We start from the raw sequence: 72089 nt of genomic DNA, 5'->3' as shown, positions 1-72089 counted from the left end.
TGTTGTCCGTACCGTAAATGAACTTTCTACGTTTGACTATCTAACCACCCTTTACTTTATTCTATCATTTATGAACTCTAATGCAATACCACCGTGTAATTTATGCTGTCATCAATGTATCATAATGCTATACTGTATAATGTACATGCTATACCAATCTGTATTTCTCAGATCCGGAAGTGGCGACTGTCACTCTGGCATTATGTAAGCCACATTGAGCCTGCAAATAGGTGGGAAAATGTGGGATACAAATGCAATAAATAAATAAATAAAGGATCCATATACATCCCAGCAGAACCTGACGTTACGGTTTGTGGTTTATTGCATTTAATACACCGTCTTTCGGCATGCAACGACAAAACGGTTCACAACAAAAGAAAATATGAAGGAAATTTGAAAAGAACTACAGTAGCAAACAGGGAAGTGAATAGAACAGAGGTGAAGAAATATGTGAGGGAGAATACAATGGAGAAAGAGGAGAATGGTGAAGGTTTTTTCCTCTGGGATTTAGAGTGGAGTGATCAGGCTCCAGAGACTCTGTAAATATTCCTCTTTTGATGCTCATCAACTCGGACTTGCACAGCCTCTGCCACAATGCATTTGTCCCTTGTTGACTTTAAGAGATGCTGTTTCAGTAAAATTGTTGGTTCAGAACACCAGCTTTGGAGTGGACTGAATTATTGTGAGAATGGGAAAAATGGAGAGAGTGCAGAAACCTGTGTATGGACTGCGTGGGAATCAATATGGTCAGATATGCCGCATAAGGCGAGAAGTTATTGGCTACCAAATTATTGGCTTTTTGAGGATTAAAGGCATCGCAGATTCTGATGTAAGGAAATCCCAGAAATGATTAAAGGGTACCTATAAAAAGTCTGCTGAAAATCAGGCAGTGTATGGGTGCTTCAAACAAATATACTTTTTCATTTCTTTACCGTGTATCGAATACATTTTCCTTACAGTCATGACTTATGATCGCTATGTGGCCATCTGTCACCCCCTGCGTTATGCTGTAACCATGAATCCAAGAGTCTGTGTACAGATGGCTGTAGGGGACTTGGATCTTTGGGTTCCCTGATACCATTGACAGACACCGTCCTTACATCACATCTGTCTTATTGTGGGTCCAATGAGATTAACCATTTTTGCTGTGATGTCACCACTGTTAAAACCCTTCTGCACCGGGGGGGGGGGGGGGCTAGAGAGCGGCTACAGAATGGCAGCATGATCAAGGAGCTCCTCACCCCCCCCCCCCCCCCCCGGTTTAATAACATGATTTAACCTTCCTTTTTTGCAAGGAATTCTTAACAAACATCATTCTCTATCATCCATCTGATGGCTACTAACAAACAATCAAAGACTGAAACAGCATTTGCAATGGGTTCCAGCTCAAAAAGAACAAAACCGGATCCACCATTGCCGGATAAAAATACAAGCGACAAACCTGATAACGCCGCTTCTTTTTCCTTACTAACGGAACAACTAACTTTGATAACAGGAATGCTCTATGAGAACTTTTCTGATATAAAACAAACTCGGAGGTGGCTCATATTAATGCGCATCTTGAAATGTTTGAAGGAAGAATCGAGCGTTTAGAACAACGAAAACTCTTCTGCACCAGAACCTCCACCACTGATCATGTGACTTAAATTTTAGGTGTAATTATAACCCTACCCTCATCCTATGTCTAAATGATCTTTTCCATCCTGAGGACCTGTAATGCAGTGAGGAGACTCAGGGGCTGTTTTACTAAGCCAAGAAGATGCCTATGTGCTCCGAACGTACGCCAATTTCGAGTTACCGCCCAGCTACCATGTGGTTCTTGCAGTAATTTCAGTTTTGGTGCACAGCCGCTACACGTGTCCGAAAAATAAAAAATTTTTTCTGACGCGCATAGATTACCGCCCTGTTATCGCGTGAGACCTTACCACTAAGTCAATGGCTGGTGGTAAGGTCTCAGACCCAAAATGGATGCATGCCAATTTTTATTTTGCCGCACATCTATTTTCAGCCAAAAAATTTTAAAAGGCTTTTTTTTACAGGCGTGCTGAAAAATGAATCTGCGCCGTACCCAAAACCCGCGTCTACAGTACCACAGCCCATTTTTCAGCGCACCTTAGTAAAATGACCCCTCAAAGCCTTCTCCACCTGCTCCTCCCACCTCATGGTCATTATTCTCTTCTATAGGATGTACTCTTGCTCCGCTCTCCGGGCCTTCGCCTATAGCAGTCCTGGCCTCACATTCAAATACAATGTCCTTTCAGAGGGTTTTTCCCTCATCTGTCATCTACCAAACTGAGTAAGGTGTCTGGCTTGGAGTGGTCCTGCAGCAGCTTAGGCCATCTCTTATCCTCCCCCAAGGTTTACAGTGAGTTTAGAATTGTAACAATGCACAGATAGAGTTGGGCCCTAGCCCTCTCCCCACCCCAGTGGGGAAAGCGCACTTGCATGCACACAGATTGGCCCTCCTCTTCTCGTTGCTATCAAGGTTCACTGTTATTCATGAACTGTAGGTAGCCAATTCAAACTATACAATACCGCCCCCCCCCCCAACCTATTCTTTACCAGCACTTACACCTGATAACCTCCCACATGGGTCAGGGCTGAGATAATTATCTGTTGTCTATCCTCCTGCTATAGAAACCCCTTTCTCCTTTTTGAACCCAGGCAAGGAACCCTTTCAATTGTTCACCTTTCTTTCTAGCCAAGGTAGAAATTCTCCTTACCTTCCTCTCTCCCCAACTCCTCTCTTCCCTCCTCCATTTGCCAGACCATGGGCTCCTCCTCAGGGCCCTCCAGCTGTCTCATATCAGACTTCCCCAGCCTAGCCTCCCCTTCACCCTTAGGATTCTGGGAATTGTAGTGCAGCGAATGCCTCTAAGCCCTATCAGGTGACCTATCTAAGGGCTGCTGGGAATTGTAGTCTTTTGGCCTCTCTGGAGAGGGGGAAAAACTACTCTCTCTCTGTTTCTGTATCATGGCCTTCTAGTTCTGTACTTCCGTGAAGTTTCAGGGTAACAACTGGCCCTCTTTTCCTCCTCCCCCCCTTGCTTCCTTACTTTTTCTCCTGTGCCCTTCACAGAGACTATGATCTCTTTGTATATCAGATCAAACTCCACACAGTCACTAGGTCAGACAAGGTTATTGATATGTTGTAAATTGTTTTAATTTCGGTGTTCAATTCTCTTACTTACAGCCTCAGTAACAAATGAGTTAAACTAAAATGAAACTATTGCACATTTATGTAGATTTTGCTCACACCTTTTTCAGTAGTAGCTCAAGGTGAGTTACATTCAGGTACACTGGATATTTCTCTGTCCCAGGAGGGCTCACAATCTAATTTTGTACCTGAGGCAATGGAGGGTTAAGTGACTTGCCCAAGATCACAAGGAGCAGCAGTGGGATTTGAACCGGCCACCTCTGGATTGCAAGACCAGTGCTCTAACCACTGGGCCACTTCTCCACTAGCAACATTCCGTGTAGAATCACCAATAATAGCAACATTCCATGTTCCACTGCACTACCCACTAGGCTACTCCTCCACTAGCAACATTCCATGTAGAAGCCTGCCCTTGCAGATCGGCTGCGTAGGCTTCTGCTTCTGTGAGTCTGACGTCCTGCACGTACGTGCAGGACGTCAGACTCACAGAAGCAGAAGCCTGCGCGGCCGCACTGCTGATCTGCAAGGGCAGGCTTCTGTTTCTCTGTCCCAGGAGGGCTCACAATCTGAGTTTGTACCTGAGGCAATGGAGGGTTAAGTGACTTGCCCAAGATCACAAGGAGCAGCTCTAGGATTTGAACTGGCCACCTCTGGATTGCAAGACCAGTGCTCTAACCACTAGACCACTCCTTCCAACCCAACACACACTTTTGCTGTGAACTTTGGATTGTCATATGTTCAGCCCCAGGGCTCCTTCTCCCCAAGGGTCCGAGATTGAGAATAAATTATCCTCAATGCCTGGTAATTGTAAGAATGGAGCTGTACAGTCCATCTCAATACTGAGGACTGTAAGTATATTGCTGCTGCTTGTTATTATTATTATTCAATAAAACAATTCTTACATACAATAAGGGGAATGCCAAAGAGATCATAAGAGTTATAGAAATATAACAGAAAGGAAAAAGTGGGGCAGAGGGTCTTGGTGTCCCTTCCAAAGAGCTTACAGCATAACAGAAGGCAGTGATGATGAGCTGAGGGGGACAAGTCTTCTTGCAGAAGGATAATCTTAAGTGAACTCAGAGAATTAAACAGGCAAAGCTTCTATATACTGACGGTCGGAGATGCTCATGGATGAAAGCTTCCGAATGCTGGTTCACACAGAAAAGATCAGATTGAGTCAGAGGTATTAAGAGGGTTTGAATTGATCAAATGAGAATTAGATTAATTTCTAGTGCAAATTCATAAGTGTGCATTCATTCTTCTATCCTCCCTGAATTTCAGCATTCGAGAGCAGTGCTTATTAAACACCATGCACAGGAGTGTCCGTCCCCCTCCCCCCACTGAACAAACAGGTGGATTTCAAAGCAGCGATTCCCATCTGCAAGAGAAAAACATGGATTTTAATCATACAAGTTGTTAGTATGAGCTAGTCAATTGAGTAGAAAAATGATTCAAAATATGGCTTCAGTGTTTTATGTACGAATGTAGGGGTTGCTTTTCTGCACAGCATGGACAGACAGGTTTGTCTCACATGTTCCAATTCTCCACTGTACTTTCTCCTTTCATCACTTGTCCCTTTCTGCATCTTTTGTATGAGTAACTAACACTCTAGTGATACGGTAAGATGGTCCACCCAGTCTGCTCTGTTATTCAGGTCCACACCTCTGATACACCCCAGCCGCCAGCCATGGAAGTGTGATCACTTGTAGGATATTTTCTCTGATTCAAGTCAACTGTTGTTCGCTTCCTCTTTGTTTCTATATCAACCAGGGTAAATATGCACATGAATTCCTTTATGCAACCCAACACCCGACCCTTCATCCCACCAAATGTCTTATGTCTGTGACAACCTATGTATTTCCAAAATTAGTGAGGTCGTTGCCCAAACAACCAACTGCCTAAGTCCTTGACCTTGATAGAAGGCACTGTGACCCAGCTACCTTGACTCAGTTAGCTTCCAGATGTTGTAACCCGTTGCCTCAAACCTGGCTGTCCTGTGACCAAGAGTATCACCAGGTCTTGCTCCTTTGTCCACCCTCGTCACCTGTCCCCTTGTCTCTGTTCTTGAGAGAAAGCACACGGGCAACCAGCAGCTTCTTTTTCCCTTCTCAACCACACCCCAGCCAATTAAACAAAGTTTGAGGGAGCTGCAGACCCCACAGATCTCAAACTGTATATTGAACCGGAGGACGCCTGGTAGAGAGAAAGGTGTCAGTGGTCTCTCGCTCACATTGTCACCTGTCATCAGCAGTCACTGGCAGAGAGGCATAACGTTGGCACAACCCGGGGCTTGTCGGAGCTTTGCTCACTTTTCACTCCAGTTTTGTTGTTTTGAATCAGCTGCTGTTAAAATAAAAGCACATCAAGACTTGTAGGTTTTTGTAATTAAATTATGACTAGCACTAATTCCACTGTTTTCCGACAGATTCCAGTTGGCCATAAAATAATAGCCAATAGTTGACTTTTAGGGTTCTATTAATGTCCTCCAACTAGTATATCATTCACACCAGTTTGTTCAAAGTTCCAATCATGAAATAACTTTATATTCTTAAATAATTTTTTATCTTTTTAAACATGCAGTGCTCAGTATGTGCTATTCTGCCAATTTACCGTAGTTCATGGTGACAGCATAAGGGCACAACAACCCTAAACCATCATGGCACTGAACCTGCCTTCTTTAAAGAAAATTTCAGATGAAAGTGACACATATCTTGTAGGCAATTCAGTCCAGTGCTGCTGCTGATTAATTAACATCCTAGTGTCAGTGCTCGAAGTGCTTTAAAACCAGGTTCATATCCCCATTGTTGTTCAGTGCCAGGTTCAGGACTAGGGGGCATGTGATGAAGCTACAATGTAGTAAATTTAAAACGAATCGGAGAAAATATTTCTTCACTCAACGTGTAATTAAACGCTGGAATTCGTTGCCAGAGAATGTGGTAAAGGCGGTTAGCTTAGCGGAGTTTTAAAAAGGTTTGGACGGCTTCCTAAAGGAAAAGTCCATAGACTGTTATTAAATGGACTTAGGGAAAATCTACTATTTCTGGGATAAGCAGTATAAAATGTTTTGTACTTTTTTGGGATCTTACCGGGTATTTGTGACCTGGATTGGCCACTGTTGGAAACAGGATGCTGGGCTCAATGGACCTTTGGTCTTTCCCAGTATGGCAATACTTATGTACTTATGACATGATGGTTTAGGGTTGTTGTGCCCTACGGTATTATTTTAACGACAGCAGATTCAAAATAACAAAACAACTGTAGTGAAAAGTGAGCAAAGCTCTGACTAGCCCCGGGTTGTGCCAACGTTATGCCTGTCCGTGATCTCTTCTAAATAAAGAAAACCATTTACGATTCCTCCATGTCCTGATAGGTATCTCACCCTGACGTGTAATTTCATGGTGGTTTTTAATTTTCACTATGATCTGGTTTCCAGCAGGATCTCAGAGAAGATCGCCAAAGATGATGACTTCCCCAACACATTCCCAGCCTTCTCCTAAAACAAGTCACGCTGAGCGTCATAAACTTACATCTTCTTTCAACCACGGTAACACTGGCAAAGTTATTCTGTATGTTACAGCAGGCAACATAATACGGGCATTTAAAAATCTTGGAGAAGAGTCAGCTGAAGCAAAATATGATAGAGGTATATAAAATACTGTGTAGAGTGGAACAGGTAGACGTGAATCGCTTGTTTACACTTTCCAAAAAATACTAGGACTAGGGGACACACAATGAAGCTACAAAGTTGTAAATTTAAAACAAACTGGAGAAATTATTTCTTCAATCAACATGCAATTAAACTCAGGAATTTGTTGCCAGAGAATGTGGTAAAAGCATGTAGCTTAACAGGGTTTAAAAAAGGTTTGGATAATTATCTAAAAGAAAAGTCCATAAGCCATTATTAAGAAGGACTTGGGAAAATCCACTACTTATTTCTAGGATAAGCAGCATAAAATCTGTTTTACTGTTCTGGGATCTTGCCAGGCACTCGTGACCTGGATTGGCCACTGTTGGGAAACAAGATACCGGGGTTGAAGGACCTTTGGTCTGTCCCAATATGGCAATGCTTATGTTCTTATGTTCCAACCATTTGCATGAGATGAGCTCAATGTCTATTTTATTTAATCTCTCTTATTTTCTCCTAGAATTCATGAAAGAGGAAAATACCACCAGAGTGACAGAATTCATCATTCTGGGGTTTCCTGAATTTCCAGAGCTGCAAATCCCCCTTTTCCTTCTGTTTTTACTAATCTACCTAACTATCCTGGTGGGGAACCTCACTATAATAACCGTGACGTATCTGAACCCTCGCCTGCACACCCCCATGTACTTTTTCCTCTGTAACTTGTCCTTCCTCGATATCTCTTACACCTCAGTCACCCTCCCCAAACTGCTGGACATCTTCTTAAGGAAGAGTCATGGTATTTCTGTTTATGGTTGTTTTACACAGCTCTATTCTTTTCTGTGTTTATCATGTGTCGAATTTGTTATTATTTCAGTCATGGCTTATGATCGCTATGTTGCAATATGTCACCCCCTGCGTTATACTCTTATTATGAATGAAAGGGTCTGCATACTCATGGCCTCAGGGACCTGGATCTTTAGTTTTCTGGAACCAGTGACACACACTTTCCTGGTATCCCATTTATCTTACTGTAGCTCCAACGTTATTAACCATTTCTTTTGTGATTTCTCAGGATTGCTAAAACTCTCCTGTACCAGCACCTTCACCCTTAATTGTATGACTTATGTATGGAGTGCCATTTTTGGTCTACCTCTTTGTCTGTCAACCGTTGTGTCTTATATCTACATCATCTCTGCTATTCTGAGGATCCGTTCTGTGGAGGGGAGACGCAAAGCCTTCTCCACCTGCTCCTCCCACCTCACGGTCCTTATTCTCTTCTATGGGACTATGTTCTGTTCATACGTTAGACCTACCTCAATGCAGTCACTGGATCAAAACAAGCTCTTTGCTCTGTTGTACAATATATTAATTCCCATTTTTAACCCTGTGATTTACAGCCTCAAAAACAGAGAAGTAAAAGGAGCTTTAAGAAAAGCATTTAGCAGAAAATTATGACATCCAAAGATCAGGAGAATGTTTTCTGTATATGTGGCTGTCAAGTCTCACAGCTGATTAACAGGAAAAAAAACATAAGAGAGACAATGAGCAGCTACAGCTAAAAGTAATCCTACAAAAAAGAATTCGACAACAAAGCAGTAAATGCAAATGTTTATTGAATAGTAACCAGAAATTATGATGGTTAACTTCACAGATGTTTGGTTTCTCTTAATGTCCTTGTAGTAACCTGGTTCATTATGTATATATCATGTTATTTTAGACTCCTGATGCAGGCCTTACAGCCAAAACACAACCCATGTCGAGTCGTTTGAAGATTGGTCATTAAAGGTTTTGAAGCAACAAGCTGTCTCTTGTCATCTTCGGGGGCATGGGCGGGTCACAAGATTATAGAGTACCCGGGTTCGTTCCCAACTTGCAGGCCAGGATTAACACCAGATTTTAGCAGATTTTAGCCCAAAGTTGAGTGTAGGAATTCGCGCTAAGCGCCACTCTATAAAGGTTGCTCAGTCCAGAGCACCCATAATAGAGTCGCTGTTAATGCAGATTTTTCCCGGTGCCCTAATTTCGGTGCCATTTACTGAATTTAACCCTTCAATTATGACCCGCCAGAAGACGTTTTTGGCCCTACCCTCTTCTATTAATGTGTGTGATTCTACCCCTAAAAGTACGAATCTCTGTCCTTGAACTCTACTGGACTCAGCGTTGGTTAAAGTGCAGAGCATTCAGGCAAAAGCACCTCTGCATTGCGCATTAGTCCCCAACCTTTGGGAATCATTTTTTTTCTAGATATTTCATGAATGTAAAGAAATATTTCAATTCAATGAATAAGTTATACATCTGTAGAAGATATTGCAATAACTACTTTGCGTGAATAAATTATTTTACCATCTGCAGAGAATAAAATTAATAACATTTATTTCTAACCTGCTTTATCTGAAAATTCTAAGTGGGGAACAAAAGTGCATACAACTTAAAGTAAAACAGTACAAGTCATACAACAAAGAGGCCCTTTTACAAAGGTACATTAGGATCTACGCACGTGCAGTGTGCGCCAAAATGAGACTACTGACAGGCTACCATGTTCCCCCCCCCCCCCCCCCCCCGGTGGTAATTTCAGATTTGCCATGTGCCCATAATGCCTGGGTGATTTATTTATTTATTTCCTCCCACATACCGCATTTCTGATGGTAATCAGCAGTTGCCGCACGCCAACCGGTCACCATGCACGTAGCATGTGAGCCCTTACCGATAGACCAATAAGTGACATTAAGGGCTCAGGCCAGTTTTAGGCGTGCGCTGGTTTCAGTTTTACCACATGTACTTTTCCCGTCCCGTTAAAAAAAGCCCTTTTTTGCAGACGCGGTAAAAGCTGGCCTGGTGCGTGCCCAAAACACGCACCTACACTACCACAGACCACTTAGGCACGCCTTTGTAAAAAGAGCCCCATAAAGCATAATTACACAATCAACAATATTATTCTGATGACCCGTATGCTTGAATAAACATGTGGCTTTTTAGGTTGTTCTTAAACTGAGCAATGTTCTGTACAGAGAGAAGCTCGACAGGTAATGCTTTCCACAACTTTGGGCCTTTAATATAAAAAATGAAAAATCTATACTCTTCGAGATGCACCTGCCAAAATGATTGGAGCCTCAAGAGAATGTGTGGACCACTGAAGTCTATGGAATTAAATGATGGGAATTGGGAAGGTGATGCCATGGAAGTATATGGAGATGAATGATTGGGTTAGACGGGTGATATATTTTAAGTCTATGACAGTAAATGAAGAAGTTGCAAGAATGATACCATTGACCTCTAGGAGGTGAATAATTAGTCATTGTAATCATGAAGGTTAATGACCAGGTTAAGAACATCTTGAAAGGTTTGCTCTGCTATATTTGCTACAAATAATTTAGACCAACTGTACTAATTTATCCCTGGGGTATTGTATAATCCTATCTACACAACAAGCAGAACTCACTTGCTTCTTTGAGCTGTGACATGATCAGCCTTAGAGATCCTTCCCAAAGGGACCTACAGAGTTATAACACCGCTGACTGCTGTGGATTATGATGTTGATTTTTTCATTATCTATTAAAACATCAATTCCCACATTTTACAACGATTGCAAAAAGAATGGGGCAGAAGGTCTCAGATCCCAACCCTCAAACAGCTTAAAAGTCGCTTGTGAGAGGATGGGTATGCAATGTTAAGAATGCCCGTTTGTGTTATATCAAAAGATAACGTAAAAAATGTTTCAAATAAATGGAGACAGAGATTGAGAGACAATGAGTAAACTCAAGAAGGAAGGAGGCAGTCAAAGCCCAAACTGGAAGCAACATTCAGTATTGGCTTCACTGGTGAGCTTCCAATAAGGTGCTCTACTTAACGTTTGATACCCTGAGAGCATCTGGCTCTTGATTCACGGAGAGAGGATCAGACGTTGCTGGAGGCTGATGCATCAAACGTTTTACTATAATCTTAGTAAGATCAAAATTATATCAACTTCTAACGTAAATTCTTATGTATGTGTTTTTGTACTGTAACAATAAAAGTGTCATCATACCCGAGGATTGGGGTGGGGGGGTGGCCAATGTAACTCGAACTTAAGAAAAGTGCTCCAGAGTTGACTCAGGAAAATATAGACTGGTGAGTTTGACTATGACCATATAGACAGACACAGCCAGCATGGGTTCTGCAAAGACATGACTTCCATTGCCAATTTTTAGATTTTATGATGTCTAAACAAACGAGTGGACATTGGTGATATGGTTGTTACAGTGTATTTGGGATATGAAAAGACTAATGTGGAATGGAAGATCTCCATCAGATAGTAAACAGACAATAGGACTAATGGGAAAGGGTCACTATGAGTGCATCAAGGGTCTGTATTGTATATTTATAAATGATCTGAAGATATGAGTTACAGCAAAACACAAAATGTGGGAGAGCGACCAAGGCTACCGGAAACTGGAAGATGTTCTTCCAGTTTCCGGTAGCCTTGGTCGCTCTCCCACATTTTGTGTTTTGCTGTCTTTACCGTAGGGCGTTTGAGTTCTCCGCTTGCCAGCGGATTTCCTCTCTCCATATGAGTTACAGGTCAGGTAATCAGATTTGCACATCACACAAAACTATGCAAAGTCGTTAAAATGACAGAACATTGTGAGGATTTCCAGAAGGATCTTGTGAAACCAGCACACTGGGCATCTAATGGCAGATGAAATTTAACATTGACAAGTACAAAGTGATGCACATGGAGAAAAATAATTCAAACAACAAGTATGCAATTGTGTGTTCCGTGTTAGGAGTCACTATCTCAGAAAGGGATATTGGAGTCATTATGAATTTATTAAGATGGACTTGGGGAAACTCCACTGCTTATTTCTAGGAAAAGCTGCATACAATATGTTTTACTGTTCTGGGATCTTGCCAGGTACTCGTGACCTGGATTGGCCACTGTTGGGAAACAGGATACTGGGCTTGATGGACCTTTGGTCTGTCCCACATATGGCAATGCTTATGTTCTTATGTTCCAACTATTTGCATGAGATGAGCTCAATGTCTATTTTATTCAATCTCTCTTACTTTCTCCTAGAATTCATGAAAGAGAAAAATACCACCAGAGTGACAGAATTCATCATTCTGGGGTTTCCTGAATTTCCAGAGCTGCAAATCCCCCTTTTCCTTCTGTTTTTACTAATCTACCTAACTATCCTGTTGGGGAACCTCACTATAATAGCCGTGACGTGTCTGAACCCTCGCCTCCACACCCCCATGTACTTTTTCCTCTGTAACTTGTCCTTCATCGACATCTCTTACACCTCAGTCACCCTCCCCAAACTGTGGCACATCTTCTTAAGGAAGAGTCATGGTATTTCTGTTTATGGTTGTTTTACACAGCTCTATTCTTTTCTGTGTTTATCATGTGTCGAATTTGTTATTATTTCGGTCATGGCTTATGATCGCTATGTTGCAATATGTCACCCCCTGCGTTATACTCTTATTATGAATGAAAGGGCCTGTGTACTGATGGCCTCGGGGACCTGGATCTTTAGTTTTCTGGAGCCAGTGACACACACTTTCCTCGTATCCCATTTATCTTACTGTAGCTCCAACGTTATTAACCATTTCTTCTGTGATCTCTCAGCACTGCTAAAACTCTCCTGTACCAGTACCTTCACCCTTGATCGTATAACTTTTGTATGGAGTGCCATTTTGGGTCTACCTTTTTTTGTCTCAACCCTTGCATCTTACATCTACATCATCTCTGCTATTCTGAGGATCCGTTCTGTGGAGGGGAGACGCAAAGCCTTCTCCACCTGCTCCTCCCACCTCACGGTCCTTATTCTCTTCTATGGGACTTTGCTCTGTTTATACGTTAGACCTACCTCAATGCAGTCACTGGATCAAAACAAGCTCTTTGCTCTGTTGTATAATATCTTAATTCCCATGTTTAACCCTGTGATTTACAGCCTCAAAAACAGAGAAGTAAAAGGAGCTTTAAGAAAAGCATTTAGCAGAAAATTATCACATCCAAAGATCAGGAGAATTATTACTAACAAAAAGCATCAGACTACAAACCAATAAATGCAAATGTTTAGTCAATAGTAGCCAGAAATTATGGTGATTAACTTCAAAGCCTTCGGGTCTCTCTTGATGTCCATTCAGTAGTCCAATATGTTTCCGCACTTCCAGGCCTGCATCAGGAGCAGTGAAATGGACAGAAGAAAATAGATTGGAAAACTCTTCTTTACTTTACGAACTACGCAAAACCACACTTATGGATACCGGTAATAACTCCCAGATTCACTACGAGTCCAAAGGAACAGAAAACATTGAAAAATCTGTTTATAGAAGCCAGCAACACAGGAATTCCAAAATTACAGAAAAACCCTTTGAACTGATAGGCTGGTATCTTGGATTCTTGACAGTGTTCTTTTCCCCTTTGACATGGCTATTGGGTTCCGCTCATCCTTTCTGCATAATTCAATCATTAAATCTTATTATTTTTGAATCGATATAATCTCTAACAATTGTTAAATATAAGCCACAATGAACTGAAACTTGTTTTTGGATAATTGTAGAATTAATAAATATATCTCATGCTCTCCTATCTTTTCTATTTATGTATTAATGTGTGTGTGATTTCCAGTATACAGTTTGTCTCTTTCCATTAGGTGGGTTCTATACTTCACATTCAGAGCTAATATACACCATTCACTTGCTCCTAATTATAGACTTTGGAGGTGCCAAAATATGTCAGACTACTGTATATATCATATATTATTTTAAAGTCCTGATGCAGGCCTTAGATCCAAAACATGGCCCATGTCGAATCGTTTGAAGATTGGTCATTAAACATTGTGAAACACAAGCCGTCCCTTATCATCTCCAGGATCATGAGCGGCTCAAAGGTGTTTTAAAAATGTAGGCACAGTATTATAGAGTACCGGGGTTCATTGCCAACTTGAGGGCAGCATTAACACCAGATTTTGCAGGGGTAAGTCCGTGCACCCAAGGCTAAGCCCAGGAATTCATGCCAAGTACTGTGCTATAAAGACTGCTCGGTCCAGAGCACCCTTAATAGGTTACCGCTTAGTGCAGATTTTTTCCCGGTGTCCAAATCTGAATGTCATCTACTGAATAAGGCCCTTAACGTGCATCATCATGGCGCTTCCCTCTTGAATCACCCCTTCAATTGGGACCCACCATGTTTGACTCTACCCCTCCCAGTTTCAATTCAAACAAACCCTCACAAAGAACAACCGTATCTCGAACAATTAATTATTACCTGAATTGGTTATTACTCTATTTACCGTTAACTTTCTCTTTGCTTCATGTACAATTTCTCATTCATAATAAATTTTCTCAGTGTTAAACATACATAGCTATCCCAGTATGTTTATGATACTGTATTGAAAAATTGGATTCTTACAATAAATTACTTTCTTATGCATTATTCTTTGTTATGTATCCCATACTGTTTGTTGTAAGCCACATTGAACTCAAACTTGTTTGGGATAATGTGGGACATAAATGTCACAAATAAATAAATCTCTGTCCTTGAACTCTACTGGACCCATCATAGGCTAAAGTCCACAACGTTCAGGGTAAAGCACCTCTGCATTATGTATTAATCCCCAACTTTTGGGAATAATTTTTCCTAATATTTCAAGAATGTGAAGAAATTCAATGAATAAGGTATACATCTATAAAAGACATTGCTATAACTACTTATATTTGGGTGAATAAATTATTTTAGCATCTACAGAGGCTGTGATGCCACTGAAGTCTATGGAATTAAAGGATGAGAAGGTAATGCCATGGAAGTATTTGGAGGTGAATGATTGGTTTAGGAAGGGTGGTGTATTTTAAGTCTAAGACAGTAAATGAAGAGCTGAGGAGAATGATACCGTTGACGTCTAGGAGATGAATGACATGGTTATGAGAGTGATACCATTGTAATCCATGGAGATGAATGATTGGTTTAGGAAGGGTGATGTATTTTAAGTCTATGACAGCAAATGAAGAGGTGAGGAGAATGTTACCGTTGACGTCTAGGAAATGAATGACATGGTTATAAGAATGATACTGTTGTAATCCATGGAGGTGAATGATTTGGTTAAGAAGATGGTGCTATTGAAGCCTTTATCTGTAGATGTTGAAAGTTTGCTCTGCTGTATTTGAATAATACGTTGAAATTTTCAGTCCACTGTGACACAGTTATCAAAAAGACAAAGGGATTATTTGATGAGGGAGGAGAAACCTCAGAATACCCTTATGCTTCTATTCAGGTCCATGGTGTGACAGCACGTTAAGTATTGTGCAGTTCTGGTTGCCCATCACAGAAAAGATATAATGGAAGTAGGAAAGGTTCAGAGAAGGATGTCAAAAATGATAAAGGGGATGGACACTTCCCTTACAAAGAAAGGCTAAACAGGAAAAACTGAAGGACTTTATAAAATGAGGAGTGGTGTGAAATGGTTAAACGGTGGGGGGGCTGCTGTTTTTTCTCTCAAAACCCCCCAAAAGAACACTCTCCGTGAACTAACAACTAGCAAAACAAATTGTAAAACAAAAACATTTTAATACTGTGCCTAGGAGGGTGATACCATTGAAGCCAGTAGAGGTGAATGATTAGGAAGGTGAAACCAGTTAAGTCTATGGAGGTATATGATATGGTTAATAAGGTTATATCATTGAAGCTCATGACAATGAATGACATGGTTGGAAGAAATATACAGAACAGCAATTTGGTCCATTCAGTCCTCCCATTTGAGCATTAAAATTCCTATATGAAACCTAACATGAGCTCCTAACACACACCCTCTTTTCCAATGTCTTTTGCCAAACCTTGAAGAAATATGTGTTTTGGGAAACCCAGAGACTGTTTAATGTGTGTCCTGGGTGTAGAAGCTGTCCTGTTGTTTATTGTCTGCCCTCTCTGTTTTCACCAGCTCTATCAAGATCAAGATATTAACTCCAAAACTGCATATTCTAATCTAGGTACAAAGCAGAGGTCACTTGAGGCTCTGTATTGTGACATGGTCAACCTTGGGGAACCTTCCCCGAAGGAAGCTACAGAGCACATAAATATTTATAACTACTGAGTGAGGATTAAGAGTTCGGAGCTGGTGCACTCCATCAGTTATCCTGCCCCTAAGGACTGTAAGTGTATCGCTGATTCTCCATATTAGCAGAAATCCTATCCTCAATTCCAGCACTGTTATCCACAATGAGGAGATTCGGAAGAGAACTGAGGGCTACACAGATATAGTAGAAGGGGGAAACGGTGTGGAAGGTCACTTGACCCAACCCCAAAGAGCTGGCACTGTAACAGAAGGCATTAATGACAGAGTAGCTACAAGGCTGGGTACGTAATGCTGAGGGGGCAGTTCTTAATATTGCAGAAGGATATTTTTAGGAGCTTAGAGAATATTGTGAGACAATTGATGAATTTGAGAATGAAGGTGGCAAAGGTAAAGCTTCTTTCAGCAGTATTTGAAACTGGCCACACTACAGAGGAAAAGCTGAAAACCTGTTAGAACGGGGAGATACTCATGTTCTGGATTCTGGATCTCTGTTCATGCACAAAGCTTCTGAGTCTGGTGGAGGGTTTCAAGTAATCTTCTTAAAAACAGAAGAAGAATTACTTTTCCTGTAACTTAACTAGTGCTCTGTGAATCTCAGCACAGGCTGGAATAGTCCAGTCTGGCATTGAACAGCATTCAAGAGAATATGCTGGAACTTTGCTAATTAACCCCGGGGTCAAGACGTTAAAGCTGCTTCCACTGGTGCGTGACTCATTTTAGGAGGAGCATCTGGGGGCAGAGAGTGGATGTTCCAGCGCCAATTGGTTAGAACAACTATATTATCAAGTAGCGTAGGAACAGTGCATGAGCCCTTACAAACGAATAAAATGTGTGGTGGTACATAAGTACATAAGAATTGCGATACTGGGACAGACCGAAGGTCCATCAAGCCCAGCATCCTGTTTCCAACAGTGGCCAATCCAGGTCACAAGTACCTGCAAGGTCCCAAAACAGTACAATACAATTTATGCTGCTTATCATAGAAGTAAGCAATGGATTTTCCCCAAGTTCATTTCTTTTACGAAGCCATCCAAACCTTTTTTTTAAACCCCGCTAAGCTAACTCCTTAGCATGCCTTTGAAACAGCAAGGCTCACTCTGCTTTTCCCAGTTTATACTCTTTGGGTGCAATTTTATAACTAGGATCCCCCTTTTAGGCAACCCAATGCCATGCAGTGAGAACCTATTCCCTATAATGGGGAAGAGAAGGGAAGGGAAATGGGACTTGATATACCGACTTTCTGAGGTTTTTGCAACTACATTCAAAGCGGTTTACATATATTCAGGTACTTATTTTGTACCAGGGGCAATGGAGGGTTAAGTGACTTGCCCAGAGTCACAAGGAGTTGCAGTGCCTGGATTCTATTACAGATACTAGCGTAACCAGGCATCGGTGCACTTAATATTTACGAGCCCGCAGTTACAGACGCCATAGACCTGGTATGAGGAAATGCATTAATTTTTAACGGCAACGTTAGCACATGCTCATTAATGCAAAAAAATATAAAAAGATCAATTTTACACCTGTGGTATATGGGTAAAACCTGCTCAAGGGTGCGGAAGGTCACTTTTTTTTACTGCAGCTTAGTAAAAGAACCCCTTAGGATCCACAGTTTAGTAAAAATAAACAAATCTACAATTTTAGGTTCCTAAATGTAGGTGAATTTTCAGCTAGAACTCCAGACCCCTAAGTTAAGTTCAACTAAAAATAGATTTCTAACTTAGGCACTTTACATTTTTTTAACATCATTCCCTAAGCCTCTTTCCTGTAAAGCTGCCTGTTTCTCTTCTGTTTATTTCCGTTTAATTTTTTAAACTTTTTGACGTGTTTCCAGCATCGCCTCTCTTTTTCGACTCTCATGGGAATGCGAACAAGTTGGTCACTGCCATTTTCAGGAAGGAGTAATTACAAGTGAAGGACGTCACCACTGGCTCCTGCTCATCACACCAGCCAGAAGGACCTCGGAGATGGTGACTAATGTGGATTATTTCTCCAGCCACTTCCAAATCTCTACTTAATCCAAGTACGACCTCATATCTTCTTTCAACCGAGGTAACTCTAAAAGCATCACCCTGTATGTTTCAGAGACAACACATTACGTAGATTCTCCACCCATGTGCATTATTTAATCTCCCTTATTTTCTCACAGAATGCATGGAGGTGACAAATATCACCAGACCGACTGATTTCATCATTATGGGGTTTCCTGAGTTTCCAGAGCTGCAAATCCCCCTTTTTCTCCTGTTTTTACTGATTTACCTGATCATCCTGACGGGGAACCTCACTATAATAACCGTGACATGCCTGGACCCTCAACTGCACACCCCCATGTACTTTTTCCTCTGTAACCTGTCCTTCCTCGACATCTTTTACACTTCAGTCACTCTCCCCAAACTTCTGGACATCTTCTTAAGGAAACGTCATGGTATTTCTATGTGTGGTTGCTTTACACAGATGTATTTTTTTATGTGTTTGGCATGTGTAGAATATGTTATTATTTCCGTCATGGCATATGACCGCTATGCTGCAATATGTCACCCCTTGCACTACAGTATAACTATGAATGAAAGGGTCTGTGTTCTGCTGGCCTCAGGTTCCTGGATCTTTGGGTTTCTCGACCCAGTGGTACACACTCTCCTCGTATCAGGTTTCTCATTTGTGGGTCCAATGAGATTAACCATTTCTTCTGTGATATCTCAGCTCTATTAAATCTCTCCTGCACCAACACCTCCATTATTGACCTTATATCATATATTTGGGGTGTCCTTTTAGGTTTACCATTATTTATTTCAACCCTTGTATCGTACATCTACATCATCTCTGCTATCTTGAGGATCCGGTCCTCGGAGGGGAGACGCAAAGCCTTCTCCACCTGCTCTTCCCACCTCACGGTTGTTATTCTCTTCTATGGGACTACAATGTCTTTGTATATAAGACCAGCATCCCTGCAGTCACTGGACCAAAATAAGTTCTTTGCTCTGCTGTATAATGTTCTAATTCCCATGGTTAACCCTGTAATTTATAGCCTGAAAAACAGAGAGGTGAAAGGAGCTTTAAGAAAAGCACTCACTGGGAAACTGTGTTATCTACAGATTAAAAGGTTTTCTGCATTGTGATAGTCGATGACCACAGCAGACTAGGAGAGAGAGGGAAATGTGTCCAATCGAGACCCTCTAAGGATACATCCAGAGCAAAATAAATCATTGAAGACCTAGAACGTGATGGACTGACTGTGACTTATAACAAAGCAGATACATACATGGTTGCCTAACCCTGGGTAGAAAATTATTATGATGAGGTGATCGATGATTGTTCCTGCAGTTTAACTTAATCCAATTAAGAAATATCACTTCATCCAGAGCAAATGATTTCAAATAATTTATTTATAGAGCAACTTTCAGAAGCTACACTGCCTTCATCAGGTCAATGCAGTTACTCAAGAAAACCATTATTTTTGTCCAATGAAAAGGCATCACATTATCCGTTTTTATATATATTTTATTATTATTATTATTTGTTACATTTGTATCCCACATATAACTGTTAACGGCGTTAGCCGATTACGGTCTGAACAAATACATGGTATGAATGAATACAAAGTGATATTGTGGTAGAATGAGGTACATGTATGGTAGGTACAGTTGGGGGGAACTTAGAGAGGGAAAAGGGGAAGAAGAGTCACGTAATGTCCGTTGCGGTCTTTGGTTGCATTGTGTCACAGGTGACCAGGTATTTTTATGTTGGGTCGGTGGGGTATGCTCTTCTGAACAGGTCTGTCTTTAGTGCTTTCCGAAAATTTAGGTGGTCGAGTGTAGTTTTTACTGCTTTTGGCAATGCGTTCCATAGTTGTGCACTTAGGTAGGAAAAGCTGGATTTGGATTTAGCTCGTGCCTTTGAGTAGTCACTCATAGTTACTGAGCTTACTTATTTCTTCGCATTCAAGTGGACTAACAGAGCTACAACTCTACTTCATCAGCTCTGGATGACAAGATCATACAGGGTAAAATGTACCTTCCTAGGAAATGCTCTTTAAGATAGCTCTCTGGCCAGTACCATGGACAGGTCATTTTTTTGTTACATTTGAATGTTTGATGAGTGGGTGAATGATTTAACATTTGGCTAGCAGCACTCTACTTGGTACAAGAACTCACAAGTCTGACAGTGACGCTAACCCGGCGGTAATCAGCAGTTTACGCATGCTGACGCTACTGCCCAGTTAGTGCGTGAGACCTTACCGCTAAGCCAATGGGTGGCGGTAAGGTTTCAGCCTGAAAATGGAAGCGTGTTGGTTTTAATTTTGCTGCACGCCCATTTTCAGGCTAAAAAAAAAATGCCTTTTTCCAGGCGCGCTAGAAAATGGACCTGCGTGTGTCCAAGACATGCGCCTATACAGCGCAGACCACTTTTAGGTGTGCCTTAGTAAAAGGACCCCTTAATGTCTTACAGTAATGTATAAGAGAAAAGTATTTCCAAGAAAACTTACGTTCATGCAAGTGACGTAACCCATTTGCCACTTTTTGTTATCGTCAAATATGATTGATGTAAATGGATGTCGTAAATACAACACTGGCCAAGTTAACAGAAAATCATTTCCAATAAAGCATAATATTTTCATATAACTGGCGTAGTTCATCCAATGCACCTTTTCCTGTACTTTCCCTGAGTGATGCTGGGTGTTTCTGCTGGTAGATAGTATAACATTACTACTGAGATCCAGGTATATATTCATTGATTGGACATTTTGCCATGGACCATTGTTTAGAAAGTTCAACCAGAAAGCTTCTATGTTTCCTCTGGGGCAATTGACTAAGTTGTTTTTATAACTCAAAGCGATGATTCATGTACAATGAATGCTTTTTCTGCCTGCGGGCTGTTACTTCTATAAAAACACCTGCAGTCGAACCGGTCCATGCCCTCCATTATTCTAAAGTGTTTACTTGCAGGAAATATTTTGTGCTTAACCGCTGAATTGCAACACCCAGAACCATATAAACATTGCTTAATACAATGGCAAATAAATCCCTCCAGACAAGATGTGCTTGGCCCACCATACAAACATAGATGTCAGCTCTGCAGGTGCATGATCACTCAGCAACCTCTAATTCCATGCAAAGAGAAGTGATTTGTGGTGGATTTAACAGCCCCACCAATGTTTTGAAAAGTTGGCTCTTATTTATGCAAAAAGGAGACCCTGAAATACCCTATTGAGTGCCCCAAAAGGGTCCATCTTATCTCTATTCATACCATGTATTGGAAAGGGTCTTTAAACTAATCCGTAAAGAATTTCTCTGACAATTTTAGACTTGTTTGAAACTGGTTACTAAACTTGCTGAACCTGATGTGTAAAAGAGAATCACACTGCACGACTGTTGGAAGGTTAGGTGCAAAAAGACCTTAACTCCAGCTTTTCTGTTGGCACCTGGCTCATCCCTCCTTATTCTAATTACTTCTCCACCATGGGGGGAGTCATCTTAGGGCAGCTGAACACCCTTTTGCCTGGAGAAGCCAAACCAACCAATCTCCAGCCCCCCACGCTCTCTAGTTTCTGATGCCGTATTGGGGAAAATATTGGTTGCATCATGGCCCCAAGTGACCCATCCCATTCCACTGTCAATGAGTTACCTAACAGGTATTGCACATGATGTGACATGTCTAGGCATTCCCAGCAATAAGACGATGACATGTCATATAAGCACACTTGAAACCACACCCATGGAACTCCCCTAATTCGACTGTTTTAACGGAGAACTCTTGAGAGAACATTTCACTTGCCCGAAGAGAGAAAGAGAGTGAAGACGTTGTGCAGGTAAAAATGGAAAACAAAAAAATTATGTACCTTCATATAATGCTAAATGTTGTGTACTACATTTGTTGATGCCTATATGGGGACAGAATGATAGATCTCTTCAAGATCAAGTTAAGTTTCACTTCCTGAACCCAAAAGGAGTAAGTTACATAAGAATATTTGGACAATAATTTCCATTGTAGATGGTGAAGGCCATTAACATGATACTATGTTTTGTAAACATTTAAAAACATTTGTTTCAAAAATGTTTATCTACATAAGTAGTGATAGTGATACGGGACTGTGAAATTCATTTATTATTTTGTGACTTTTACTGTCATATTTATCCTATTTCTTGGCAATGACTAGCTTTCTTGTATTGTAATCCACAGGCAATTGTATGATATCCAGCACAATAAAACTGTACGGGTAAAAATGGAAACCCAAAAGATATTGGATGAGGCTGGCAATGAGCCCCATAATTTAATATTATTGGAAACCTTCAGTGGAAAATCATGGGCTAATGAATTAATCCATGAGTTATATGAGTATGACAGTGTCACCTCTCAGTACAGGGGAAAAATAACCTTAAATTCAGTGAAAATCAGAATTGTGGGTGCCAATTCCAAGCGTATGTATGGCTTGTTATATGTGGTGGCCTGTGAGTGCGAATGTAAATTTATAGAAGAAGCTTTTCTGTCATTACCAAAGCTAAATCTTCATTTTTCAAATAACTGGATCCTATTGGGGACTGACCCTCCTGTACCTGATATCATGGAGCGTTTAAGTGAGCAAGTGGGTATAATCACATTTAAAAAAGGCCAAAGTTTGGGTACTTGTTTTCTGCTGAAACCCCCTTATGTCATAACCTGCTTCCACGTGCTCCCAAAGGCAGCAGAGGGGTCTTATAGAGATTTTGCAGCTGTAGAAGACGCCCTGAAAAATAGTTATGTAGAGTTAAATATGAGAAAATTCCGAGTGAGAAACATAGTGTGTTATGATGAAGGGCTGGACTATCTGATCCTAGAGCTAGAGGGGGCTGAGCAGCTGACTGCTCCCGGGTTATACAGACCCAGGGCAGAATCACAGAGAAGGGAAGCAGAGGAGAATAAATGTGTATATGTCATCTCTAGACACGCAGGTAAAGTTTCCTACGATATTTGTCCTACCATTACGAAGGCAGATTTAAAAGAAAAACTGACCTTCCGACTTTCTAACATATCTAAATATAGTGGAAATGCCCTTTTATCAAAAAAGCTTGGAGAGTATCAACAAATGATGATAAAAGAGCTAGAAAACCGTCACGCATTCAACATATTGTATGACTGCAGTTTTCAGTACGGTTCTTCAGGATCCCCAGTTTTAAGCCCCACAGGGGCGCTTCTAGGAATGCATCATAGAGGTTACCCCCTACCCAAATATGCTAATTTTAATGATAAGAACGACACAAGTGATAAAAATAAAACAGAGATCTACATGGTTGAAGAAGCCATCTCTCTGGCTGCTATCGAGAATGATATACAGCTTATCGCTCCAGAGTTTTATTCCTATCTTACCAGAAATTTATAATCCACTATAACCAAGGAACAGTTCTTAGCAGGTAACATACCAAGAAATAGCTAGACCGATAGTCTAGGAAATAACAGCGTCATGACTTATGTCATACAGGGGGGGGGGGTGCCCTTTTACTGAGTAGCGGTAAGCCCACTGCAGGCTTGCTGCGCGCCAGTCCATGACTACCACAAAGCTTCCGCAGGAGCCCAGCAAGTCCACCTCTAGCATGTGCCATTTCCGACATTACAAAAATATGTCCAATTGCTGTAGCACCAGAACTTAACCGTCAGTAATCGGGCAGCACCGCGCACTGCCCAGTTACCTGCAGGTTAGTGGGGGAGTCCCTTAAAGCCATCTCAGTGAGCGGTGGCAAGGGCTCCCCACCAAAATGGCCATTTCTCTTCAAAGAAAAACCCCGGCCTTTTACCCGCTGCCCTAAAAGAGGGCCACGATGCGCGTGAAAAACACGGGCCGATGCTAGCGCAGGCCCCCTTTTACCAGCAGTCAATTGGACAATTTTATCTATCGAAAACATTTACAAATTGAAACTGCTTTGTAAAGCTTTATTTTTATCTAGCATCGTGTATTGAATGTTGCTAAATATCGAATGCTGAAACAGTGTGTGCAGCAGAGAATAAAATAAATGCACAGTGTGCAAGAGAAATGAGTCGCTTATGTGAATCACCATAACAAGTGAAAAAGAAATCTAATATTATAAGGTAAAGGATATGGTACAATTATATAATCCTGGACCAAAAAAACACATATTATATAATCATCGAATACTGAATGTGGCCTAAAAGGGAATGAAAATAAAACGAAACACTGGAAAGAAGAAACAAAACTTATCAAAATAAGTAACCCATTCCAGTGTACAAGAGAAATGCGTCGCTTATGTGAATCACCATAACAAGTGAAAAAGAAATCTAATATTATAAGGTAAAGGATATGGTACAATTATATAATCCTGGACCAAAAAAACACATATTATATAATCATCAAATACTGAATGTGGCCTAAAAGGGAATGAAAATAAAACGAAACACTGGAAAGAAGAAACAAAACTCATCAAAATAAGTATCCCATTCCAGTGTACAAGAGAAATGCGTCGCTTATGTGAATCACCATAACAAGCAAAAAAGAAATCTAATATTATATAATTATATAATCCTGGACCAAAAAAACACATATTATATAATCATCGAATACCGAATACTAAAAGGGAATGAAAATAAAACGATACACTGGAAAGAAGAAACAAAACTTATCAAAATAAGTATCCCATTCCAGCGGGCCCAGTAAACTACGTGCCCAGCTTGCACCTGTGTGGACGGTGACCCCTGTGGTCCAAGTGCTCATCACCCAGACCTTGCCAAAAAATAAACATGTTTCTATTTAAATTACCTGCCTGTGTGTCTATTTCTTTTTAGCTTACAAACTCAGGAAGTTTTTTTTTTTACTTGCTTGTATTTATTTATTTGCCTATGTATGTTTCTGTTTGCTTACAAGAGTCATTTTCTGGACTTTCTGTTCACGGTGTTTTAGGACTCTGAAATCTAACTGACTTTTCTTCTTTTTTTTTCCCATAAGCAGAGAACTAGGACCTAATTTTTAAAACAAACAAAACAGAGGTCTTTTTATTAAAAGCAAATCAAAGAAGAAAGACTGAAGTACAGCGCAGAGAATGAAGAGATTCTGATTCACTCTCCAGGTTGGATTTTATTTATTTATTTATTTCTCACATTTGACATACCGCAAATAAATCCAGTCACTGGCGACTAAGCGGTTAGCAGGTGACGAAGTGGGGAAATGGGTGAAAAATACACTGAAGAAGGGGAGGGCTAGAATGAAGGGGGGGGGAGGAAAAAGGAGAGATGATGGCAGAGGGAGAGAGGGGAGTTAGGTGGGGGGTAAGCCAAAAAATGGAGGAAAAGAGGAAGGTTTTAAGAAGAGCCTTGAAGGACTGAAGGGTGGAGGCGGATTGAAGAGTAGGGGGGGAGGAGAGAGCCAAAGGACTGAAGCGGGGGGGGGGGGGGGGGAGGTGAGTTGCAGAGGAGGTAGGCTGGGAAACAGTGCAAAGGGTGTGCAGGTGAATACGGAATCAGGAGCTTGTTCAGGTATATCCTGCTCCCAACGCCTTGAATCAGACAACTACATGCAACACTTGACAGACAAAACGAATCTCTGTGCTTAACTGGAGTGGCAACATTTCATGCCTTAAAGTACCCTTTCATTTTTTTAAAAAACTTTGTAAAAAAAAAACAAAAACAACAAAAAACAATAGACAAAATAAGTCTGGATGCATTTTTTTTTTACCGAAAAAAGACAAAATAAGTCTGGATGCATTTTTTTTACCGAAAAAAAACAATAGACAAAATAAGTCTGGATGCATTTTTTTTTTACCGAAAAAAGACAAAATAAGTCTGGATGCATTTTTTACCAATCCCAGCATGACTGAGTGAGTGAAAGATATTTTGGTTGTGAATGCTGGTGAAAGGGGTGTGAATGGACAGTAGCCTGGGTTGAAGCCTTGACGATGGCGCTACTGCTCACAAGTTACACACTTGTGCTAATTCAACCCTTTTGAGAGTACGTCACCACGTTGTGTCCAACATTTGCACGTGCATTTTTCTGAGTAAGATGCCAGGACGAAGCACATTTATTTGAATTTCTTACATACTGCCTACAAGCCCAAAAGCTACCAGTAGTTAATATAGTTCCTCGTTTACTTTATTTTGAAATACAGTTGGGTGAGAATGAGATACCAGCATGGGGGGGGGGGCGGAGGAATATGATGTGATGGATGGGAGGATGAAAGAGAGGCAGCTCAGTCTGGACCCTGTGGTGTGAGCCTGTGTCTCAGAGACTGAGGGATGGGGGAAGATGGGATTCTGTAACTGGGTCCCAGCAGAGAGCTCTGATGTGTCAGAGTGAGGGAGAAAAGCTGTTCTCACAGCAGCCAACTTCTCTGGAAGGAGCAGCTGTCACAGCTGTGGAGACTTGATAAGACCTGGGGCTAAGATAAGACAGCTCTTGGGACCTGCCTGCATGTGACACTCCACAAGCAGAGAAATAAAATGTACTCACTCTCCCTCAGCTGATAAAGACCACTTCGGGGAAGCTGGGGCTCCCTGCTGCCCCTTCCCCATCTCTTAAAGCACTTTCTGCTGTTATTATCAACTGCCTCAGGGGAGAAAGTGGTTGTTCCTGTGAGAGAGAGCAGCTGGCGACAGTCTCTTCTTACTGCTATACTCTTCCCTCTTCCATATCTGGATTCTGCATCGCTGTCAGAGAACCATTTTTGTATCAGTCTCTCCTCAAGAGTGTCCTGTGTGGGTGGCAATGCTTCCTGTTTTGTAGCAGGAGTGCGGGCTGTGCTTGCCAACCCTCTCTTCAGGTGGTCTCTGCTAAGAAGATTATGCCTGTGGCATTCCCACGCCCCCTCCTTGGCTGAGGTCTCACTCATTCTAACTTCTGAGCGAGTGTTAACCGGAGACACCTCAGAGTCATGAAGACTTCCAGCCAGCAGCAACAGGTACAGTCACAAGTGAATTTCTGCTCTGCATGTCTTTAAACTCTACAGCTAAGTTAACTCTCTGCCCTGCCAGGGTCAGAGTCTCAGTGCTTGAAGGGCTGGGGGTCTTAGTGGTTAAGGTCTAAGGTCTGAGAGTCTCAGAACTCAGGGTCTAATTGCTCGACATCTAAGTACTGGGGGTCTCAGGGTACAGGGCATCAGTGCTGGAGCTTTATGACAGAGGGGTCTAGGGCTATCAACCAAGTCCATTCTTTTAGGACAGGTTCTAGTCCTGGCTTTATACCCCCCTCACCCCTCCCCCCCTTTACAGCATGCATGAAGCTGTGAATTCCCTAAGAAAAGCAGGAACTACAAAAAGCCCCTGTGAGCAAAACCTGGACCAGATCAGTCTCTATGAGTTGACCCAGGTGAGGTGGTGGTAGCCTTCACTAGCCACGGAGGCTTCCTGGCTATAACTGCTCTCTGTCCTCCCTGTGTCTGACTGGGAGCTCCTGGGTCAGCCCATGTTTATCTCACCTCTTGCCTCACCAGCTTCACGCTAGGCAGTGACACAACCTGCGGCAAAACGCTCAGCTCCTGACTTTGTTTCTTTCTCTGGATTTGTTCCTTGCACACATCTCTGCTTTACCCAACTCTCTGCCGAGCTACCTGTCACCAAGGTGATGTACAGCATGTTAAATAAGTGAACACGGACATGGAGACAGAGGGGGCGGTTCTATAACTGGGCACCTTCATTTAGGTGGCCCAAGGACTCACAATGGGAGCCTGGTCTATATTAGAACCCGGACGCCCACTTCCATTGTAGGTTCAACACGAACATACCTAAACCTCCACTACCCAAGCCGCAAAGGACTCAAATACAAATCAACTTATCCATCCAACCTTTCCTTTATAAGCACACAACTCTGGAACGCATTACCAAAAGCAGTGAAAACAGCGATTGACCACCTAAACTTCAGGAAATCACTAAAAACCAACCTGTTCAAAAGGCATCCCCTACTGACCCACCTTAAACGCCCGAACCCTGCAACACAACGGAACCGAAGCTCGTATTGGACATAATTTTAACTCTTCCTCCCTACGATTTCCTAATGTGTATGTTACACACGATCTTTATTCTTCCACATCACTACTTTGTATTTGTTCATACCGGAATTGGCGATCGCCTTACGGTACTATGTAAGCCACATTGAGCCTGCAAATAGGTGGGAAAATGTGGGATACAAATGAAATAAATAACTAAATAAAATTACTAGTATATCCTGGTCTGCCCTGCAAACTGTTTCAGTCGAAATCGGTACCTGCTTCGTTCTGCCGCTGCAGAACAGTGGTATCGGTGCAACTAACCTTTATTTGTCGCAGTTGTACCAACCATAGAGCTGGTATAAGAGTGGGTGATTAAATGCGGCAGGGACACGCGTCATTTACGGTATTTTGGAAGTCAGGCATGTAAGTGTGAGCCCCGCCTATGCCCCAAGCCCTGAACATTTGACATCCCGTACAAATACACGCTTTGTAAGCTACATGGCTAAGTGTACACTTTATACTAGTATTCCAGACACTTACGCGTGCGAGGGGGGTGGAAAAACGAGCACCTAGATCAGACAATTGCTCCTATAATGATCAGCAGTACATAAGTCCTGCATATACTACTGTTCATTTTGGAGAAGTTCAATAAATATTCTAGATGGGAAAACCTACCTCTGTGCCTGCAATGCAGAACGTTCACTAGATGAAATACAAATCCAGACAGCAGGACAGCCCAAAAGAAACTATGAAACCATACCAGCTCTTTCCTGAGGACCAATGTTCACAAACTGTGAAACAGGCTGAACCCCTCACCAACTCCTAATGTTTACAAGCTGGATTAGGAGAGGCCTTTGGTTCTCCTCTCATACAGCTCCGCTCAATCACGTCCACTTCCAAGAGAATAAGTACATAAGTGTTGCCATACTGGGACAGACTGAAGCTCCATCAAGCCCAGTATCCTGTTTCCAACAGTGGCCAATCCAGGTCACAAGTACCTGGCAAGATCCCAAAACAGTAAAATAGATTTTATGATGCTTATCCTAGAAATATGCAAAAATAAAAACTAGAGAAGTGAGTATCACCCAGTACTATATAAATTGAATCTTGGGGATGTCTCATATATTATCATTTGGCTGTGTGTATGACAAAGTGCTCTTGTCTATCAGCCATAACAGTCTTTAATCATTGACTACCCCCTCCATCCAGATTTGATGAAAATATATATTAATATGGAAAGTACTTAGGGCACACACTTATAAAACAGTAGGAAGGTATCCATTAAGACTACCACTGTTTAATTATCAGAATAACTTATCTTGTACGTCTTATGTATATATTGAGGAGCATCCAGGAACCTTCGTTATCCCGACAGGACCTGTTTCACCAGATTGCTTTGTCAAGGGAATGCAGAGTGAGCATAAGGCATACTAGGAAGTTGAAACTGATTATCCCTTGACAAAGCAATCTGGCGAAACAGGTCCTGTCGGGATAACGAAGGTTCCTGGATGCTCCTCAATATATACATAAGACGTACAAGATAAGTTATTCTGATAATTAAACAGTGGTAGTCTTAATGGATACCTTCCTACTGTTTTATAAGTGTGTGCCCTAAGTACTTTCCATATTAATATATATTTTCACCAAATCTGGATGGAGGGGGTAGTCAATGATTAAAGACTGTTATGGCTGATAGACAAGAGCACTTTGTCATACACACAGCCAAATGATAATATATGAGACATCCCCAAGATTCAATTTATATAGTACTGGGTGATACTCACTTCTCTACTTTTTATTTTTGCATATGTTTGCTGAGTTTTGAGAACACAATAAGTAGAACGCCTAATTTTCTGACAGTATCCTAGAAATAAGCAGTGGATTTTCCCCAAGTCCATTTTAATAATGGTCTATGGAATTTTCCTTTAGGAAGCCGTCCAAAACTTTTTAAAACCCCGCTAAGCTAACTGCTTTTACTACATTCTCTGGCAACGAATTCCAGAGTTTAATTACACGTTGAGTGAAGAAACGTTTTCTCTGATTCATTTTAAATTTACTACATTGTAGCTTCATTGCATGCCCCCTAGTCCTAGTATTTTTGGAAACAGTAAACAAGTAATTTACATCTACCCGTTCCACTCCACTCTACCATATCTCCACTCACAACACCAGAAGGAACCTGAGGACAACCTCAGCACTGCTCTCTTTGCGGGTCCTCCCTGGTCCCGTTTCATCAGGTCCCCAAAAAAATCAGCCACAGGCTGCAGTCTAGGAGGATTGTTGCAGGGGTTGAGTAGGGGAGGAAGACAGATGAGGTGGGGGATTTCTTTTCTGAACTTTCTTTCTGAAACCCATAAAAAATGGTTTGAGTTCCCTTAATAAAATGCATCTGGGCTTTTCATATGCTCTGAAGTTCAAAGAGTAACTTTGAAAGCTGAAACTGTGGGGGGAGAGGGGGGCAGAAAAGGTTCTCTGGAGTTTATTAAAGCCTGTGACTGGAATGCAGGCACTTAAAGGAGAGAAATTGACTCCCTGCTGCAGCTTCCTCAGACCACAGCAACACATTTTCTGGGAACTGGGCTTTGTCTTGCTTCAAAACAGCTTCTTTTAGTTTTCCGGCAAGTCCTTAAACAAAAATGACTGGAGGGCTTACAGATGCACCTCATTCCTGCCCTGCACCAGCACCTCCTGTTCCAGAACTGAGATCCCCTTCCCACAACTCTGATATTGCACCTCAGTCCTGCCGTGCAGCATCGGGAAAGACTGGAACTATTTCTGGGTGGTAGATCTATAAGATTTAACGTGTATCCAGGAACTTCACCATAAATGATCCTATGAATCACAAGGTGCAAATCTTAAAGGCAATACGTTCCTTGATGGGAAGCCAATGTAATTTTTCTCGAAGGGGCTTGGCAGGTCCGAATTTAGATTTTCCAAAGCTCAGTCTCGCTGCTGTATTCTGTGCGGTCTGAAGTTTCTTGATTAGTTGTTCTTTTCTCTGTCCTTAGTGGGTTCACAATTTAAGTTTTGTACATGGGGAAATGGAGGGTTAAGGAGTCACAGTGGAAATCGAACCCAGTTCGACAGGTCCTCAGCCCACTGTGCCAACCATTAGGATATTCCTCCGCTCCATTTTTGGTTCTGAGGCCAGCATTCAACTGAGCATCTCTAATTAAAGATACCCAGATAAAGATGTATAAATATTTCTAACCAGATGTTCAGCAAGATATCCATATATCTTGGCATCGCTGAATATAAAAGCTTAGAGGTTATTCAGATAACATTATCCCACTATTTCAGCCCTGATACTCGGATATACCCTGTCCAGTTACCTCTTCCCCCTCCCATACAAAACCAGCTACATTTTGGCCAAAGGTTGAGTTGTCCAGGAAAAATGTGTTGAAAAATGTATAATCCTCACAATCCACAGTTTGTCCAAGGTGACCTGTAGAAATCATTTTGAATATTGAGGCCCCATTTTCAATGGTAGAAAAGTCCCTCTGGATGTGCTTCAGCCATTTCAGATCTGACCCTTTTGACTTTGTCTCTCTTGTTTCCATCTTAGGTAGGTTTTGAAGACCAGAAGTTGGCTGAGAAGTGGTGGCGACGTCTGAGGAGGTTCCTGCCCCTAGGTCTCCTGCTGGCTGCCATCCTGGTTGGGTTTTTGGTGCTCCTGACCTACGTTGTGCAAAGCTGCAGCCGAGGTACGGACTGGAGATCCAGAATGGAGAGAAGCACTGCCTGAGATTTACTGATACATTCTTGATCTCTCCCCCCCCCCCCCCCCACCAACGCCCCTCCCAGTCATCTTCATTATCATAGGAGGCAAAATATTTTTTGTTTACCTGGAAGTTTTCCTCCTTTTCTTTTGGGTATCCAGAACCAGGACTAGATCCAGCCACATTGGGATGTTTTTCTCCTATGTTAAAAAATCCCTTAACATACCCAGTGCAGACATTGCGGCAGCAACAGTGTTTGGCCGGGGAGCACCTATCAGGGCTCCTTACAGAACTGAGCAATCATGGACCCGAAACCAGGCCAGAAGATGTTGCCATTGCACAATGTCTGTGATATAGCAGAGAGAGGGAGCGAAGCACAAAAGAACAAAAAAGCACCAAGGGCATTCAAAAAGAGGGGGTCAAAACCTTTAATCATATAGGTTGATGAAACAATTTGCAAAGCGCCTGCATCAGGGGTCTCTTTTCTGCCCTGGTAGGTTGCACCCTTTGTACCTCTTCTAATGATGACCTCTGAGAAGATCAGGACATATAATTCACCGAGCCTCAGCAAAGAGATCTGTCTCTCTTTTCTTCCTGGGCTTTTTTGTTCTTCTGTCATTGCACAATGACCATGACTCCCTCCCTGCCAGGGACTGGCCAAAAGTCTGCCCAATTTTGTTCTTTAGTCCCGATCCATAATTTAATTTAAAAACCTCAAACGTTCTTCCTGAAATTTGGCAGGTCAAGAGGGATTAGCAATCACACACACCCTGCTAAGATTTGAAAATTGTAATGAAAGTTCTGCAAAATGGCAAGTGAAATTGTAAGCAGACCAGAGATAGAACGTTCCTGCATCCTGGGACCTGCAAAACCCCCAGTGACCCTCAGCCTCTAACAAAAATCCCTAATAAATATACTGTGATTCTTCCAGGTCTGGGCAACTGTGAATCGCATGAATGTGAAGTCCTTGCAGAGAGGTTCCTAAGCTCCAGGAGCCCTGACATTCACCCCTGTCAAGATTTCTTTGGCTACGTATGTGGCAACTGGTCTGCCAAGAATTCTGTCAGCGAAGGCAAAGGGCCAGCAAACACATTTACCAGTTTATGGGAGGAAAACCAGCACATTGTAAGAGAGCTGCTAGGTAATGTGGATCCTTGCAACTCCACAGGGAGACAGTATAACAACTTGACCTGTATTGGGCCATCACAACCCTTCTCCTGCACTGTGACATCATAGTAAGCTACACACTGTTCCATCATAGCACCTCCCCTACACTGTGACATCACAGTAAGCTACACACCATTCCATCATAGCACCTCCCCTGCACTGTGACATCGCAGTAAGCTGCACACTCTTCCATTATAGCACCTCCCCTGCACTGTGACATCATAGCACCTCCCCTGCACACTGACATCACAGTAACCTCCACACTGTTCCATCATAGCACCTCCCCTACACTGTGGCATCTTAGTAAGCTGCACACTGACCATAGCACCTCCCCTGCACTGTGACATCACAGTAATCTCCACACTGTTCCATCCTAGCACCTCCCCTACACTGTGACATCACAGTAAGCTGCACACTGACTTCACAGCACCTCCCCTAAATTGTGACATCACAGTAAGCCCCATCATAGCACCTTTTCTGCACAGTGGCTGCACAGACTACTAGAACACACAGGGGTAAATTTTTTAAGATGTGTCTTTGCACATGTAAATGCAATGTACCAGCAGGACAGGCTGAGGCGGTTCTGGTTTTATCCCATTATATGCAGGGAATTGTAAGTCCAGCTCATCTTAGAGGAATTTAGAGTGTCCTGGGTGGGGGGGGGGGGGGGGATAAAACAGGACTAGTTCTGCCTGACCTGATCACACTGTCACATCCTTCTTTGATCATTTAACCAGTGTCCCAAGAGAAATTCCAGGTGTTTCACCAGAAGAATTCATGGTAAACATGCTTATGTAGAGTTCTCACATTGGTGGTATGTTCATTCCATTTGGGTTTCAGAAAGATCACAGCAGCAAAACAGTGGCAGTGTGGAAGAAAAAGCCTGCAAGTTCTACCGGTCCTGCATGAACACTGAGAAGATCCAAGAATTGGGTGCAGAACCCATGATAGAGCTGATTAATAAGGTCAGTGAATGAAATGTTCTACCATCATAGATTTACTCCGTTATCTGTAGCCAATCAGCCATTAGCCCTCTCTTTATTCAGATACCCTCCTAGGAACAGAGAGAAGAATGGGAACGAGATAATGTCCTATTGACTCAAAATGCCATTCCAGGCTCAGACCCTCGCATGTCCCCAAGTGTCTCAAATATCAGTAATTCTACTAAGTTCAGAAGGTCAAGATTGGAGCAATCTGATGGAGCTCTGAAGGCCCCAGATTCCAACAATCCTATATAATGCCAAGATTCCTGCTGAGCTTGCCTGCCCTTCACAACTGAAACCACAATATTGCTACACAACCCCCGATGGTAGGAATACGATGGAGGCCTCTTGCGTATCTTACAATCGGGGATGTCAAACTTCAGTCCCGGAGGAATGCAAACCAGCCAGATTTTCAGGATACCCTCATGAGATATATTTGTTTGCACTGCCTCCATTCGTGCAGATTCATTAGGGGGTATCGTGAAAACCAAACTGATTTGCATCCCTCTAGGAGTGCAGTTTGACATTTCTCCAAGGGCCCAAATTCCAGAAATGCTGTAGTCTTCCAGTGGTTCCTGTTGGCTTACAACCTTCCCTATTCTAGCACATTGGTTTGCAGTTTTCTCCTTAAGGACCATCTGGACAGTCTAGTTTTCAGGATATCCAAAAAGCATTTGCAAGGGATGTAGATAGCATTCTTTGCATTTGAAGCTGCAACCTTGGTGAGTCTAAGGAATCATTCCATGATGCTGCCAGTAAATTCTAAGGGAGCTCCTTATTTTAAAATTCTACATTCTTGAGATGATGTTTTTCCCCATCTTCTACTGAGTTCTGCAGTGGAGGACAAGTGCCCCTTTCTCATGACTATGGAGACCTGGGGTATTACCCATCACCTCTATTAAGACCCTTGGAGAGACAAAAGGATAAGATGGGGAAGGCTGGGGCTGGTTAGTAAATTCTTATGAGAGGGTCATCCATGATCCTGTCCCATCTCAGAGCTCTTACATGGACTCACATTGCTTTAGAATGTCCCCACTCCCCTATCTCTAGTGAATTCTTCTGACCTGGGGATGCACTGTTGAGAAGTCCTATGCATGCTGCCTTTGAAGGCTACTTTCACTTAGGAAAGCATGGAACCCACATGTTGGCTCTGAGAACTTGTTCTTTTCCTAATAGTAATTTCTCTCCCTAGCTTGGAGGCTGGAGCCTCACAGGACCCTGGAATCAGACAGATTTCAGTAAGACTCTGCATGTTCTGATGGGAGATTATAAGACCTTCCCTTTTTTTAAAGCCTATATGGACTTCAGCCCATGGAACACCAACACCAGGATAATCCAGGTACCGTATAACAGAAGTGGATGCACACGTATTTGGCTGTTTGAAGAGAATTGCGCAACGTTGAAAATTGGTTAATGTTTACACTGGTTGAAGTTTTACCGTTTCGATAATTGATTTGAAATTGCATTAAATTTTGACTTGTTTTGGTTTTGTCAAACTGATTCTGCTTCCTCTTTTGGGGATTATTTGTGCATGTAGATAGCTGCCTTACCCTCTCTACCACTGCTGTCATTTTAATTTCCTAGATTGACCACCCGGATTTTGACATGCCATCAAAGAGCCAGTACACAGATAAAGCAGATTACGCAAAGGTATAGTGGCCCTCTTAGATCAGGTAGGCATGGGGGGGGGGGTGCATTGTATTCATACTTAGGTTAAAGCATTGGAATAAAGAGTGGGAAGTATGAAATCAATTGATATGTCAGCAAAAGAATCCAGCAGCTGTATCTAGGGTTTGAAAAATGCCAACAGCATTCTCAACTGGGCTCGATGGACCTTTGGTCTTTCCCAGTATGGCAATACTTATGCACTTATGTACAGTAGCATAGAAAACTACGGATGAGAAAGAACAGTACAGTCCTTTGTTCTTTGCCCCATTTTCCTGGTCTCTGGCTCCACTCCAGGATCCTCTGTCCTTGCCGTACTGGATTTCAGAATGGAAAGCTTCTGTAGCCATCTGGTCCAGGCTCCTTCTTCAGGCAATATCACGACCTCCCAAATTCACTTGAAGAAGGGACCTGTGCGTGTGGTCTCATTGTCTCTGAACAGTTCTTACACTGGGCCAATGAGGGGCTACCAGATATTTCTTTTCTTAAAAGCACTGAGGTTGCTTGGAGCCCAAAATCACTTGTCCACTCTTATGCAGAACTCATTTAAAGTGGAATGGCATTTGGCGAGTGTAATTTCAGCAAGCTACAGCAAAATGGATCCTCAAGAGCACAATTTTATACCGGACCGCCTAACTTATGCGGCTGGTACGTACAGAGGGCTGGATTCAGCAAGTGGCCTCCATATGTAGGCGCTGGAAAGATCCACACAAAAGTTGTATTCTATAAAGGGTACTCCACGCCAAGTGCCTTTTATGGAATTACGCTTAGCGCCGATTTCTGTGCCTAGCTTTGGGCATGAAGACTTACGCCGGCTGAAACGCAAGCTGGGTGCACAACCCCATAATTCTGTAACAGTGCGCCTAAAATTTTGGAACTCTCCCTCCCATGGCCACATCCCCTTTTCGGTTGCACGCAAAACAATCTGGGCGTACATAATAGGCAGAGGTGTATGTAAGTCCAAACTAGTGCAATTAACACCAATAATTGGAATTAATTGGCTCATTAATTAATATGCATGCAACCTGGGGGGGGAGAAGTGGTACCAGTTTTTAGAGGGAATGTTAACTGCCTCATCACGTCCCATACTGCCTCGACCACTGTTGGTTTAATTTTCCTTTGAAAATTACCCCACGGGAAGCAACTAAGTACATTTACATCTGCTATTTAATAAGCACAAATTTGCAGCCCCTGGGTTCCAGAAACATCTCCGTTCGGTTCGGTAAACTTATGCAATATATGGGCTCTATGTGCACATTTATTTACATATAGATCGGGCAATTTCAAAACCTCCTTGTATGCATGTGACTGATTTAAACTCAGGGCCCTGTTTACTAAGCCGCGTTATAGGCGCGTTAACATTTTTAACAGGCATTAACCGTGTGCACGCCTACAATATCCCTATAGGCTCCTACATGGTTAGCGCATGCATTAATTGTAGGCGCGTTAAAAATGCTGATGCACCTTAGTAAACAGGGCCATTAGTCCCTAAATGCACTTTCACCGTTAAAGCGTTAGCTACGCTGCGGCTCTCCTCCACCCAGCTGTATTGCTTTGGTATTGCAGCCTGCTCACTTGATCACCACAGACTGTTCACGGATTCTTTTGGACTCGTATTGGGTAAATGAAACTCTTTATTCAAATGGAGAGTGTATAAATCATTATTGCTTCAGTCTGTACAATGATTAAGAAATATACACGCTGACTGAGTCAAAATTAGGAGATAAGCACACTAATTAAACCATCTAACTAAAAGAAAGCTATAAAACAGATACATATATATATATATATATACACATATATACATACAACAGTGGTCTCCATCATCCAGGCTCTTATCATCAGCTGGGGGGGGCCCGGTTCACAGCGAGAGCTAGGAGCTTCAGACCAGAAACAGACCCTGTGCATGACACGTCTGCCCACAGATGAACCCCTGCTCTGCTGTGACAAGCCCTCCCTTTTTATTAGGCTCTGAGCGCATATTCAGAGCTATGGAAAGTTGCAGAATGCTTCTCTATTTAGGACTGTACAGCACTGCATAACCTTAGTAGCGCTCTAGAAATGTTAAGTAGTAGGACTGTGGGAACGTGGTCACATACTTTCCAAGTCCAAGTGGCCAAGCTGGGCCCAGAAAAACAAGTGCCATCCTCCCCTTCACATACCAAATTAGTTAGAGCTGTGTCTTATCTTACAAGAAAAGTTACTTTCGGTCAAAGACAAGATTTCAGAGTGTATTATCGGACAAAAGCAGGGTTGAAAAGCAATCCTTTAAGATAACACTTAAACAATCATTTTTAAACAGAATTACTTCTAATCAACAATACAGACCCTGAGTGCACTGGTCGGTCCAGACAGGGTTGAAAAACAATCTTTAAAATTCACTTCCATTGCACCGGCATTCTCTGAACTTTACAGAACGGAAGGGATTTTGGATTTAGTTCTCACCTGTTTTCGGTTGTAGCTGAAGGCAAGTTACATTCAGGTACAGGAGGTTTGTTTTCCTGTCCCCAGAAAGCTTATAGTCTACGGGGTCCTTTTACTAAAGCTTAGTGTGTGTTAACGGCATTAGCATGTGCCATAGGTGTAAAATGGAACACATGGCATAAAATTTAAATGCGTACGTTCCAATTAAATCTAATCAGTACTGTAATGCTTTCCACAAGGAGAGGTGAGCCCTTGTACTCGATGAGGGAAACCCCTCACCGGGCTGTCGGTCAAAACCCCGAGTTCCCCCTGTGTCACCCACCGTTCCCCAGGGGTTGAGCCCCTGAGTGCGGGTAGCCAACAGCAGAGAGAACAAAGTCCAACACAAAGTCCACAGGGTTAGACCAGGCAGCAGAGAACAGAAGATCCAGGGACAGGCAGTGGTGAGTACCAGGCAGCAGACAATAGCAGATCCAGGAACAGGCAGAGGTCAGTACCAGGCAGCGGTCAGTAGCAGATCCAGGGACAGGCAGAGGTCAGTACCAGGCAGCAGACAATAGCAGATCCAGGAATAGGCAGAGGTCAGTACCAGGCAGCGGTCAGCAGCAGATCCAGGGACAGGCAGAGGTCAGTACCAGGCAGCAGTCAATAGCAGATCCAGGAACAGGCAAAGGTCAGTACCAGGCAGCGGTCAGTAGCAGATCCAGGGACAGGCAAAGGTCAGTACCAGGCAGCAGTCAGTAGCAGATCCGGGGACAGGCAAAGGTCAGAATCAGGCAGCAGACAACTGAAGATCCCCAGGCACTGCAACTATCCAGCGAACTGAGTAGAAGCCAAAGCACAGAAGGACTGAGGAAAGAGTCTTAAATAGTGTAGAAATTAGGCCCAAACAAGCACAGCTGAAATCAAGATGGCTGCCCCCATCAGTGACACCCTACGCCCAAATATGGGCTTCCTTCCTGAAGCTGCCCCACTCCAAGATGGCTGCCACAACCTAAGCTGCCCCCTACTAAGATGGCCGCCCAAACCTGGAACAAGCCCACATCCAAGATGGCCGTCCGATCCTCCGGTGCCCATACTCTGCACAGCCAGGGAACATGACAAGTACCAACAATGGCTTGTTGAAAAGCCAACAAAGGAGTAGGATAGAACTGATTCCATCCTAAAAAGCCTGGCTCTGGAAATAATCGTTAACCTTAATGAAGGCAGCTACCCAACTGCTGAGTTGGTCTTCCGTTAATTAATTCTCCTGCAGGATTGAAATGCCTCCCAAGGAACAGAGCCATGGCCACAATAATTCAAAACACCCACAGGCCCAGCTGTTCCACATTTCTACACATGCAAATTAATTTTCAGCATTTTGGAAAAAGTAGATTGTGATAAATCACCAGAAGCTTCCTTCCCTCTAGAAATTGTTCCTCTAAACCTTCGCTAAACATATTCTCCCTTTCCATCTGCCTTTCTGTTTCTTACCTTTTTTGTAGAAGTTATTTGCTTCTCTATTTATCTTTTCCGTTATCTTTAGTACTCCTTGCCTCTGCTTCTTATATCATGTCTCTTTAGAGATAAATCTCTCCTTTTCTGTTTTGACTAAAGCAATATCCAGAATTGTGAATTGTAGTTTTGTATTGCACAGTCTAGGTAAAGTTCAGTTTCCCAGCAAGGACACCCATCTTCTCTCCCCTGACTCTCTTTTTTTAGGGTCTGCGAGTCTATCTCAGCTACCTGAACACACTCGGAGAACTGCTTGGTGGGAGAGAAAATTTAACCTCACTCCAGATCCCACTGGTTTTCTCCTTTATGTCCCAGCTTCTGAATGAGGTCACCCCCATGGCAGAGCGTCAAGAGAAGAGAATGCTTTTCCAACAAACCACCATCCAGGAGTTACAGGTGCAGCATAATCTCAAACACTGGCTTGAGAACTTCTTCCTCTCCTTGTTAGTGACCCCCAACATGGTGACAGCACCTCCTGCTGATACCAGAGGCATTTCCGTTCTCTGCATGTCCAGTCCTGAATACTCCCCTCCCCCTGTGTTGACACTGACATCCCCATACTGATCACAGCGCCTCCTTCTGTCAGCAGTGAGACATTTCTATTTTCTCTCCCTTTGTGCTATGGACACTCCAGGCTGGTGAGAACGACCCGCCACTCCCCACCCCCGTTGATACCAGAGAAACATGTCTAATCTCTGAACTCCCTGTTCCAGGGACCCTTCTCTCCTCTCCACCCCAACACTATTGAAAAATATTCCATCAGATACTAGGAGGATGTTTTATTTCCCTAAATTTGAGGGACCTGAAAAATGATTCTTCGCCCTGTTCCATAATTCCTCGTTTTCTGTTGGTTTCTGCTCAGGAATTGGCACCCTCCATTGATTGGCTGTCCAGCCTCCGAGCTGTATTTCACCCTCTGGCACTGAATGCCTCTGAGTCAATCCTGGTGCATGACATGAAATACCTGAAGGGCATCTCTCGCCTGCTGGAGCAGAACCAGAAGACGTAAGTTATCATCGCCTGCTGCTCTTCATCTCCAAGCGTCATCACTTAGCACAGTCTAATTGGGGTTCAGGTTCTTGCATGCCCTCTCTCCCACACTGGAACTTACCAACTGACTCCAGATCAGGTGGATGGTCCCAAATTGTCCCTGGTTTTACCCCAGAGCATCCACAGCTTTGTAACTGCAGTTTCTTTAACAGGAGCAGAAGACATAAGCTGATAGATATGATATGTAATTTGCCTGGATTTACTACTGGAAAGGCATGGGTTAAATCAAAAAGGAAAAAAAAAACATGGCATAACCAGAACTGGCTCAGTTTGTCCAGCTGACAACAGCTAACCCTAAACTCTCTCACATCTGTCTACATGTGTTATGTTATCAGGTACCTTTTAAACAAATAACTAGTTATATATAGGTGGACTTTTCCAAGCTCCCTTTCACTGAATTTAATGATCCTTCACGTCTCCCTTCCTGTCATCTTCGGTGCTAGATATTGGGCTGTTCAAGACCTGTTATGATACGCATAGGCTGCTCTTCCCACCACGTCATGGTACAGGAAGAGGCCTACGAGGTCTCAAGAGCTCATGTATTACATCTTTCATGTTGGTGCTATAAAAGATATCGTAAAGTACAAAATTCCTGTTTTCTCCAAGTCCAACATGGCCATTGCACTTCACCATATCATCTGGGTGACGTGTACACAATTGTTCATTTATGATGAAAGATGTGTGCTTTAAGGACCACGGGAATTCTTTTACATTGTCAGAGCAAAAGACCCTGTTTCCCTAGATGAAAGCTTAGGTTGACTCCAAAGTCCTTTGGACGACTGTGTTCCTAGTTTCTCTGCTACCATGTCATTTTATTATATTCAGTTGGTTACTGTCTGGAAGATCTTAGATATTGATGACAGCTCTGAGTTGATTTGTCTATAAAAGAGAATAGATTTAGGATTCACTGGATCGTCTGGTTTCTTCTTGAGCCTCTTAAAGATGAGTTTTAATCATGTCCTGTAGTGTTGATCATGTACTGAAGAGGTTTTGGGTCATGAGATTTCTACTTGAGATTCTCATTGGCAAGCTTTGATTAATTGAGTGCACAACCATGTGATCTAGATTTGCGTTCTTGTTGATTTGGTTCCTCTCTTAAAGAGCTTGGATTGACTTAGAGATTTTATATCACATTTTTTACTGTTGAGTTTATTTGTAAGGAAAAAAAAGCTAGAGCCCATACAAGTCTACTTCTCACAGGGCTTCTGGTAGGACAGATCACTCTACTCATAATCTAGAGTCTGTAGGTCCTCGTAATCATGAGCTGTTTGATTTCTATTTCTTTTCCAGAAGTTTCCTTCAGATCTATATGATCCTGTGCCTGGTGCAGAACCTGTCCCCTGCTCTAGATGATAGGTTCCAGAGGGCTCGCAGGGAGCTGAATGAAGGACTGAAGGAAAACAGTGCTCAAACAATGGTTTGACATTAGTCTTTTTTTGTATTTCCCTTTTTCAGAGACGTTTGCATGTACTTCCAGTTCCTACACATAAGAACTCAACCCCTCACTTTAATACCTTAACTTATCACCCTCAACGGTAAAATGGTGAAGCAAGAGAAAGAGAGTTTCTATCCATGGAGGGTAGGAAGGCCATCTTTCTTACTGATAGGCATAAGACTCCCCTTATCACAGCCCTTCCCCCAGAATTCACCCTGTCTTTGTAATCCTCTACCCCGAAACACAAAATTGCACCTTCAGAACTACCTCACATCCACACCTCAGAAGGTATAAACTTGGAAACAAAAATAATCTAATATGTATCTATTTTCCCTCTTGTTTCAGAGGCCTTGTTGCAGAATATTTTAGTTATAACAATCTTAGCAGTCTCAGAGCTCTCTCCGCATTAACTGCTTCTACCAGAGCTTCACACTTCGACACATTTGATGCTATAAGTGGGAGCTAAGACAGACCCAATGAAATCTGTTTTCTCAATTTCTGATTTTTTTTAATTTCATGCTCGTTTCTGTCTCTCCTTTGATTTCGTCTCCATCACACACACACACACACACATATATATACACATACACACTTTTTTTCATTGATATGCAGGCTTTGTCTCTTTCATGTTCTCATCCTCTGTCTTATTGGAACAAATATGTTTGTTTCCCTCTTTCTTGCTGTCTCTCTCTCTCTCTTTCTCTGTCTGTCTGTCTCTCTCTCTCTCTCTTAGGTGCTGACTCCTCACTGGAAGAAATGCGTGACTGACACGAGCAGCTTCTATGAACCTGTAGTGGGGGCTATGTTCATTCGAGAGACCTTCCAACCCAAGACCAAAAAACTGGTAGGGCATCAAATTTCCCAACAAAGAGATTGCCCAACCAATAAGGGTTCCCACCTCTGATAAAACCCCACCTTCCTTTCAAAATGTTCTGTATTCTCACCCTTCTCACCTTCCACTCCCCTTACCACCACCTCCAGCTTTCATCCTCCTTAGTCCCTCATCATCTTCCCAGCTTTGAGTATTCGACTTCTCTCCTTCCCCACAAATCATTCATAGTTTGCTTGGTGCTGGGCGGAGATTTTTTTTTCCTCCTCCTTTCTGCTGCCAATGTGGTGTCTGAAGGTTGAGGTGCAAAAAGAACTCTCCCCAAGTTTCAGGCAGCATATGCATGAGCCAGGGAAGAAGAAGGGGGGCTACTAAGAATATTCCTATATCTTCGTCCTCTAATGCATTCTCTCTCTCTCTCTCTCTCTCTCTCTCTCTCTCTCTCTCTCTCTCTCTTCTTCTCGTTTCCCCCAGTCATATATTTCAGTCACGGTCGGGCCAGTTCTTTTTCAATTCCCTTATGAGCTCCTTCCTGCATTTCAGACCCCGATGCCACAGCTCTCCATCACCAATGAGCAATGATCATATCCTGATGTCTCTGTACAATACCATTTTAATGCCACATCTGTCTTAAATCATGAACTTCACTTGTTTATGGTTTTGCTAACAAAAGAAATTTGTTCTTCATGAAAATCATTTCCTTGATTTGCCAAAATTAAGAAAAAAAAAGTTCATTAATTTTTGAAAGCCAAGACATACCATTTTTGGCTTCTTAGCATTTCCGGACCCTTTTCTTCCAGACCACATAATTCCTTTATGATTGTGGTCTGGATGTGAAAGGTTGATCCTTCATCCCATGTAAAATATCATAGACTAGAGAATCACATTATCTCCAGAGCCAAGATGACTACCCCAATTCTATGTCTGTAAAGTCATTAACAGCACCCCTCTCCACCACCAAGTTGCACACCTCCCTACAGTTCCCCAGCCCTCTCTTCACTATCATTAAGGCCCCCCTCCTCCAAGACTACGAATTTCACTTCTGTTGCAGTCCTGTACACCTCACCCACTTTCCAGCTTTCCACTCACTTCCTCATTACCTCTGCTTGTCTCAGGCTTTCTTGAATCCCAATATCATTTTTTATCTTGCTTCTTTCTCTGCAAGGCTGTTCTATGTGCCTACCACCCTATCTCTGAATAAATATTTCAAAGTACATTAGTCCTGAGTCTATCCACTTACCACCTCATTCCCCATCAAATACCTGTATCTCCATCGATCAGTCTGTTTCGTGCTTCCCTTCTTTTATCTGCTCAGCAAACTCTCTTCATGGTCATGTTTCCCTCTATCAGGCTGAAGAGATGTTTTCAGAAGTGCAAGCTGTACTCCGCAGCCGACTAGGGAGCCTGGAGTGGATGGACAAACAGAAGGGGAAGGAGGCAATGGATAAGGTGACCTCTCACATATCTGCCCAGCTGTCTCTTACATCTACTGTGACCCATCCCAGTCACACAGTAATATGAGAACCCCAGTAGCCTCCAACAGGCTCCAAACAAAATCTTAATGAGCAGACTAGATGGATGATATAATCTTTATCCACCATCATTTTTCTACTTTTCTATGCTTATGAATATCTGTGAACAACTTGCCACAAGGAACTGTCCATCCATGAATGAAACATAGCAAGGGCCACATCAGAGTGACCTCCAAACTTAAGAGGGCATCTCAAATAACAGCTTCTGTTTGACCCAAAGTGAAAATTGTGTGTTCTCAAATTCATGCACAATGCCATGCTTGAATATGTCCCTTTTCAGATGCAAAGTAGATGGATTTGTAACTATGATTTCACCCTAAGAAGAGTACTACTACTACTACTTAACATTTCTAAAGCGCTACTAGGGTTACGCAGCACGCAGCGCTGTACAATTTAACATGGAAGGACAGTCCCTGCTCAAGGAGCTTACAATCTAAAAGACAGGTGTATAATCTAAAGACAAGTGTACAATCTAAAAGACAAGTGTAGAGTCAGTCTGATAGGGCATACTATATTTCTCGAAAGGTTAGGTGCCGAAGGCAGCATTGAAGAGGTGAGTTTTAAGAGCAGGCAATGTAAGTCCATGCATGCAGTGAGGGATCAGTCTGCCCCCAAAACTGGAGCCAGTGGGTCATTAAACAAGCAATCTGCTCTTGAGTTTAAAGGGTAGGCAGATTAAGTAACTTTACTCATAGCTTATACAGTGGACTAAGAAAAGAAGAGAACTGGATTCAGAGAGTCTCCGCATTTATAATTATAAGTTTACCTGAGAGCTTACAGTCGCCAGGGACTGCCTGAGTGAGATTTAGTTAAAAATATATTTTTATAAAAATGGCATGCTGGGATTTGTAGTTCTTGAGAAGTGGGCATTATAAATCATAAGCTTCTCACTTATGACATTGGGCTCTTGGCCAACCGTACTCTACCACTTCTACTGCTTGTTACATGTCTGTCTTCATTATTATTGAAATGAATGCCTATTTAATTACTGTATACTTCTGATATTTGGATTAATTATTTAATCTTGCTGATGTCGATGAGACTTCTTCCTTATGTTTTCTATTCTTAATGACTTCCAAACAGTAGCTTTTGGTCTTCATTTCAAGCAAGATTTTTTCCATAGGACACAGAATGAGGAAAGGGCCTTAGAGTCTTAAATCTTCCATTACAAAACCAATTCAATGATTTGGGGATTTTTTTGAAGCTTGAATCCATAAAGGTGCAGATTGGATACCCACCCCGAATTCTGAACACTGAAGAAATGAATCGTGAATATGCAGAGGTATGACCCAGCGGAAAGGAACTCTCCTATAGCTCTCACTCGTCACCCCCAGTCCTTATTATTTTCATCTGCTCCCAAGAACTCCAGCCAGCATTCCTCCACCATTCCCTACAGCTAGGAGCAGATTGACAGTGATCTGGGCCTTCGGGCAAAAAGGGTCATGGACCCCCATCCACCTGTCAAAAGTGATTAAATCAGATTGAAGTTAAGGCACAGTGGATCCTCTACTGTTGTGGGCCCTCGGGCTCTGCCCTGTTGTCCCAGTGCTCAGTCCACCCCTATAGCTCTCCAACAGCTTGTGCTCTTCTGCTGTTCCCTACAACTTCCCCAACAGCTTGTGCTCTTCTGCTGTTCCCTACAACTTCCCCAACAGCTTGTGCTCTTCTGCTGTTCCCTACAACTTCCCCAACAGCTTCTGCTCTTCTGCTGTTCCCTACAACTTCCCCAACAGCTTGTGCTCTTCTGCTGTTCCCTACAACTTCCCCAACAGCTTCTGCTCTTCTGTTGTTCCCTACAACTCCCCAGCAGCTTCTGCTCTTCTGCTGTTCCCTACAACTTCCCCAACAGCTTGTGTTCCTTCGCTGTTCCCTACAATTCCCACAGTAGTTTGTGCTCTTCTTACGTTCCCTACAACTTCCCCAATAGCTTGTGCTCTAGTTCTTCTGCCGTTCTTTACAACTTCCCCAATAGCTTGTGCTCTTCTGCCAATCCCTGCAACGTCCCCAATACCTTAGGCTCTTCTGCCATTCTTTACAACTTCCCCAATAGCTTAGGCTCTTCCACTATTTCCTACAGCTCCCCACCCATCCAACCTGTGTTCCTCCATCATTTCTTCTTTCTTTCACTTTGTCTCCTTCCCTCCTTTCTTATTTTTGCCTTCAGTTTCAACCTCATGAAGAAACATTTTTTGCAAATGTACTGGAGTTCCTGAGATCATCACAGAAGAGGATTCACCTTGATTCTGTGGACTCTCATGGAGAGGATGAGTATGTATTATCGACAGCATAAGTATGTAACATGGGGCAGGATCAATGACAGATTTAGCTTTGTGTCCCCACCCCCACAACCCTGGCCCACCAATGTCATGCTTCCCTTCCCCAAGATCTCCAACACCGCCTGCATCTCAACCTCCATCAGACGTCAGACTCACAGAAGCAGAATCCTGCGCGGCCACATTGCTGATCTGCAAGGGCCGACTTCTACATGGAATGTTGCTAGTGGAACAGCAACATTCCATGTAGAATCTCAAATAGTAGCAACAGTGGAGGAGTGGCCTAGTGGTTAGGGTGGTGGACTTTGGTCCTGGGGAACTGGGGAACTGAGTTCGATTCCCACTGCAGGCACAGGCAGCTCCTTGTGACTCTGGGCAAGTCACTTAACCCTCCATTGCCCCATGTAAGCCGCATTGAGCCTGCCATGAGTGGGGAAGCGCAGGGTACAAATGTAACAAAAATAAATAGATACTATTGGAGATTCTACATGGAATGTTGCTACTATTGGAGATTCTACATGGAATGTTGCTATTCCACTAGCAACATTCCATGTAGAAGGCTGCGCAGGCTTCTGTTTCTGTGAGTCTGACGTCCTGCTCAATGCGGCTTACATGGAGTGGGAATCGAACTCAGTTCCTCAGGACCAAAGTCCACCACCCTAGGCCACTCCTCCACTGTTGCTACTATTTGAGATTCTACATGGAATGTTGCTATTCCACTAGCAACATTCCATGTAGACGTCGGCCCTTGCAGATCACCAATGTGGCCGCTACTATTGGAGATTCTACATGGAATGTTGCTACTATTTGAGATTCTACATGGAATGTTGCTATTCCACTAGCAACATTCCATGTAGACGTCGGCCCTTGCAGATCACCAATGTGGCCGCTACTATTGGAGATTCTACATGGAATGTTGCTACTATTGGAGATTCTACATGGAATGTTGCTATTCCACTAGCAACATTCCATGTAGAAGCCTGCGCGGCCACATTGGTGATCTGCAAGGGCCGACTTCTACATGGAATGTTGCTTGTGGAATAGCAACATTCCATGTAGAATCTCAAATAGTAGCAGCAGTGGAGGAGTGCCGTGAGTGGGAAAGCGCGGGGTACAAATGTAACAAAATAAATAAATAAATATGAACTATAAATAAAAACACTTTTGAACTAATCATCAAAGTACTGAGAACTGCTGTCTTCTTTCCGTGAGTCTCTCTCCTACTCTTCAGACTTTGGAACTAAAGGCATTCTCTCTCTTTCCTGTTTTCTTTCAGTTGGGAAGTTCCTCCTTTCTCTGTGTATTCCTACTATTCCTTGAAACACAACACCGTGACCTTCCCTGCAGGCATGTTCAGAAGCCCCTTTTTCCACAAGGATTTTCCAAGGTATGCTAGGAACAGGGTGTGCGGGGGCGGGGGGGGGGGGAGTGCTGGGAAAAGAGTGATGGGAAATGCTGGTTTCATTCCTTGCAGCTGCCATCCAGATGATATAAACAGCTCAGGAAATTCCAAGGGCTCAAGACCCACATATGCCGCTTAGGAGTGGAGGAACAGCCTAGTGGTTAGTGCAGATGGCTTTGATCCTGGTGAACTGGGTTCAATTCCCACTGCAGCTCCTTTGGGCAAGTCACTCAACCCTCCATTGCCCCAGGTACATACAGTGGGGGAAATAAGTATTTGATCCCTTGCTGATTTTGTAAGTTTGCCCACTGACAAAGACATGAGCAGCCCATAATTGAAGGGTAGGTTATTGGTAACAGTGAGAGATAGCACATCACAAATTAAATCCGGAAAATCACATTGTGGAAAGTATATGAATTTATTTGCATTCTGCAGAGGGAAATAAGTATTTAATCCCTCTGGCAAACAAGACCTAATACTTGGTGGCAAAACCCTTGTTGGCAAGCACAGCGGTCAGACGTCTTCTGTAGTTGATGATGAGGTTTGCACACATGTCAGGAGGAATTTTGGTCCACTCCTCTTTGCAGATCATCTCTAAATCATTAAGAGTTCTGGGCTGTCGCTTGGCAACTCGCAGCTTCAGCTCCCTCCATAAGTTTTCAATGGGATTAAGGTCTGGTGACTGGCTAGGCCACTCCATGACCCTAATGTGCTTCTTCCTGAGCCACTCCTTTGTTGCCTTGGCTGTATGTTTTGGGTCATTGTCGTGCTGGAAGACCCAGCCACGACCCATTTTTAAGGCCCTGGCGGAGGGAAGGAGGTTGTCACTCAGAATTGTACGGTACATGGCCCCATCCATTCTCCCATTGATGCGGTGAAGTAGTCCTGTGCCCTTAGCAGAGAAACACCCCCAAAACATAACATTTCCACCTCCATGCTTGACAGTGGGGACGGTGTTCTTTGGGTCATAGGCAGCATTTCTCTTCCTCCAAACACGGCGAGTTGAGTTCATGCCAAAGAGCTCAATTTTTGTCTCATCTGACCACAGCACCTTCTCCCAATCACTCTCGGCATCATCCAGGTGTTCACTGGCAAACTTCAGACGGGCCGTCACATGTGCCTTCCCGAGCAGGGGGACCTTGCGGGCACTGCAGGATTGCAATCCGTTATGTCGTAATGTGTTACCAATGGTTTTCGTGGTGACAGTGGTCCCAGCTGCCTTGAGATCATTGACAAGTTCCCCCCTTGTAGTTGTAGGCTGATTTCTAACCTTCCTCATGATCAAGGATACCCCACGAGGTGAGATTTTGCGTGGAGCCCCAGATCTTTGTCGATTGACAGTCATTTTGTACTTCTTCCATTTTCTTACTATGGCACCAACAGTTGTCTCCTTCTCGCCCAGCGTCTTACTGATGGTTTTGTAGCCCATTCCAGCCTTGTGCAGGTGTATGATCTTGTCCCTGACATCCTTAGACAGCTCCTTGCTCTTGGCCATTTTGTAGAGGTTAGAGTCTGACTGATTCACTGAGTCTGTGGACAGGTGTCTTTCATACAGGTGACCATTGCCGACAGCTGTCTGTCATGCAGGTAACGAGTTGATTTGGAGCATCTACCTGGTCTGTAGGGGCCAGATCTCTTACTGGTTGGTGGGGGATCAAATACTTATTTCCCTCTGCAGAATGCAAATAAATTCATATACTTTCCACAATGTGATTTTCCGGATTTAATTTGTGATGTGCTATCTCTCACTGTTACCAATAACCTACCCTTCAATTATGGGCTGCTCATGTCTTTGTCAGTGGGCAAACTTACAAAATCAGCAAGGGATCAAATACTTATTTCCCCCACTGTAAGTACATAAGCATCGCCATGCTGGGACGGACCAAGGGTCCATGGAGCCCAGCACCCTGTCATCGACACGACAGCGGCCAAAAGAACAAGCAATTTGTCCCGCCCATCCTCGAAATACTGTATTATTCCCTCGTCTAGTCAATAACATTCTATGGCTTTTTCCTCCAGGAAGCCGTCCAACCCTTTTTTGAAGTCCGCTAAGTTAACCACCTTAACCACCTTTTCCTGCAGCGAATTCCAGAGTTTAACTACTCGTTGAGTGAAGAAAAATTTCCTCCGATTCTTTTTAAATTTACCACACTGCAGCTTCATCGCATGCCCCCCCCCTTGTCCTAGTATTTTTGGAAAGCGTAAACAGACGCTCTACTTCGACCCGTTCCATTCCACTCATTATCTGATAGACCTCTATCATATCTCCCCCTCAGCCGCCTTTTCTCCAAGCTAAAGAGCCCCAGCCTCTTCAGCCTATCCTGATAGGGAAGCCGTCCCATCCCCTGTATCATTTTTGTCGCCCTTCTCTGCACCTTTTCCAATTCCACTATGTCTTTTTTGAGGTGCGGCGACCCGTATATAATGCTTTGGCTGGAACCACTGCACAGAAAGGAGGTATATCAAATCCCACCCCTTTTCCCCTCACCCATATAGACAGTCAGACAGGGTGCTGCCATTACACAAACTGCCTCGGAGATAGAAAGAGTGCTGTTGCACCACCTTCACATACAAAGAGACAGGAGCAGCACAGAGAGAGACAGGGCGCTGCCATTACACATGCAGACAGGTAGAGAGAAAGACGAGCACTGCTCCACTGCCTTCACTTACTGAGACAAGGGCTGCTGCAGCTCTTACCCCTAGTAGTACTCCTCACCGGCCTCCCACTTAGCCATCTATCCCCCCCTTCAATCCGTTCAGAACTCTGCTGCACGTCTTATATTCCGCCAGAACCGATATACTCATATCACCCCTCTCCTCAGGTCACTTCACTGGCTTCCAATTCAATTCAAGCTTCTCCTTCTTACCTACAAATGCACTCAGTCTGCTGCCCCTCATTACCTCTCTACCCTCATCTCCCCTTACGTTCCTGCCTGAAACCTCCGTTCACAGGACAAATCCCTCCTCTCATTACCCTTCTCCACCACCGCCAACTCCAGGCTCCACTCATTCTGCCTGGCCTCACCCTGTGCCTGGAACAACCTTCCTGAGCCCTTACGCCAAGTCCCCTCCCTGCCCGTCTTCAAGTCTTTGCTTAAAGCCCACCTCTTCAATGCTGCTTTTGGCACCTAACTCTCACCTTTCAGGAAATCCAGACTGCCCCAATTTGACTGCCCCTATCGGACCGACCGTTCACTTGTCTATTAGATTGTAAGCTCTTTGAGCAGGGACTATCCTTTATGTTAAATTGTACAGCGCTGCATAACCCTAGTAGCGCTTTAGAAATGTCAAGTAGTAGTAGTACTCTCAATAGCCAGAGAGCAAGACTTAAACAAAGAACACCACAAATGTAATGGTGCCATCTTGTGAGAGTTGAGTAGATTACAGTCTCATTTACAGTGATTAAAATCAAGCTGGGAGCTCCTCTCTTTGAGATGGTGCTAAAAAAAAAAAAAAGGCTGCATAAGATTTATCCAGAGATCTCATTCTGGAACTTTCTAGACCACACTCAGGCCCTTCTCTGTACACTCTGAAAAGCCTCTGTGCATTTATCGATAACTATCAATGAGGAGGGGGAAAAAGAAACAGAAATATTCAAGATAACTGAAGCAAAAAAAATTAAATACCCAACAATTAAAAATAACTCATTTTACATTTGAAAATGATTTCATTTTTTTTGTATTCCCTGATTTTTTTTGTAATCTCTGGATAACTCTCATAACTTGCTGAGAGTCTGCCTCAGGAGCTACTATTGATTTAGATTTCGCTCACACCTTTTTCAGTAGGTAGCGCAAGGTGAGTTGCATTCAGGTACACTGGCTATTTCCCTGTCCCTGGAGAGCTCACAATCTAAGTTTGTACCTGAGGCAATGGAGGGTTAAGTGACTTGTGCAAGATCACAAACAGCAGCAGTGTTATGTGAATCGGCCACCTCTGGATGTCAAGATGACTGCTCTAACCACTAGGCCACTCCTCCGCTCGTATTCTTTCCTCAGTTAATGCCTGAAACACTTGCACACTGCCAGGTACAGGCAGACACTCAATTACAACCACTCACCTCCACGTACATACAGATACACAGACCAGGGGCGTAGCTACATGGGGCCACGGGGGCATGGGCCCCCACAGATTACGCCCTGGCCCCCTCTACATTTGACCCCGCCCCCGCAGCATCATCAGGTACCTTGTTTGCTGGTGGGGGTCCCCAATCCCCGCCAGCCGGAGCCTTCTTCAGCGACAGCCGACTCTGGCGCCTTCGTTGTGTGATCATGCACCGTGCATGTAGCCCCGTGCAGGACGTAAAGCATCAGAAACAGAAGATCACAAAACAAAGGCGCCGGAGTCGACCGGCGCTGAAGAAGACTCTTCGGCTGGTGGGGATTGGGGACCCCCGCCAGCAAACAAGGTACCTGATGTGATGGCGGGGCAGGGGGCGGGCGGGCAGTGGCGGGGTTTGCGGTTGCGGCAGCGGGGGTTCCAAAGTGGCGGGAGTGGGGTCGTTGGCGGGGAATGCGGCTAAACAGTGCCCCCCCACCTCAGGCTAGCTACGCCCCGGCATGTACACCTCCAAATACAGACAGGTACACACACAGACACACTTATCCACCTTCAAATACCCAGTTACGCACACACCTCCATGTACATATCAACATCTCCATAAACATGTAGGTCTACCCAGACACTCTTATCCACTTCTATATACACACAGATACATCCAGAGATACACACACATGCACACCTTCACATACATATCCACAGACACGCTCACCTGCATAGATATATATATATATATATATATATATACACAAACACACTCCTGTATGTGCATCCCGACATCTCCATATACCCATAGGTAAATCCAGAAACACTTATCCACCTCTGTATCCGAATCCCGAAATCTATGTATACTCAGACATACATCCACAGGCACTCATACACCAGTGGCATAGCCAAGGGTGGGCCTGGATGGGCTCAGGCCCACCCAGTAGCAGCACACCTATGATGTGGCTGGCAGGGATCCCTAAGCCTCACCAGCCAAAAACTCCCAACAACTGTCCCTCCTGCATACCTTGTAAATAGCAGATCTTCGCCTGCAGTGAGCAGCGACTGATACATACTATTCGCACCAGCCCCACAGCCTTCCCTCTGATGTATTCCCACCTATGCGGAAACAGGAAGTTGCATCAGAGGGAAGGCTGTGGGGCCAACATGAGCAGTGTGTATTAGTTGCTGCATGTGAGGGAGGGAGGGAGGATGTTTGAGAAACCAAATGGCATGCAGGTGAGAGAGGGAGAGACCAAATCACTTGTGGGACAGGGCAAAGTTCTTCTGCCCACCCATCCTGGGCCCAGGCCCACCCAAAATTGGGTGCCTGGCTTCGCCGCTGTCATACACACAGCATATATACAGCCATCCAAATCTGAATACACACAATTACACCCGATTCTTATCCAGGCACCTACAGAAGCAAAAGCCCCTTGTACACACATCCTTTCATGTGCGCTCATGCTCCTGCACGCACAGGATAGCAAGAACCTGCTGGCAGACTAACGGTATCCATATTTATCTTTCAGCGCAGTCAACTTTGGCACGGTTGGTGTGTTTATGGCTCACGAACTCCTCCATGCTTTCTACGAATATGGTACTTATGCCAACGCGTGCGCGCTGTGCGCCAAATCGTATGTCTATAATCATCTGTTCTATCATTATACCTCCGATATTTAAACTTCCCAGACATTGTTTGCTTAGCAGTGTTTAAAGTTATACCTGGTATCCAGCTGCCGGGTATAGACTGCTCACCGGAGGTTTTCCTTTTTGCTGTCCTAAGTTACTCAGGTAAGCGCTGTGGGTACCGGCGCTGAGTTTCGGTGGTACCTGGGTAATAACTTTCAGCACCAGCCCAGAACTGCCCCCCCCCCCCCAGCACTGTCCAGCGATGATTTCCAGCTGCATTATTTATTTATTTGTGGTACATTTGTATCCCACATTTTCCCACTAGAGCGGGGCACTAATAATTTAATCATTTTCAAATATTGCCACTGAAAATCAGGTAATGGCCCCATCAAGCTGCACTTATCTGTGTTGAATCTGCTTCTACCCACATAAGAGTCACCTGAATATTGAGCCCATTGTGAACAATAATGAACAGACGGCATTTTCTCTGCGTTTTGCCGGAGTCTGGCTTGGTATTTTCAGACTCTGCACTCTCTGCATGTTGCTGGAGCCTTCGCTGATATTCCGCCTCCCCCCCCCCCCCCCCCCCCCCCCCCCCCACACACACACTGCTTGGTCTGCATTTTGCTAGACTCTGTTTTGGTATTTTCAGTGTATTATCTCCCCTGATATTATCATCCCCCTGCCACTCTGCATGTTACCTGGGATCTCCCATGATAAGTTTTGCTCCATGGTCTGAGGCACTCCTTCAGCCCATGATGCTCCACGTTCCCTGTATGCTTAACCCTTTCACCTGCACCTTCCCAGGATCCTTCATTTCGTTCCTTTGCTTCCCACGTGTCTGCAGTGAACCTAAGTCTTGGCAGCAAGCAAAGAGAACCACTGGACCGGGGGACCCGCTGCCTTGTGGAGCAGTATGAGAAATATACCTTTCATGGGCTTGCGGTCAACGGCAGCACCACCCTCCTGGAGAACATTGCGGACAACGGCGGGCTTGAAGTTGCCCACCAGGTGACTTGACAGGGGGATTCTTGGGAAATCAGTCATGGCCAGTCTATGATTTCGTTGACTCATGCTGACAGTATCGCCTATGTGCTTTTGTTCTGAGACACTGGGATAAAAATTGCAGATAGATATTCAGTTCTGATGTCACATCAAATCTCAGCTGAAGATTGGCAATTTAAGGGGTCCTTTAGCTTAAATGGGCTTACCGCAGGATGCGCAGAGGCGTGCTGCAGTAGGTTCCTAATCAGTGCGTGTTACCTTTTTGAATTTTGGGTGGAGGGGGGCAGAGAGTGGGTGCTCCTCTGCTAATGTTAGCGCGTCCGCATTACTGCGTGCTGATTAGCGCAGGATTATTTATTTATTAGGATTTATTTACCACCTTTTTGAAGGAATTCACTCAAGGCGGTGTACAGTAGGAATAGATCAAACATGAGTAATAGACAATTACAGCAGTAAAAATATTCAAAAACAATACAAAGTATGGCATAGTTACTACTTACAATGTCAACACAATACGTAGTAGAACTGTGAAGGGTATAAGCAAAGATGGAACATATAGATAGGTAAGAGAGTAAGAGGAGTGAGAAAATAATTTAAAGAAAGGTGCACATGAGGTCAGAGAGATGGTTAACATATAGATAGAGACTGAGTCCAAGGAGTAGGGTAGATAGGCTCTTAAGGGAGACATCAGTTCAACAAGGTGATCTTTATCAATAAAGATCACCTTGTTGAACTGATGTCTCCCTTGGAAGAGACTATCTACCCTACTCCTTGGACTCTCTCTTGCTGGTGCATGTAGGGACCGAGTGTTCCTCCACTTTGTGTGGTTGTCTTAACCTATAGATAGGTCAGAGAGATGGTTAACATATAGATAGAGACTGAGTCCAAGGAGTAGGGTAGATAGGCTCTTAAGGGAGACTTCAGTTCAACAAGGTGATCTTTATCAATAAAGATCACCTTGTTGAACTGATGTCTCCCTTGGTCCTTTGGAAGAAACGATCTACCCTACTCCTTGGACTCTCTCTTGCTGGCGCATGTAGGGACCGAGTGTTCCTCCACTTTGTGTGGTTGTCTTAACATATAGATAGGTCAGAGAGATGGTTAACATAGAGATAGGTAAGAGAGTAAGAGGAGTTAGAAAATACGGTGACTAATTTAAAGAGAGATGCACATTACTGCATGAGCCCTCACTGCCTACAAAATAGGTGTTGGTAAGCTCTCCCGTAGTAATATTTTTTAATGGCCGTACTCTAATGGCAACATAAGTACATAGCTCTTAATAGAAAATGGGCCATTTTCCGACTGCAGTAAAAATGGCCATAATGCACAGGAAAAACCCACATAAGGCCAACTTATACCACAGCTTAGTGAAAAGGCCCCTGTTTATTTGATCAGTACCCCCATAAATGGCACCAACCACTATTCGTTTTCAGTCAATAAACCGTCCTTCCTTTAGATCTAAGGGGTGTGCACAGAATGTTGATCTGACCATCTACTTTTCCTACTCCACCCACTTTCCGAATAAGACACCAAAAAACCTTTCTGAATCCTCGCCCTGTTCTCTCAACCCATCTGTGGTATCTTCACAAGACAGGCATAATCCCCAGTCGTTCCTAGGCAATGATTCTGTTTCCAAATATGGCGCTGGGCAAACCAAGGTGGTAAATAGCACCAGCAGCCTCTATGGTTGACTAAGCACCATTTTGGAAACAGACACCAGCAAGGCAGAAGTAACTGGAGAATCAATCTTACCCCATGCAGACACCATGACTAGGGGATAAATGGGGAGAAAGCCTGCAAGGTTTTCTCCATGTAGCACCAGCTTGACAACCAGGGTAAACCTGGCTCAAATCCCAGGTGCAAACTCAGATTGTGAGCCCCCCCCCCCCCCCCCCCCCAGAGATAGAAAAATGCCTACATTACCTGAATGTTCATCACTTCAATAGTTTTTGGGTTTGCAGGTACTATATAAGAAATTAAAATATATATATTTTTCATGGCAGAGGGTTGATAATCATCCATGGTATGAAACTGACTTTAGAGTACTTATTTATACATCACATGATATCTGAACCAAACCAGAGAACTTAAGAGAGCCAACAAGTTGGCCACTGGCAACAGGTGTATCTTCTACAGCAGCAGTCTGTGCCCATCTTTAACTATCCTTTCTCTCTCCTCCTCCTCCTCCTTTTCCTCCTCTTCTCTCCCCTCTCCCTGTCTCTCCATCCTTCTCTCTTTCAGGCCTATGAGAGCTGGGTCCAGAAGCAGGCACACAAAAAGATTTTACCAAAGATCAAACTCGACTCTCATCAACTGTTCTTTGCCAGTTTTGCACAGGTAACGGGGCAACAGTTTTCCTCAGTAGAAGTCCTCAGAGGATTTTTCCTACTCCGTGGACTAAATCTTTCCATTAGGGAGTTTTATTTCTCTTCCAAGCGCAGGAACTGTGGCAGAATCCATCACTCAGGGAGCTAACCTCATCATTGGGAACAGTGCAGTGGTGAGGTCAGCACGTGTGAAGGAAACAAAGTTATCGTGGAGGGAGACCACAGCTAGAGATTATGAATGGACATTTGCAGTAACCCTGTTCATGATTTTGCTCTGGTGTTTCTCACTCTCACCTTTCAGGCCTTCTGTGGAACAGAGACCAGCGAGGGACTACGAGAAACTTTACTCCGGGACCACCACAGCCCTTCTCGGGTCCGAGTCTTGGGAGCCATCGCTAACAGCAAGGACTTTGGAGGCCTCTTCCAGTGCGCAAAAGGTTCCCCCATGAACCCTGAGAGCAAGTGCCGCATCTGGTGACCCTTTCCCCCTACCACTACCACCCCTAGAAGTAGACAAGGATGGAGGCTTCAACCAAAGAAGTAAAGAGTCAAGGGAAAAGATGTCACCTTCGCTTGATCTTCAGCTACATCACTGGTGATGGACTTAAGGGAATGTTACCCAGAACAGAGCAGCAGAGGCATGGCTGTACAGTTTGCCACATCATTTAACACTAGGAGTTGCCTAGACCTTTTCTCATATTTGATGACTCAGTGTTCATTTTTTTTTTCTCTTGCTTCCTGGCTCTGAACAGACAGGGGGGGGGGGGGGGGAACTCATTGAAACTGAGGGACTGCAATCAAGCCATAGATCCTCAAGATGGCACTCTTGCTCCATGAAAAGTGAAGCCATCCTTTGGTTCCACAATGTTCAACCTCAGCATCTTCCTTTAGGTTCCCCAACACCACCACCACCACCACCACCACCACCACCTTAGTCCCTCCAGGCAAATCCTACACCTTGTTCAATTGATCAAAAGCTCTGAATTCAAAGTAAACTATCTTTAAATGTTAAGAGCTGACGGGGTGCTAAGGTTGGGATGGGTGACCAGCTCCAACCCTTGTGGGTCACAGCCCCAATCTGATTTTCCATGTTATCCACACTGAGTATTCCTCAGGGACAATACACATCCAAATGGTCTGAGAGCCTGGTTCATCAACAGAGGAATGGAGAGACTTTACTCAGTGCCACAGTTATTGACTTCTCCTGAGGAACGGAGCATCTCTTAAAGCAGTACCTTTCAACAGCTCTTCTCCCTCCTCCACCTCAAGCAGACTGGGATTCTAGGGTGGTTCAAAATAAGCAAATTGACCTGGTTTTGTGCCAAAGCAATATATGAAAATTATAGCTCCTTGATTTTCATTGTGGACATCGTAAACAAAACAAGAGGCATATTGGGTGAGGCTTGAGGCCCAGGTTGGAAAGCACAGCAGTACAATGTGTCTCTGAAAATGTAATTTATTGCTAAACGTTAAGTTTACCAGTTGGCTCCATGTCAGTAGGAACAGGCTGAATTAGTCCTGGTTTTCCCTCCCTGTTACATCCGTGGACTTGCTGTTCCTACTTTTCTGGGAGAAACTGGAGTTTCAAGTCCACTGATGCAACACGGGCAAAACCAGGGCCAGCTGAGCCTGGATTTGGGGCCTGCTGGTGACCTCATAGAAACATCAGGCTGAAGAAGAAGCACACTGCAGTGCCAGTGGTCCCATTCAGAGACGCTGCAAGCGTGGAAGGCCAGTCCCTTGTCAGCGGGAATGGGCTGCACCAGGTCTGGTTTTACCCCTAGGCATGACCTGTGGGCCTGTAGCCAGGAAACGGGAAAGAGCAATCCACCGATGCCATGGGGCAGGACTGGGCACCAAGAGCCATTCTGGCTGTAAGGCATCCACAATGAATATGCATGATAGATTTGCATGCAGTGGAGGTAGTTCATGCAAATGTATCTCCTATAAATTCACTGTGAGTATCCTGAAAACCTAGCTGAGAAGCCCTGTGTTACACAAATAGTAAGCATTATTGTTAAGATTATGGGTGATTTTCTTAGTAAAACTATGCAACTGTTAGCCTTCCTAGTCCAGAGGCATAGCCAGCCCTCCAATTCAGGGGGAGCAACACATTCCTCCTCTCCTTCCCCCCCATGCGTAAAACATACCTTTGCTGCAGGGATGCTGAAGACCTGCCAGCCAAAGAAATGCAATGCCCGAGCCGCTCCAAGCCTCCTTGCGCTGCTTCTATAATGCAGAAATTTGCAGCCTGTGTCCAGCTGCTAACTCCAGGACTCCCTGAGCATGCTCAGTTCTTGTGCAAACTGAGCATTCGTGAAAAGTCCTTGCGTTGGTGGCAGGAGGCACGCCACAGACTTCTGCATTACAGAAGCAGCGCGAGGGGGTCTCGGAACGGCTCAGGCACTGCATTTCTTTGGCTGGTAGGGCTTCGGCAAACCCATCAGCCGTTTAAGGGGGTGCTGCAAGCTTGAAGGGGGGTCTGAGCCCAGCCCACTCCTCATGGCTACATCACTGTTTCCTGCACAGCCAATCAGAGCATTGCAAGAGGGGCAGGCATCAGTGTGTGTAGTATTTGAGGTTACGTTAAGAAATAACATTTGATTTTTGTTTCTCTTTCTGCTGTTGTTTATTTCATATAGTTATTTGTGATGTCTGAGGAGTCGGTCAGGCTATGGAGATTCCCCGCCCCCCCAAGGTCACCTAACATGTTAGGCAGAAGGGAGACCAGACAGCAAGAATCCGAACTTTCAACGGCCCAACAGGCAGGGTGATCCAGGAAACACTGGGGGAAAAAAATCCAAAAAACTCCCCCTCTGCACCTGAAGCTAATTCTACAGCCATGAAAAATATTCCTTCCAAAAACTCAAAGTTGACTATTGGCTCAGAACTGCTGAATTTATGCTCCAAACCTGACCTAGTGACCTTACCCTCCCCTGGGTATCCAAACTGAACATGCATGACATCAATTTGCCTATATGCAAACTAAATCTTATGCACCTTCACTGTGGCTACCTGAAAAACCTGACCAGCTGTGGGGCCATCCGGATGACTTTGTTCTAAATGCATTCAGTGGTGTAGCCATGACGACTTCTACTCGCAAAATGTACCACAATTTCACTACATTTTGAGTAGAGAATCTCTTCCTTTATAGCTGAGGAAATCTAATCACTTCACTCTGGTTCTGTTTGCTACGCCTGGTGTGCTGGTGAGGTGAAGAGTGTTGTGGTAGCGTCTGTGTCACCTTGTCTGCCTCCCTGCCTCTAGGGGGGGCACTGGGGCTATGAAGAAACCCCTTAGCAAGATCCATTATTCAGCATATTCAGGACATCCTTATAAATTTCTATTAGAAACATGGAACTGCAACACCGAAAGACAAAATCACAGACTGCTCTTTGTTCTCAGAACCTTTGAATGCCAACACCAGACGTCCCGTAAAATGTAAACTGCTCTAAAATGCCAAAGACTTCTCCAGAGAGACATTAACAATAGATTTCTCTAAAAGGTACAGAAATTGATTTGTTTCTCTCTGTGGCTGAAGGAGAAGCAGTGCTCCATCTCTGGAGGGGATGGGGAGGCTGCAGAGTGAACAGAGGACCCAGGTCATGTGACAACTCAGGTCAGCTGGGCCTGGGGGGGGGGGTGCCATGATAAATGGAAATAACTCTTCACCCACTGGGTCACTTTTGGGTTTATTCATTCTACAATGACCCACCATCCATGGCCTGTACTGGTGGCCCTTCCTCTGTTCCACCCCACCCCCCCTCCCTCAGTAGGCGATCAAGAAGGGGATATAAGCGTCCAAGTCCTCTTCCAGGAACCAGCCAATCAGATCAAGGACAAGCTCCCGCATAAAAAAAGCAGCAGAGTGCCCAGGTTGAAACAAAGGGCCATGTCGAAGAGATGCTCCCTCACCGCCGCGTTGGCCATCCGAGACTCCTGGCTTTGGGCCATGTTGAAGACTTCCATGCGCTCTCCTGTGGACACGGCCTGGAAGGTATCCACTATCTGCTCATCCCCTGACCAGAGAGAGTAAAAGAAAGAGACTTTAGTGCACCTCTGTCTACCTCTCTCCCCAAATATCACTCTCCTTCTCTCTCTCATACACATACGTGAACCATGCACACCAGGGACTGAACACGCTTTACTGTACTTTCTATATTCCTTGCGGATCGTAACAGAAGAAGCAGGCAAATCCTGCAAGTTCACAAATAGTTAAATAATTGCATTTCAAAAGAGCAGCATGGTCTAACATAAAACTTCTTAAAAGAACAGTTTTCAGAGCTTTTTCGAAAGATCGCAAAATTTTGCATTTTTCTTAATTGTACAGGAAAGGAATTCCATATTTGTGAAGCTAGAAACATAAGGCTTGCCGAATAAATGGTTTTACTTTTCAGTTTGGCAGGACTACTACTACTACTACTACTCAACATTTCTAAAGCGCTACCAGACTTACGCAGCGCTGTACAGTCAAACATGAAGAGAAAGACAGTCCCTGCTCAAAAGAGCTTACAATCTAGGATAATGAAGTAAAAAGATATCTTGAAAATCTTTAGTAGACTTTTGTACCCTACAAAGCAGTGGCGTAGCCAAGGGTGGGCCCAGGCCCACCCACTATGGGCTCAGGCAGGCCCACCCAATAGCACCACACCTATGATGTGGCTGGCAGGGATCGCCAAGCCCCACAGGCCGAAAACTCCCAACAACTGGCCCTCCTGCATACCTTGTAAATAGCAGATCTTTGCCTGCAGCGAGTAGCGACTGATGCATACTGCTCACACCGGCCCCACAGTCTTCTCTGTGACATTTTCCCACCTATGCGGAAACAGGAAGTTGCATCAGTGGGAAGGCTGTGGGGCCAACACGAACCATCTGTATTAGTTGCTACTCGCTGCTGGTGAAAATCTGCTAGTTAAAAGGTATGCAGGAGAGGGGGGATGTTTGAGAGACCATATGGCATGCAGGCGAGAGAAGGAGAGACCAAATCACCTGTGGGATGGGGCGGGGTTCTTCTACCCACTTATCTTGGGCCCAGGCCCACCCAAAATTGGGTGTCTGGCTACGCCCCTGCAAAAAAGCGCATCTTCAGGAGACTGTCCATAAAGAATTTTACGTACTATACGCAGACTTTAAATTGGATTTTGGCCCCCACCGGTAACCAGTGGAGCTCCGTCAACAGAGGAGAAACTGTCATATTTATGAGCTGAAAAAAAAATCGAATGTGAGGCCAAATTCAGAATTGTCTGAATCTTCTTCAAAAGACCTTTACGGACAGCCAGTATAAATAACATTGCAGTAATCCAAGTTGGATAATAACAAGCTTTGTACAATCAATCTAACAGTGTGAAAATCAAAACAATTGTTCTACCAACCAGGCCAACTTTCCTGCTTCCCTCACCTAGATTTTGCATTTGTTGTGAAATACATTTTCAACGTTGAGCAGTAAATTCCAAGTTAATTAGTTTGACCCATGTAACTCCCCAAATTATATAGGTTAAGCCTGACAAACCTTTTGAAAAATGACCCTTTCTGTCTAGGAAAAGGATAGTTGACATCAATCCAGGTCATAGTCCCTTGGTCTTCGCTCCCCGGTCCTCAAGGGCTGCTGAAAGTCAATTTTTTTAGAATATCCCTAATGAATATGCGTGAAAGATTTGTACCACTATCATAGGTACCAAAAAATACCCCCTGAATGTAACCCACCTTGAGCTACAACTGAAAAAGACATGATACCCGGCATCAAACCAACTCAGGATCAAGATTACTATCGGATATACAACATTTATTGACTTCTAAAGACTGTCGGAAAGCATTGAAAAACATGGTTATTTGGGAGAATCCATCCTAATTCAGTTAGATGGTTTAGGAATGATGAGGTACTAGCATGTATGGGAGATTGTATCTGGTGTAAGTTGAGATGTTGGGTAACTGACTTATTTTCCGATCTGCTTAGAACTATAAAGGTTAAGTGAAATATAAAATTTTGGATTAGACTAAATTAAATTAAATAGAAAATGACCTCTCCCTAGACATGATGAAGGAGCTTGCTCAATTATTGAGTTGGATCCTATGGGCCAGACTTCATAGATATGGACATCCCTTCAAAAAGGTGAGTGCCATAACGTCCTTGGATAATTCCTTACAATGATCTAATGCAGTGGTTCTTATCCCAGTCCTCAGGGCACAGCCTTTTCAGGCTATCTGCAATGAATATACATGAGTCAGATATGCATACCAAGGAGGCAGTGCATGCAAATCTATCTCATGCATATTCATTGTGGGTATCCTAGAAACCTGACTGGCTAGGTCTGCCCCGAAGACTGGGTTGAGATGCACTGCTTTTAACTTCTAACCCCTATTCACTTGTTCAGTACCCATGCCTGTTTTGTCATTATGACGGCAGATCAAAGACCTGTACGGTCCATCCAGTCCCCTTAAGTAATTCCCTCATCCTTTATTTGTCCTGTTTGTCTGTCTTGATTAGATTGTAAGCTCCGTCAAGCAGGGACTGTCGCTTCACGTTCAAGTGTACAGTGCTGGGTACGTCTATTATTATTATTATTACATTTGTACCCCGCGCTTTCCCACATAATGCAGGCTCAATGCGGCTTATATAGTAATTTGAAATACAAAGTTAATAGAATTTTAATAAAACAGTAGTAAAACAATGTAAAGTTGGGCTTAGTAGTGTATGATAAGTTGAGCTAGATAATATATGACTAGGCTAAAAGAGGGTAGACAGGATGGGATAGTGTAATTTGGGAGAAAGGGTAAGGAGGGATAAAATTAAGGAGAGATGGAAAGAGAAGGATGGGAGGTTGGTATTTAAGTCAGAACAGAATTGGGGGTGGAAGTTGGCGAGATTAGGTTGGGGCATTTGGGTAGGCTTGCTTAAAGAGATGAGCTTTCAGCATTTTTCTAAAGGGCAAGAAGTCGTTTATTAATCGGATTGGTCTGGGTAGAGCGTTCCAAAGCTGGCTGCCCAAAAAGGAGAAACTGGATGCGTAGTAGGTCTTGTACTTAATTCCTCTACAATTGGGAAGGTGTAGGTTAAGATAAGTTCCTGAAGAAATTGATCTGTTTCTTGCAGGGAGGTAACGCTATAGAAATGATAAGTAGTAGTAGTAGTATGGTATTATGGCCTATAGAGAGGCTGTTTTGATCCAGGACCGATATGGCTCCAGGTCCCTCTCTGTCCCCCAAGCCCACCTCATCCATCATGCCAAGCCTACTTAAGCATGTTTTATTTTTAATTTCTTAATGTTTTCTTCACATGTTAGCAGGACTATCCAAGTCAAAATACGATTGTTTTGGGGACTGTGTCCTTATTCATTTAAGATTTTCCATAGGCACAGAACGAGCCCCCACTTCACCCCACTGGATCTGCGAGTTTCTCTTCTTCTCTGAGGTGAAAAGTGAATGATTCATGGATTCAATCATTTTTCCAAAATTTCCTGCACCTTAATGAACGAAATTCATGTTCATTTTGCTGGTATGTCTGAATGGACAGATCGATAGACAGACAGACACATAGAGATGGTTCAGAATTTTTTTTTAACACCAGCCACCTGGCTGAAATAAATCCAGATATATTCAGTACCAGTATCTGGATAGTGGGTAGCACTGAATATCTGGATTCAAGGATGACCACCGGCAGGGCATCCCTGCTTCTCTTTCACTGCATTCGGAATCGGTCCAGTCATTTTCATTGTACAGGAGTTTGAGGGGACCCTCGTAGCGCTGTCAGCCCTGCAGCACACTGGCTTCTCAGCAGACTGATCCTCATTATTGAATCAGCACAAGAATGATGCATGAGAGGCTTGTGAGCCACTGAGGCCACACATCAGTCCTCGCCTTCAGTGCAAAAATTATCAACTAAATCAAGGAGCGACCTCTCAAACTCATGTTTAACAACATCTTGGGTTAAAACATAAGACAACCTACACAAACCACACAGACACACATACACAAACTCACGCACAAATGCAAAATGGCCAGTATCCCCTTCACCGCCCTACCCCTGTGACATCATCCCTTGGTCTCTTACCTGCTTGGCCGGTCAACGTTGTAGCAGTGGACCTCATTCCCTCCTGCCTCCGAATCCTGACCCCCTGCAGTGGCCCCATTCCCACCTTTGGTGGAAGAACACTGCCAGACACCGCCAGGAACATGGAAACCAGGAGGAAGATTCTCAGGCGGAGCTCAAATCTGGTGGGGCCCATGATCTCCTCTGACCCTGAAGAACAGCAGCATCCACCCCTCACTCCCCACTCCCCCCTCTAACAGGAAGCACAGAACCCTGCAAGGTTCTATGGCATTGATGCTGGTGATGTCACTGAGGGCTCTGTGACTTCACCATGAGACTTCACAGCCCTGCCATGGAGAACTGTTGCCAACATGGACAAAAGACGATACATAGGAATAGGACGATATGCATGTAGGTCCTTATATAAAGCGCATTCATTCTTCTTCACAGACACACATGCATTCTACGCCACATCATACGCACAAGGACATCCCGACACAGGGGCTCGTTTTCGAAACAGAAAAACATCCCAAAAATGGCACAAAGTGGCAGATGGACGGGGGGGGGGGGGGGGGGGGGGGGGTTTGTCCAAAACGTCAAAATTGCTATTTTTGAAACCCATTCTAAAGAAATGTTTCTACGCAGTTCGTCTGCAATGCATCCAGATCACAAGGGGGTGTGTTGGCGGGGTGAGGTCAGGGTGTTCCCAAAATATGGATGTTTTTCTGCCGTAATGGAACAATTGCAAAAAAGGCCAGAGCTAGACCTGTTTCAATTACAACTAACATCCAAATAACAATAATTGTGAGTGATGCGCAGTTTTAAATGAGGAAAACGTCTCAATTACCAAGGAGAACTCCTATGTTTGACAGCCAACTTAAGGGAGCCACCTCGGAATCATCACGGGCTAAAAAAACCTCTTAAATTATCATTTCACACTTGAGCTTGATAATTAAATCTTAGAGGCATTAAGTTGCACTTATCTTAGGACAGCTGTCAAGTCGTATCCACCGTCCACGGCCCGACTTCTGCCTCAGGGTCCGTGGTATTCATTAAATGCTGCAGCTGTAGGAGCCACCTTTTTTACATTATTGGGGGTGCTAACCCCAGTGGAAATAACCCCTCCCTGGACACATACAAGGAATGTTATCAATATTGGGGGTGCTCAAGCACCCACAGAGTCGGCTCCTACGGCTGCAGCTGTCCTAAGATAAGTGCAACTTAATGCCTCTAAGATTTAATTATCAAGCTCAAGTGTGAAATGATAATTTAAGAGGTTTTTTAGCCCGTGATGATTCCGAGGTGGCTCCCTTAAGTTGGCTGTCAAACATAGGAGTTCTCCTTGGTAATTGAGGCGTTTTCCCTCATTTAAAACTGCGCATCACTCACAATTATTATATTATCATCCTAACTCTTAAACCTAATTCCACCCCACTAGTATTACCCACCTCCAATCCTTTCCCCATATCTCTTACTAATGTCCTACTCTATGTAATTATGTCATCTCTGTGATACTTTGTATCGTACTTTGTAAGCCGCACTGAACCTGCTATCGAGCAGGAAAGAGCGGGGTATCAATGCCACAAATAAATAAAATAAATGTGGATGTCAGATATATACTTTATCGTTGATAATTATTGAAGATTATCCAAGCCCTAATTTATTCACAACTAAGTCACAAAAAGGTGCCCTAAATGACAACTGGAGGACTAAAGGAATGACCCCCCCCCCCTTACTCCCTCAGTGGCCATGGACCCCCTCCCGCCCCCCCCCCCAAAGATGTGAAAGAAAAAGCATATAAAACAAACAGAGAGGGTATAAAGCATACATAGAAGGTATGCAAACAAAAAAAGCAACACTGAACCTTCAAGACTGGGACAACAAGAGTATTCAACTGTCCCTCTGAGTCTGTCCTCACTTCTCCAGCCTCCCTTCCCAGTCAGGGTACCCAGGCGGAGATTATTACCAGAAGTTACAGTCTCCTTGTCTGATCTGGTGAGAGTCTTATGGTGTGAAATTTCCATTCTCCTGGGACTGGGCCTCATTCCAACATCTCTACAGCGGATGTGCCAGTGGCAAGGGGCCTCAAACTGTCACATTGACTCAGCCACCCTCTGGAGAAAACCGTCCCTAGGAAGCAATTAAACCCGGGACTGGAGCACAGATACAGATCGAGGACTTGGGGAAGAGCTCAGGGCACACTGGAAAATGCATTCCTACGTTTAATAATTTGAATAATTATTCTGTACGAGAGAACGGTGCTGAACAGCCCTGAGACATCAGAGACAATCATTAACCCCAGAAAAATTGCATTAGGGAGATGAGGAGAAAACACAGTTCCAGCCAAGGAGCATGTTGACCTCACAGGGGTTCATAAAGAGAAATAAGAAAATTAAACAAGTCGGCCAATCCTATGCAAAAAAAAATCTGGTGGAATATCTTTTTAATAGAATAGCAAAATAGCTTTTGTCAGCAGATAATATTAACCCCCAGAATCTGACTAGTTCACTAGATCGTAACATAGTAAATGATGGCTGATAGAAACCCCAATGGTCCATTCAATCTGCCCAGAAAGGTGGCCAGGATTGTACCTGCTGCTCTGTGCGGGTTACCCCCTCCCCCCCCCCATGCTCTCTCTCTCCTTTATATATAATTTTTTATTGGAATGAGTCATTTATATTTTGTTTTGAATTAAAACACTTTATAATACCCTTACCCTTGGTTGCCATGTGAAAAATGTTACAAAGAAAATGTTTTATGCAATGTGGAAGCTTAAAAGAGTGAAACCTTTTTGTTCCCAAGGGAGATATTCCACAAGCTGGTGCAATCATTGGTACTGAGCCATCTGGATTACTGCAATTCCATTTACGCAGGATTCAAAGTGCAAACCACTAAGAAACTGCCCAGAACACCGCAGCCAGACTCATATTTCGGAAAGACGAAATATGAAAGCGCCAAACCTCTTAGAGAAAAATTACATTGGCTCCCATTAAAAGATCGAATTGCATTCAAAATCTGCACCTTAACTCATAAAGTCATTCAAGGAGAGGCCCCATCATATGTGTCATACGTAATTGACCTACCAACACGAAATACCAAAAGTTCATCACGTACTTTCCTAAACCTCCACTACCCCAATTGCAGAGGTGTTAAATACAAATCAAGACACGCATCTAGCTTCGCCTACCTCTGCACACAATTACGGAACAAACTACCGAATACCATAAAAACTACACACAACTTGACAACCTTCCGGAAGTTACTGAAGACGAACCTGTTCAAAGAGACTTACAAAAAGAATCCTCCTTAATGACTTGTTTCCTAATCTATACCAGAACCAACCAATATTGATCCCTTCGGAATTGATTATTTTATCATATTATCATTATTGAACACTAGTAAAAAAAGGCCCGTTTCTGGAGCCAATGAAACGGGCGCTAGCAAGGCTTTCCTGTGCCCCCCCCCCCCCCACCGTCGTCGATGTTGGTGAATTGCTCCGCCTCCGCCCTCAACGTCATAACGTTTGACGCGAGGGCGGTGAATTGCTCCGCCTCCACCCTCAACGTCATAACGTTTGACGCGAGGGCGGGGCCCAGACACTGTGATTTTCGAGGCTTCAGAGCTTCGATCATACGAACCTTGGCTTCAGTGACGTCAGAAGCCAATAGAACGTTGAGGGTGAGTTTTATATATATAGATTACATTTTTTCCTACTCTCACTTGTATGTGATGTATTATCATTTTATTTACCCTACCGACCTGTTATTCTTGTACATTAATTGTAACAATATGCTGAACCTCTTACTCTGTTAATGGTGATGCCATTGCTCTATAATGTAAGCCACATTGAGCCTGCAAATAGGTGGGAAAATGTGGGATACAAATGCAGCAAATAAATAAATAAATAAATATTTTTATTCTATCCTCTTGGCTTATAGAAATTTTAATAGGGAGGAGGGCTCAGTGAGTCTGGAGTAACAGATTTGACAGAGGCAGGTGGCACCATACAGACCAACCAATACATTGAGGCCTGAGCTTCTGAGGACCAGAGTCCACTTCAGCAGATCCTCTGTGCTTATCCCACACCGTTCTGAATTCCTTCACTGTTGTATCCCCACCGCTTTCCGTGGAAGAGCGTTCCAGCTGTCTACCACCCCCACCATGAGAAACGGATTTCCTGATGTTGCTTTTCCGTCTTCCCCCTCCCCCCCTCCCCCTGCATCTTTATTTCATGTCCTCTGGTTCTACAGCTTCACCATTTTTGGAAAAGGTTCATTTGGTCATAGAAATCTTTCAAGAAGTACATGTCTGTATCATCGCTCCACTGACCCTCGTCATGTTCATAAAAAAATCTTTCAAGAATGTAAATGTCTCTGCATCATACATCCCCTGTCCCTCCTCTCCTCCAGGGTTTAAGTATTCAAGTCTTCGGGCCTCTATGTCACCATTTCAGTTGCTTTCCTCTAAACCACTTTGAGTATTGTGTTCAATTCTGGTCGCCGCACCTCAAAAAGATATAGTGGAATTAGAAAAGGTGCAGAGAAGGACGACAAAGATGATTACAGGGATGGGACGACTTTCCTATGAGGAAAGGCTAAAGCAGCTGGGGCTTGGAGAAAAGGCGGCTGAGGGGTGATATGATAGAGGTCTATAAAATAATGAGTGGAGTGGAGTGGAAAAGATAGATGTGGAGCGTCTGTTTACGCTTTCCAAAAATACTAGGACAAGGGGCCATGCGATGAAGCTGGAGTGCAGTAAATTTAAAACAAATAAGAGAAAATTTCTCTTTACTCAGCGCATAATTCGACTCTGGAATTTGTTGCCGGAGAATGTGGTTAAGACGGTTAGCTTAGCAGAGTTTAAGAAAGGTTTGGACGGCTTCCTGAAGGAAAAGGCCATAGAATGTTATTAAATGGACGTAGGGGAAAATCCACTATTCCTGGGACAAGCAGTACAAAATGCTTTGCTCCGTGGATCTTGTCAGGTGATTGTGACCTGGATTGGCCGCTGTCGGAGACAGGGAGCTGGGCTAGATGGACCTTTGGTCTGTCCCAGTGTGGCAATGCTTATGTCTTATGTCTTAAAGGCAGCTAAAAAAATCAGCATTGAAAAAAATAGCACCAGTGCTATTCTGTAACTAGAGATCAAAGTTATGCGCAATTTATAGAGTAGCATTCAGTGCCAGTAACAGCGACTACTTTTATGCGCAACCATGTACACCAATGAAACCCTTTGCTTAAATTCCTATGCCTAAATGAGGGATGGATTCCCTTTATTCTATAGATTGTGGGAACACCCCCGATCCGCCCATGGACCCTCCCATAGCCACGCCCCCTTTTGGGATCAGTGAGTACATTTTAATTAATGCCAATTAGCACCAAAAATTGATTTTTAGGGCCCAATTATTGCTGCTAATTGGCTCATTATTCAATTAAATTGGGCATGAGCATACCTTTTCACCTGCCTGCTTGCTGTTTTCTGAATAAAAGCCACTTGCAGACAGGAGATGCCAAGGGTGACTCATATGATCTCTGGCCATTTTGGACACTGCTTATCGCATGCAAGAGTCCCAGAAACGGTAAGAGACAGAGCAACAGCAGAAGCAGTAACTGGTCACAAACTCAGCTTCCTGTGTCCAGGGGGACACTTCTGCCAATGTAAGGAGAGAAAATTTGCCTCCCCTTCATCCTGCTGGAAGCTGTGTGCATAAACAGATAAGTACATAAGTATTGCCAGACTGGGACAGACCAAAGGTCCATCAAGCCCAGCATCCTGTTTCCAACAGTGGCCAATCCAGGTCACAAATACCTGGCAAGATCCCGAAAAAAGTTCAATACCTTTTATGCTGCTTATCCCAGAAATAAGCAGTGGATTTTCCCCAAGTCAATCTAATAATGGTCTGTGGACTTCTCCTTTAGGAAGCCGTCAAGACCTTTTTTAAACCCCGCTAAGCTATCTTAGCTATCTCTCTCTCATTCTCTGTGGGACTCTATCACTACCTCTATCTATCTTCTGGTCTGTTTATCTGTATCCCTCTGACTTTGTCTCCTTCTGACCCTTCTATTGTTCCCACGTCTATCTCTTGCACTATCAATGTCCTGTTCTTTCTTTGTCTGTCTGTCTGTCTCTCTATCTTTCTGTCACAATCTCCCTCTCTCCCCTTCCCTCCCCCATGCTCTTAGCCCTCTTTCCTTTGTCTTCACATCTCCAGCCTCCCTCCCCAGCAGAGGATTAGCGAGTGTAGGAAGGCTGGATTATCACCCAAGGCACATGGCTCCTTGGCCATATTTGGGAAAGGGTTTATGTTATGTAGTTTCCACTCTCCAGGGTCTGGGCCCTATTCCAGCATGTCTAAAGCGGATATGCTGCTGGCAAAGGGCCTCAGAGTGGCACATTGACTCCGCCACCCCAATGAGAAATCTGTGCAGAGAGGAAGTCATTAGTCGGGGCTGGAGCACTGATATAGATCATGGGCAAGGGGAAGGCAGACAAAGAGCCCAGGGCACTCTGGAAAATACATTCTTATCATTTACTCATAAGTAAATAATGATTGTACAGAAGGGAATGGTGCCAAGCTGTCCCGAGACACCAGAGATCATTGTTAACCCCAGAAACACTCTTACAAAGCTCTGTACATTGAGGGGGGCAGTTTTTAATAGCTGGAGTTTGGGCACGAAGGCATCTGTGGGCTTTACTCCTGCTTCCCCTATGGGCAGAGTGCCAGTGAGAAAGTATCATAAGGATTTGGCACATAATTCTCTACCCCAATTTCCACTTACCTCCGTTTTTGTGGCTTACTGCCTTGTGAAACTCAGTGGCTAAGGAGAAGGGGGGGGGGGCAGTTTTCACCTTTGGAGATATAACCAGGTAAAGCATTTAAAAACTGACCTCAGAGTCACTACTCATTTTCCGCCAGAGTCGCTCTGCTCACATTAGCCCTCTCCTCAAGTCACTTCACTGGCTCCCTATCCGTTTCCGCATCCAATTCAAACTTCTCTTACTGACCTATAAGTGTGTTCACTCTGCCGCTCCCCAGTACCTCTCTACTCTTGTCTCTCCCTATGCCCCCCCTCGGGTACTCCGTTCTGTGGATAAATCTCTCGTCCGTCCCCTTCTCCTTTACTGCTAATTCCAGACTCCGTTCCTTTTATCTCGCTGCACCTCACGCCTGGAATAGACTTCCCGAGCCTGTACGTCTAGCCCCGTCTTTGGCCGTTTTCAAATCCAGGCTAAAAGCCCACCTTTTTAACGATGCTTTTGACTCCTAACCACTACTCACTTGCCCTGTACCCTTTTGTCCCCACCTCTTTAATTCCCTTACCTCTTAGTTGTTCTGTCTGTTTGCCTGTCCTA

The 72089-nt window shown here is 43.8% G+C and overlaps 3 protein-coding genes and 1 pseudogene across 4 annotated transcripts; all 4 read left to right on the top strand.

The window, feature by feature from the left end:
• The first annotated feature begins 7307 nt into the window (after positions 1-7307).
• On the top strand, positions 7308-8237 carry LOC115457341 (olfactory receptor 1019-like). Its single transcript, XM_030186757.1, has one exon. It carries the CDS (start codon positions 7308-7310, stop codon positions 8235-8237), a length of 930 nt encoding a protein of 309 aa, XP_030042617.1.
• Positions 8238-11840: 3603 nt separating this feature from the next.
• On the top strand, positions 11841-12827 carry LOC115457340 (olfactory receptor 1019-like). Its single transcript, XM_030186756.1, has one exon. It carries the CDS (start codon positions 11841-11843, stop codon positions 12825-12827), a length of 987 nt encoding a protein of 328 aa, XP_030042616.1.
• Positions 12828-17986: 5159 nt separating this feature from the next.
• On the top strand, positions 17987-18948 carry LOC115457339 (annotated as a pseudogene).
• A 7139-nt stretch (positions 18949-26087) lies between these two features.
• Positions 26088-59726, top strand: LOC115457641 (endothelin-converting enzyme 1-like). 2 transcript variants are annotated; one of them, XM_030187154.1, is made up of 18 exons: positions 26090-26706; positions 31298-31436; positions 32383-32592; positions 33459-33583; positions 34794-34940; positions 35186-35251; positions 39392-39580; positions 40047-40189; positions 41525-41651; positions 42403-42513; positions 43849-43947; positions 45235-45312; positions 46195-46298; positions 47580-47690; positions 53279-53346; positions 54226-54389; positions 56625-56720; positions 57012-59726. In XM_030187154.1, exons 1-18 carry the CDS (start codon positions 26680-26682, stop codon positions 57186-57188), a joined length of 2181 nt encoding a protein of 726 aa, XP_030043014.1. In that variant the 5' UTR covers positions 26090-26679; the 3' UTR covers positions 57189-59726. The 2 variants fall into 2 exon arrangements, with proteins under 2 accessions (XP_030043015.1, XP_030043014.1); XM_030187155.1 differs by lacking the exon at positions 42403-42513 and having other exon boundaries at positions 26088-26706.
• The last annotated feature ends 12363 nt before the right edge of the window (positions 59727-72089 follow it).

This window comes from Microcaecilia unicolor, chromosome 14 (genome assembly GCF_901765095.1).
Source record: "Microcaecilia unicolor chromosome 14, aMicUni1.1, whole genome shotgun sequence".
Classification (NCBI taxonomy): Eukaryota; Metazoa; Chordata; class Amphibia; order Gymnophiona; family Siphonopidae; genus Microcaecilia; species Microcaecilia unicolor.
This window is presented reverse-complemented; position numbering and strand designations above follow the sequence as displayed.

What these genes read in the sequence shown, in the direction of transcription:
- LOC115457341 (XM_030186757.1), top strand. Translation starts at nt 7,308, where the DNA reads ATGAAAGAGGAAAATACCACCAGAGTGACAGAATTCATCATTCTGGGG.
- LOC115457340 (XM_030186756.1), top strand. Translation starts at nt 11,841, where the DNA reads ATGAAAGAGAAAAATACCACCAGAGTGACAGAATTCATCATTCTGGGG.
- LOC115457641 (XM_030187154.1), top strand. Translation starts at nt 26,680, where the DNA reads ATGAAGACTTCCAGCCAGCAGCAACAG. An exon ending in AACCCAAGACCAAAAAACTG is followed by an intron (nt 42,514 to 43,848) that starts GTAGGGCATCAA and finishes TCCCTCTATCAG; the next exon opens with GCTGAAGAGATGTTTTCAGA. An exon ending in GGAAGGAGGCAATGGATAAG is followed by an intron (nt 43,948 to 45,234) that starts GTGACCTCTCAC and finishes ATTTTTTTGAAG; the next exon opens with CTTGAATCCATAAAGGTGCA.